We start from the raw sequence: 60948 nt of genomic DNA on the forward strand, positions 1-60948 counted from the left end.
GCGGGTGACCCCACTGTGTCCAAGAGGGAGCCTTCGAGGTGGCAAAAGGGGGACATCACAGCTCCCAGCAGACCTTAAGGAGCCCACGAGGAGCCTTCAGTGGCATCCCTGGGGGAGCATAAACTCCCCCTCCTGTGCCCATAACACAGAGGTTGATTAATCAAAACCCTCTTCTGCCAGCACCAGGCCGCCTTCTTCTTACACTGGGCCTGCAAGTGAGGGGGCGGCTGGCACAGCGCCAAGAGTCTAACCTGTGAGGCAGGAGGCGGCTGATGCCCGCAGCCTGCTGGGGAGCTCCCAGAAGTTATTAATGGACAGAGACTCCTCAGTGCCCTTAGTAACAAGGGTTTGGGGGTCACCGAGGCCAGTAAGGGGGTCACTATGTCAGCCCTATAACCCTGGGTGTCAGGTCACTGTGCAGCTTTGATCTAGAGCTCGGATCCCAACAACCAACCAGCAGCCCACAGCCTCCCCCTGGGTCTGCCCCACCTGGTTACTCCTTACAGGCCGACCTTACCCCCCTTCCAGCCCCAGATTCGCCCCCTAATCATCCTACTGCCGCTCAGAGCCACAGCCGTGGAGGTGCTGAAGGAGGGAGGGGTGACTCCAGGGTGGGTTCTTCTCTAACGATGGCTGGCAGAAAGGTGGTGCTCAGCTCTGTCAGCCACCTGCCCAGCTGCCTCGCTGCCAGGGGATGCAGACGTTTCTGTAAGGCCATTAAATGGGTATTTGGCTTCTGAGTGAATGTGAGGAATGTGCAATCCTGAGAGGGAATTTCCATCCTTCTTTTTACTGTTTTTCAGGGCCCCAGTGGCCTAATGGATAAGGCATTGGCTTCCTAAGCCAGAAATTGTGGGTTCAAGTCCCATCTGGGGTGGAATAACTTCTTCTTTCTTGTATATTGCAACAAAGCCTTGGTGTTATTTTCCCCAAGGACGCTGGGAGATGTTTGAACCCAAAGTGCTGGATCTTGGGAGCAATCCCCCAGAAACAGCATCTTCCACTTGACAAATGCTTTCTAGACCCATCAGTAGCAAACACTTAATACTAGTGTTTGTCTGAGAATAGAAGGAAGGGGAGTGTTTACTCCGACACCTCAGTGAGTGAAACAGACAGAAAGAACAAGGCTGTCCTGAAAGAGAATGGATCTGTCTGGAGACAAAGCAGACCCTGAGAATGAGCAACAGTGTGAAAAGAAGAACTTCAAATGTGTGTTAGATGTTAGTTAGGTTGGTCTGACAAATTTCAAGAAAATACCAATGCTCGTAGACTGATGCGGACACTGGCTGCTTCTGATCTTTTACTGAGAGTTCATTGAGAAATATTTTCCTTAACTATGTTATGGAATATTGGGTGGGCTATGAAGGCACCATTCCTCCTGCTTTCGCCCTTCGAGACAACACGGCTACATGGCGTGCGGCCAATGCTCACCTTCCAGTCAACTGCTAGAGAAGACAACAGACAGGGATGGCAGCAGGGCAGACTGGAGCTCCATGGAGATGGTGGGGCCAGGTCTCATCAGCGGGGAGGTGGCCACCCCAGCATGCACAAGGCTGAGCCAGCAAGTGTGGTGTGTGCTTCACTGTGCCCCTACTCACTGCACATGGTGGTGGAGGGCAGTCACTGAGTTCAGTTGGTCTGGCAAATTTAGGGCTTGGCTACACTTGCAGATGCAGAGCACTGGGAGTTAAACCACAGCAGGGAAACCGCTGCCGTGTGTTCACACTGACAGCTGCAAGCGCACTGGAGTGGCCACATTAGCAGCTCTGGCAATGCCACAGAGAGCAGTGCACTGTGGTAGCTATCTCAGTGTGCAAGTGGCTGCAATGTGCTTTTCAAATGGGGGGCGGGGTGGAGTGTGACAGGGAGTGTGTTGTGTGTACGTGGGGGGAGTGACAGTGTGTTTGGGGGGCTGAGAGTGTGTCAGCATGCTGTCTTGTGTGTTCAGACAGCAGCAGACCCCACCACCCCCATACACACTCAAAACAGCAGCAGCATTCCACACTAATGGTTGCTTTGTCCCGGAGCAGATAAGCAGCCGGCTGTCAGAAACGGAGCTTTGAAAGGGGATATCCGCATGCCTGCAGCCGATTTCAAAACAATGGCCAGAGTGGGGACTTGACTTCAGGGGATTATGGGACATTTCCTGAGGCCAAACACAGTGCAGTGATGCAACACGTCATCCACACTGATGCCCGGGTATTTCAGCAGGGCTCAGCGAGCTTTATGCTTCTCATGGAGGTGGATTACCAGGAGCGCTCCATCTACAGAGCCCAGGTGCTCCATGTGCCTTGCGAGTGTGGACACCTCAGGAGTTAGGGCGCCCGGGGCTGCTTTAATGGGCTCTAACTTGCAAGTGTAGCCAAGCCCTTAGACTATGTCACTTGTGTGACTTACTTGTGCTATTGTAATAAATACAATAGACGTGCAATGGTCAGAAATTGCACCAGCAGAGAAGTATATTAAAGGGAAACCCTAAGGAAATTAAGAGTTTAAATTATCCTCCACATGTCCCACGTCCCACTAAAATGAATCCAACCCACAGGGCACGTGGGCAGAAGTATCGGTGTCAGGATGCTACATTGTTAGCACAGTAAATGAAGCTGCAAAATAAATGATGTTTAAATGACCTCACTCTATTTTTTACAATTCGGTATTAAGAGGTAATAGATACAGATGTACACCAGGCAGGGTCGTTTGGAGCCTTTATGCTTCCATCCCCCACCACTGTCAAGTTTTAGCCAATTAGGACAAGTCAGCAAATAAGAACAACCTCAGGTCTCAGTAACTGCTGCAGGTAGCAAAGTCCTACAGGGAGCAGTTTCTGGCACTACACCTGCGCAGCTCTGCTCCCCAGCTCTTCTCGGGCTACTGCTCTCTCCTTAGCTCTGCCCCACTCTGGCCCAGGCACTTCCAGCTCCCACGGAGGATGGGACCCCCTGGCCTGGTGACTCCCTCATTACACTGCCTGGCCTGTCAGTGCGGCTAACTTGGAGCTTTGGCCTCTCCCCATTGCCCAGGGGACTGTCAGTCTCAGGGGCCTGATTTCCCATTGGCCCTTCACCCTTCTACTGGGACTGGGAACTAGCCAACCAAACCCCCCCACTAAGCTTTAGTAAGGGTCAAGAGTCACTTACATGAGCCGGCCCCATGAGGGTCACTGATGGCCAGAGAAGGCAGCATGAGCTGGTCCCATGGTGTAATGGGCAGCACTCAGGACTCTGAATCCTGCAATCTGAGTGCAAATCTCAGTGGGACCTTGTGGTAAAGCCCTGGAGCTCACAGTGCTCCACTTCCCTGTCTCCAGCTCTGCAAGAGCCATTTTTTCCCCTCCTGCTGGATGGGTCAGGGCTCTAGAACTGACACCTGAGGGTTGGGATTCTCACGGCTTCACCTGGTGCCCACAAGTCTGGCACTTGCCACTGTGCTTGAAGGAAGCAGGGCTGGGCAGGTGGGAGCCCAGCACCTCTCCTCCTCTGGGCACCTAGAGCAGAGGCGGCTGGTGCTGACAGCTCCGAGGGAAGGCTTAAAAGCAGCGGAGGTCAGGGCAAGAGGAGGGGAGGACCATGTCTATGTGTGGCCAGCAGACAGCCACAGGGCCAGCCTGCTCCCTGTTGGAAAATCATAGTGCTAATGAAGCCTTTCCGTATTAGGCCTGAGTAAACCAAAGTTATGTTATGCTTGTCCAAACTGTGTTGGAAAGCTTACAGAACTCATTAGACTGAAGGCCGTGTATCTACCTAAGTCAGCTATTTCGCTTATCAGTTTTGTTTGGCTCCCCAAGTATATGTTGGCTCCCCAAGTGTATGCAGCTGCGTTCACATGTATGCATCCAAAGTATCTAGTACAAAGGGTCAACGGATGTATCTTGTGTCCCCTTCAGAATGACAAATGTATCCTCAACAGCTGTATGTCTCTTGTAGCCCCCACAAAATGATATATGTATCCTGCGTACCCAATTATCCCCTAATAGATACATGTACAGGGTCTATAGGTCAACCAAATGACGTAGACAAACGTAGGCTAAGTTGTTTGTTACCGGCTATAAAGGTAGGCCGCTTGGCCATGAAAGGTGTGTCTCTTTCTCTGGCACTAGCCGAGAGGAACACCCGCTCAGCTGACCGATCAATAAAGGGTGTGGTACTTGTCTTCCTGTCTCCGTGCCTCCTTGGTGTAATTAGGTAAGCTCCGGGGGGAAAACGAGCCCTTTTGGCTAACAAATGGTGACTCCACGCCGGGACTTCTCTCCCTGTTGGGGGCGCTGACCGGCGGCCGAGGACGGCTCAGGAGAGTGGCCACCTTGAGCTATTGGTTTGCTCAAGCTCCGGGTCGCTGCAATCGGCCGGGACGGCTACGCCCCCTCCACAGAGAACTCCAGCCGACACGGAAGCAAGACAGTACCAGAAGAGGGGAGTCCACCTGCCGGACGCGGCCACTCCGGGCGTGGTAAGTGCGTTACCTCCTGGGTTTGAGGATTAACGCCCCCGAAGAGTGAGGGTTGGGACCTTGGGCCCCTAACGGTAAAGGAACCCACAAATAGGAAGGTGTGTGGGTAAAAGCTTTCTGGTTAAGGTACCTAGGTTCAGACACGGCTAATGAATAATTCCATTAACTCCACGAGTCCGTGGGCCGTGCTGAACAATTACTGGGACTTAGAGCAGCCCCAGGGCTGGCTTTTCTTTTTGGTAGGGGTACTTTTGTTTCTTGTTCTATTGGTATGCTGGAAGCCAAAACTGTAACCGGGTCTAGGAGCGTGTGAACCCATCTTCTCTCCCCCCCCCTTCTTTTCCGTGTGGGTAAGGGACAGTCTAAACATTCCACCTCACCCCCTAAGGGTACCCCAGCATATTATATGTACGTACATTATGGTTCTAAAACCTGCAGGTATTTAGAGAATTGGAATCTTTATACGCGTGAAGATCCATCTAAACAATGCCCATTAAAAGGTACCTTTAATCTAGATAAGATCATATATCTCAGAGGAGCTTTTAATCACCAAAGAAAAGCCTCTGACACAGTGTGAGCAATTTGTCTAGAAACGGGTTAATTTAAAACTCAGCTTCGCCCAGAGATAAAAAGAGAAAGTTGTTTTATGCTCAAGGTCAAGCAAACCAAAGGCAGTACAAGTTACAGAACTGAGATTACATTTGCAAAGCTTAACTGTTTGGTGAGATCCAACAGTCTGACTTTGTGACGGATGCCGGTGCTGGTGTGGCTTGGTGACACTGGAGAAGCCAGAGGTAGCTGACCTGGACTAGAATCTCTGAAAGAGACACCGCAGGAGGTTCCAGGGTGTAAAAGAACAGCCTTCCCAAGAGCGGAAGCATGTTGGAAATTCTGAACAAGCTGTATACAGGATAATCTCCCGTCCACCTATTCCCCTTTTCTGAATGTTATATACAGACGTGGCCAGTCTGGATATGTCTAAGTATGGGGCATTCGTATTTTTTATGAGTGATGTGGAAGCGTTCCCAACGCTCTCCATTGTTGTTTTATCATTTTAATGAAGCTTTAAAATTTGGTTATATGGTGTGTTTTCTCTATCCTCCCCCACCGTCCTGAAGTGTCAGTTTGATCACCTGACATGAGGGATAATTGGTAACAGAAATTTGTCACAGTTTGGTGAGCAATAGAGAATGGGGGAACCCTGTAGAATTTACACCATCTATTTGTTTTACCCTTGTTGTTTTATGTTTGTTTTATTTGGTTCTGTTGGTGTTATATGTTGAGGATTGCATAATTAAAGGTGTGCCCATTCTCAGCTGCAGTAAGTCTGAGAACTGGAGAAGGGTTTAGCATTCCTCTCTCCACCCTGGTTGACTAGGAAGGGTGGCAGGTGAATCTACCCCCAGTCGTAGCAGGACTGGGCAATAGAGTAGTTGGAGAAAAGGAAAAAAAATGTGTATTTGATAACTAGAATTAAGCAATTAAGAGCATAGATCATGAACCAGGCAGCAACTCAAACCTGCGCCAGGCCAAGTTGCAGGCCTTGAGACAGGACTTCCAGTTATAAAAGGAAGCCCTGGCTAAGCAAGTACCAGTCCTTCAGGGACTTGTTAAAATTTAACCATTTGTGCTCAGCATACGCCGTAACAGCAGTGTGTTTGCTACAAGAGGCAATTAAATAGTTAACGCCAGTGGGCCATGCGTTTTGCCCAGGTGGCAAGCCTCACGAGGGAGGACTCGGGTCGTCTTGTGAATAAAATGTTTTAGGCAAAATACCATCATGGTGGGGGAATAAGCCCATTAAATAAACGGTTCAGCGCAAAAAAAAAAAAAAAAAAAAAAAGGATCGGGCCCAGGCGGGCAGGCAACAGACAGAGAGCTTGGAGAACAGGTTGGAAACTTTTGAGGGTCTAGTGGAAGGAAGAAGTAAGTGAGTATAAGCATGGGGATTTCAAATACTCAGGAGGATATTTGGAATGGTGATTTGAATTGGTAAGTGGCTGTTGGGAGCCAAGCAAGTGATATAAGGAAAGAGCAAGTGATTTGAAGGAGAGTGAAGAGTTAACTCTGTAGTTGCTGGAGGGAATAGTAGTTGAACTTTGTAAAAATGCTAAAGAGAAAAGTTCTTGGTGTTTTTTTTTTTAATGTTTGTAAATAAATTCAGGCAAAGAAATTATTAGATTGCAATCATTTGGCTATGAACAATTTTGTTGAATTAGCTAAAGAATGTATACAGTGCTGTGTAAATGAAAATTTATTAGGCTCTAAGGCACTATAAGTGGTGATGTTTTCTTTCAGTGTTTAAAAGCAGGAGTTAAAAGTAAAAAGCAAACCAGAAAGCATCTGTATTAATGCAAATTATCTAACTGATAAGGTAGAGGCCACTGAAATCTGGGCTGTCTATGAAACACATATAAGACAATATGGGGTAATTCCCTTGTTTTGCCTGAAATCAACAAGGGTATTTGTATATTTTAAGCAATAATTGACTGCCCAGAAGGGGTAGACCTCTGTTTTGGTCTTTCAGATAATCAAAGAAAACTAATGCCAGCTGAACAGCATTCAACGTATCGTGATTTACTGGCAGAGTAAAAATTAAGTTTTGTGTTCTATGTTCTGTCTTGTGTTGTTTGTCTTGTAGCCAAATTGTTGTGATTAATATTTTCATGGGATGGTCTGGTTTGAAATAAAGCAGAAGGCTTGAATTGAAATGCAGATATTTGTTTTGTTCAACTTAAAATACAAAGTGTTTGGATACATCAGAAAAATGTGATCTATTAAAGTCTAATATATTTTCTTAAGTAAGAGAAAGAAACTACATTGGCCAAATCTTTTAATTGAAAATTGTTGTTAAAATTTGCATACTAACAGTCTTTGGAAGCGAGGACATGAAAAGTTAACCGACTCCCCATATTGTGCATGGCATCCTTCTGGCTACCTCAGATTTCTAGCCAGAGGGCTGGGGATGGTGGGAAGCTATTGAACTAGAGGTTGTATTAAATAAACTCATCAAAGTGGGTGTGCTTGTCCTGGCTTGTTGTTCCAAAGCTCTGTAATAAGGTTATTTTAGTAGAAGGGTATATGTGGCATACATTAAATAATAAGACTAATGTACTGTATAACAGCAATGTGTATGTGTTCATTGTTAACAAAAGGTGTATAAGTAAAAAAGTAAAAGTTTCCTTTGTAGGTTAAAAAAAAAAAAGAAGCCAAAAAGGGGAAAAGGAAAAAGAACGAGTTAACTGAGAAAAACTTTAATTAGCAAGCTCAGTCCAAAAAAAAAAAAAAAATACACTGACTTCGTTCAAGGACACTTGGCTAACAACCAGAAAAGGGGGGCTTGAATATACCCAAGCAGATGTAAAATCTTCACAGACACTAATGCAATGTGTTAGGTTTCTTTTCTCACAGGTAAAGAAACACTATCCGAAGACCCTAGCAGCCCCGCTACTCCATGGAACCTGGAGACCGGATCAATGTACAGGTCCACCAACAAAAGACTGCTTTGGCTCCATGCGGGAAAGGCCCTTAGTGAGTCCTGCTGATTACCAACACCGCTGTGAAGTGCCAAAGACTGACTGCTTGGACCCATGATTCTCACTGCAAAAAGACCCCTCTACATCAGGAGAATTCTCCTACTGATAATTAGCCTATTCTTTCTTCTAGTTCAACTGTGCTTCTGGACAGGAGGGAAAAAGGACAAAGTGACGTGCTAGCTAACCTCTCCCTTGTCCACTGACAGACCTACTGTGCCTTTGAACTTTTCTAGAAGAAACACTCACTCCACTGACACTGCCAAAGTCCAGGAATTCCTGACTAAAAAGGACATTGAGAACTGACCCTGGTAAAGAATCAAAGACTTATACACTGGCAGGAACAAACTTGTGGGACCCCTGCTTGGGAATGTGGTATTAATTGAATGTTGGGGTTTATTCTACAGGCTGCGCCCTGTGTTTTGGATAAATCCTTTAGTATGTCTTGCCCTCCCTAATTGGATTTTAAATGATATTGTCTTTATCCAGTTTTCAGATCACTTTTACATACCCAGATTGCTCACAAGGGGCTGCCATTAGATTAGCACAACAAAAAGCCTGGGTTATTTCCTCTGGAAAAAGAAGAAATTGGGCAGATCCCTGTGGGCTGGGGCTAACAGTGTAACAGCCATTTGGAATATTCTTAAAGGCCAAGAACATAATAAGAAATTGGGCCGACTAAAAAGGGCCACTAGCCTTATTTCTGAAGTTCAGCTAACCCAAGTATAGGCTGAAGTTGGTGAGTTACATGTCATTTCCACCCTTAGTTCTATAACCCAGAAGTTACTGACAGAGATGGTATTGAATATCACTGAGGCTGGGAAGGCATTGCAGTGGGATCTAGTATGTTTAAAATTTCAGGATTTCCTCGATGACCAGCTGATGGCCATTTGGAGTGATCTTGAGCACCAGACTTGACCCACTGCCCTTACAGACATATCAGGAGTACCATCTGATCTGTGGTCATGAAGACATACTTGGACACTTTCTGGGTGGAAGTGTGTACATTTACAGTGCTCCTTCCAAGCATATGGACCGGTTGGGGTGGGTGTGGCTCCCACATACCGAATCCTGCCGGGTCCATGGGGAGGATGCATATGGGATTAAATTATTCACCGAGACATCTGGGAAATTAAACCACTGGGTATACCTACCTGAGTTATAGTCAGTGCCCCGATCCCTTCGTTGTTAAATGAACAAGGTTCCACTCTTTTGTCCATGCATTCATTCCTGGGTTGGGGGTGACTAAGCTTAAAAGAGCAGTTGTAAATATTTCTGCAGAGCTTCATTGCTTTTTGGCCTCAAAGTGTGAGAAAACTCAGCCAAAAGGTTTGGTGAGTATTCTCAAAGGGGGGAGTTGTTGGAAAATCATAGTGCTAATGAAGCCTTTCCGTATTAGGCCTGAGTAAACCAAAGTTATGTTATGCTTGTCCAAACTGTGTTGGAAAGCTTACAGAACTCATTAGACTGAAGGCCGTGTATCTACCTAAGTCAGCTATTTCGCTTATCAGTTTTGTTTGGCTCCCCAAGTATATGTTGGCTCCCCAAGTGTATGCAGCTGCGTTCACATGTATGCATCCAAAGTATCTAGTACAAAGGGTCAACGGATGTATCTTGTGTCCCCTTCAGAATGACAAATGTATCCTCAACAGATGTATCTTGTAGCCCCCACAAAATGATATATGTATCCTGCATATCCAATTATCCCCTAATAGATACATGTACAGGGTCTATAGGTCAACCAAATGACGTAGACAAACGTAGGCTAAGTTGTTTGTTACCGGCTATAAAGGTAGGCCGCTTGGCCATGAAAGGTGTGTCTCTTTCTCTGGCACTAGCCGAGAGGAACACCCACTCAGCTGACCGATCAATAAAGGGTGTGGTACTTGTCTTCCTGTCTCCGTGCCTCCTTGGTGTAATTAGGTAAGCTCCGGGGGGAAAACGAGCCCTTTTGGCTAACAGGGTGGGTGGATAGAAGAGGCAGCGAGACTAAAATCTAAAAGGGGAGTGTGGGGTCTAGTGGTCAGAGCGGGGGAGGGGGGTTGGTGGTCAGAATTCCTGGGTTCTATCTCCAGCCCTGGGAGGGGAGTGGGAGCCAGTGGTTAGGGTGTGTGTCAGGGGGAGAGCCAGGACTCCTGGGTTTTCTCTCTGGCTCTGACGCTCTCTTGTGCAATCCCTCGGCAGTTACCCAACTCGCCAGCTTGTGGGAGCGAGGGGCCGGGTTGCAACACAGCCTAGAGTCCTGTGCCGCCCCTTTGTTACCCAACCCCGGAGCAGGGTGGGGGATGGCCTGGGAGACCCGCTAAGAAAGGCGCTTCTGGTGGGTCTGTGTGTGGGTCACGCTGCCCCCTGCTGGATAGACCCCTCTAGGTCAGAACCAGTCTCAGCCTGGGTCAGACCCTGGGAGCCCAGCCCCCTCTGTCGCCACGGCCATGTCTATTGGTCTCCTGGAAAGGTCCATTCTCATGGGTAGCTGTCCAGTGGCAGTGAGTTCCACAGGCCTCGGCACACGCTGTGTGGGGCAGGAGGTCCTTGTGCTGGGAGCAGTGGGAGTGAACTGTGTGCGGTCGTGTCTCTGAGCACAATTGCGAATATTCTGGTGTGTGTGTGTGTGATTGTGAGTGTGGCTGGGGGTGTGATTGTTTCTCTCTTTGGGGGTTGGGCTAGCCTGCCCCTCTGGGTGTGTTGTGTGTGAGTGTTCTTGGGACTAAGAGTCCCTTTCTGCGTCAATGTGTGTGTGTGTGTGTCAGTTGCTGCAGGATACAAAATCCTGCAAAGCCACCACACACACACACACACACACACCCCGGGGCTCAGCCCCACCAGCAGGGGGCAGCAGGGACACACACGTCTCTCCTGGGCCAGCTTGGACAATTTCCCATCACGACCCGGCACAGTGCTGGTGCCCCCACACGGGGGTGGGCAGTGACCGGGCGGGGGTAGGGGCTGATGTGCTGGATTCAGAAGGAAGCACTTTGGGAAAATCAGTCACGGCCCTTAGCAGAGCTGGGACACAGACCCAGTGACCCCTGCACCACCCTGGGAGGGGAGTGGGGTCAAGTGGTCAGAGCAGGAGGGGGCTGGGTACCAGGACCCCTGGCCCAGGGAGTGGAGGGGGTCTAGAGAAGGGGGACTGGGAGCCAGGACTCCTGGGTTCCATAGGGGAGACTGTTTTTTTCTTGTGCTTCCCTCCCTAGAGATCCCAGCCCAGCCCCCTAGTGGAGAGTGAGTGGGAGCCGCGGGAAGTTGCTCTCCCACTTCAGAAACATGATTCAACCCCCCCTGACCATGGGCTGTGACATCATGGACCTCCCCCTCCCCCAGGCAGACAGTAGAAGCCCCGCCCCCCCCAGAGAAGGGGGTGGGTCCAGTTGCACCCACAACAATCCCACTCATGGGTGCAAAGAAACCCCCACATCCCCACAAACCACTGCTAGGACAGGATCTGCTGCTTTCTTTTCACCAGGAGCTGCTCCCCGCCAGGCCCCACACCCCATTCACACGGCTTTGGTCACTATGTAGCTCAGTGCCAATCACTGCCCCGAAGTGACTCCGGCGCAGGCACCCACAGCACGAACTCCCCACACCGGATTCTGTCCACACGCAGAGAATTCTCTCCGCCGGGCTCCTTCGGTTCCTCTCGCTGCTCTGCGTCCTGCCGCCAGACACTGCTCATCTGCATAGCCCCGCCCATGGACACGCGACTTCTGTCGTTTTGGTCTCGAGTGAATGAGTTGCCTGCGGGGAGTGAGCCCGTCAGCGCACGTCACAGCCCCAGGCACGTCACAGCCGCCGGGCGGGGATTGTCTGTGAGCCCCGCGCTGGGGGCGGGGCTTCAGGGAGAGACCCAGCCCCATAGACAGCCTGGGGCAGGGAGATATTGGGGGAAGGGATGAGGGGATGCGGGGAGAGGCCCAGCCCCATAGACCCGTAGGGACAGGGAGATATTGGGGTCAGGAGGGGAGAAGGGGGGTTGGCAGAGACCCAGCCTGGGGTGCAGGGGAAATGGGGTGGGGTGGAGGGAGCTGGGGGAGAGAAGAGACATGTGGGGTGTGTGTGGGGGGGGAAATCTGAATCACTCCCAGGACATGCTGTGCAGGGGGGAGCACAGAGGCAGGGAGAGAGCCCCAGCCCCACAGAGCCCCAGAGGGATATTGGGGGCAGGGGAGGGGATGGAGGGAGGAGAGACCCAGCCCCATAGACCCCCAGAGGCAGGAAATAAGGGGAGAGGGAGGAATCCAGCCCTATAGACCTGTAGGGGCAGGGAGACATTGGGGGCAGGAGGGGAGAAGGGGGCTGGGCACAGACCCAGCCCGGGGTGCAGGGAAATGGGGCGGTTTGGAGGGAACTGGGGAGGAGAAGAGACACAGGGCAGGACACACCTTGGGACAGGGAAACTGACTCACTCCGAATACAGGCGGAGCAGGGCAGGGCGGAGGCAGATCATGCTGGTCCCAGAGTAATTTTGGGGGGTTCTGATTCCCCACTCAGCCGGGGGGGGGCTCCCCTCTGGGCTGGGGAGCCCTGGGGTGGGCGGGTGCAGGGGCTGGGTGTGTGTGTCAGGCTGGGGGAGCTGCCTGGGCAGAGGGGCTGGAACAGGGGCGGCTCCAGGCACCAGCTCACCCAGCGCCTGGTTGGGGTGACAAGCTGCAGGGGGGGGGGGGGCTCTGCTGGTCACTGCGAGGGCAGCAGGCACCCCAACCCCACTCCCCTCCCAGAGACGGGGGAGAACCCAGGAGTCCTGGCCCCCAGCGTATTTCCACATGGCTCCATCCAACAGCCCCCCCCGCGAGTGGGGAGAGACCCCCGAGGCCAAGGGAGAAGCAGGCGGGGCTGGGGCGCTGCGTTGCGGGGGGGGGAGGGGCAGGGCCGGGCCGAGACACGCGAGTTCGCGTCAGGAGCCGGAGGGGGGCGGGGCAGGGATGAGGCGGGGGAGGTGTCAGGTTGACACAGGGACCGGCACTCACCTGGGCGTGATAGGACGGCGGCGCCCCAGGGCAGGCTGGGAGTTGTAGTTCTTGGCTCGTCCCCGAGCGGAAGTGATGGACCAGTTGCTCCGGTGCACTCTGGGAAGCGTAGTTCTCCCTCTCACACGCGGCTTCTATTGGAGGCGGGGCCGTAGCTCTTCACTTCGCCACGCCCCTCCCCGTTCCCTGATTGGCGGAGAGAGCGCGGGACAGAGACTCGGCGCGTGGGGGGAGGCCCCGGTTCCCTCGCCCCGCGGCTGCGCTGCCCCCCCCCCCCGGGGAGGAGCAAAGGCAACGCGGAGGGGCTGAGTGGCAAGTGGCAACCTGGCGCTGCGGGGCCCCTCAGCCCCGCCCCCTCCTCCCCCTCTCTAGGGCCCCGACAGCCCCTACAACCCCCCCAACCTACCCCGCTGTGACCTTCCCGCCAGCCCCGCCCCGGCGTCCTCCCCACCCTGTCCGCTCTGCCCGGCCTTTCCCTTCCCCACCCCCATCCTCAGCGCCCCGACCCCGCCCTGCTCCTCCCCATCCCTGTCCTCAGTGCCCCCACTTCCTCCTCTCCCCCAGCGCCCTGCCCCTAATTCCCTCCAGCCCATTTCTCCATGGCTGGGCCCCACGTTCCCATCCCCCCACTGCCCCAGTCCATCCCCAGGGTGGGGGGTTCCTCATCTCCAATCTCTGCTGCCCCCCAACCTGCCGGGTTCCCCTTTTCAGCCACTGTGGGGCCCTCCAACCCGCCCCCACCCATCCACTCTGGGCTCTAAATCCCACCTTCCCACAATGCACCTTGGTAACCCCACCCTCCTCTATCCCTAATCCCCCTAGTCCCTTCCCGTGGGTCCCCCTGGACACCCCAACCCACAGTCCGGCCCCCACATACACCCCAGTCACTCATCACACGCTGAGCTAGTCCTTCAGGGACCCCCACAGCCCCCCAAACTCCTCCATCCATGAGCCCCATGGGCCTGTGGCCGGGAAGTGGGGGAAGCTCCCACTCTGGCTGGGCTGGGTGTGGGTGTGAATCTTTTCCTGGCTTGTGTGTGCTGAGCTCACCAAGGGTTTTTGCTCCCTCGGGGTGGGGGGGTGGTTTTGGCCGAAGGTGACGTGGTTTGGTAGCCCTGTGGATGCTGCGTGGTGTCTGGAATGGGGCGTGTTCCCATCATGCCCCTTCCCCTCTGCCTGCAGAGCTGAGCACAGACAGGCCTGAGGAGCAGAGCAGGAGCTCTGGGAAGGAGAAGAGTAATACGAAGTTCGAGTCTAGGACGAGGCCAGGTGACTTCTGTGGAGGGAGACATGCTGGACAACGCCAAGGATTGGGGAGACAACCAGGTGTGAGCCCAGGGCTCAGATTTCTAATTGTAGCTGTGATGGCAGAATGGGAGGAGGGTTGAAGCCGGAGCCCTGGGGTGCGGGAGTAGCGAGAAGCGGAGCCTCGCCACCATTGCTTTTTCTTTTCCTCTTGGGTTGTTTTTCATACCAAGGGAAAAGAAGTCGCAGGGATGGAGTCCAGCCCCGAGGTGAGATGGAAAGTGATCGAGAGCAGTGACAGGGTGAATCCTGTTGAGGCCAGGCAAGACCTGCCCAGCTGCGATGAGAGTATCTGTCTCTGTCGGTGAGATGTGTCTGGTTTGGGAAGGGCTCTGGTCACAGCCCTCCTGGCTCCAGGCAGGGACGTCCCGTTACCTGTGTGTGGGTTTCCGGACTAGTTGTGGCTTCAAGGGAGATGATGTTGCCATTTGCGGGGGCTGATCATCTCTCTGGCCAGGAGTGGTGTGTGCTCCCTAGCAGAAAGTTGGATCCATGAGGGTGACTCCCTGTTCTGAGTTTCTTTCTTTCTTCCTCCGAGGTTTCTCTCTCTGTGTTGGCCAACTTACACTCAAACTCTCTCTCTCCTTTCATGGACACCTGTCATGTTCAGTTGCCTGCATCCTCTTCCTCTGCTCCCCCTCCCCCAGTCTCCTATGGGCTCAGCTGGGTCTATCTGCCCACGGGCAAGGTCTCTGCCATACTGGGAAGGATGTGTCCTGCCTGCCAGGATAAGGGGGTTGCTCCTCCCACCCCCTATCTTCGGGGAGACCTCATTGCTGTAACTGAGTCACAGCGTGAGTGGCCAGTCATGTCTTTGGGGCTGTGGGGGCTGAGACTGAGAGGGGTGGGCTCGCGGTCACGGCTTTGGGCACAGGAGACGTGGGGCTGGGATTACAGATGCCCAGAACCCCCCTTATCACCCACTAGCTCCATTACTGCATCACCCAAAAGCCTCGCTCAGGGTCCACTATGCCTCCTTGTGCTGGGCACTGCAGGGACAATCAGAGGGACAGCAGGATGCATGAGGAAATAGATGAGTGTGTGAGGCAGATGGGTGAAGGGGGGTGTGTGGCATACATTGGGGACGGATGGGGGTTGAGAGTTGGACGGACAGCGGGACAGATGGAGTGCTGCAGGGACGGATCGTGTCATCACAGGCTGGACTTGTGATGGGTTCAGCTCATGGCCGCTGGCCCTGTCATCTCCTGCCCCCATCTGCCCGTCTGACTCTGCCCCTGTCTCCCACAGGCAGCACTCAGCAGAGTCTGGCCCTGTCGTTACACTGGTGCCTACATCCAGTGCACACCTGTGTGTTATGTGCTCCTGGAGAGCTCAGGCGGGGACAAGCTGCTGAACCAGCTACTCCAAAACTGCCACAGATCTCCCCCTCCTTGGGCAGCAAGACCCTGGCCCGGGGGTTCCCTGTCCGTCCTCGCTGCCAACACATCCTGCTCAGCACAGAGACCGAGGTCACCTGCCTCCGCCCAGCCTCCAGCTGGAGCTGCTCCAGCCCCGAATTGCTGGTATCCAGCCTGGCTGGAGTTGGTGCGATGTCCTAGCGGAGTCCGTTCTTTCTCCCCGGTAGATGACGATTTTCCCCACTGCAGTTAGTTGCTCTTTCTCTGCTTCCCCATAGCCCCTCCCCAGTGATAGTGACCCCTGCTGGCCAGGCACGGGACTGTCCTGTAGGTGCCTTCTTGTAGGAGCAGTGACTCCTGGTGGCGAGGGGCAGCAATGCCTGGCATGTATCCCCCCCCAGCATTGCTGCAGCGACCCCTGGTGGCCACTGAGGGCAGTTGCCTATGTGACCCCACCATTGCCATTGCGCCTGTGAGCGCTGGTGGGTAGGTGAGGCAGGGCCCTGTATGTATATCAGCCATTGGGGCAGTGCCCTCTGCGTATCCCACTCTCATCTCGGTGACTCGTGTTGCCCAGGTGGGGCAGTCCCCTGTGTGTATTTACTCCCCCCAACCCCTGCATTGGGCCAGTGAGCACTGGTAGCCAGAGGAGTCAGTGCCTGAGGTGGGTTCTTCACCTCCCCCAAGGTGGCAGGGTGCCTGGGTGGCCGTGTCAGGCAGTGCCCTGGGTATCTTCCAACCCCTCTGTGGCAGTGAGCCCTGCTCCTGGTGTGTGTCACTCCCCCACTAGGGATGTGCACTGGTGGCCAAGTATGGCAGTGCCCTGTGTGTAGCCGCCTCCCTCTCCCGCCCCCCAGGGTGACCAGATAGAAAGTGTGAAGAATCGGGACGGGGTGGAGGGTAATAGGCACCTACATAAGAAAACCCCCCGAATATTGGGACTGTCCCTATAAAATCGGGACATCTGGTCACCCTATCCCCTCTACCCCTGAGCCAGGTATGGCAGACACTGATCCCTGGCATCCCCATGGGGCAATACCCTCTGTATATCCCCCTATTGGGGCAGTGCCCTGTGTGTGTGTGTGTGTGTGTGTGTCTCCCCTATTTAGGTAGTGACCCCTGGTAGCTAAGTGAGGCAGTGGCCTTTGATTTCCTCTTCTCTCCCCAGCCCCCTCTCTCTCTGGGGTAGGGCCCCCAGTTGGGGCACTACCCGATGTGTATCTCTACTAATTGGAGCAATGACCTCCCCGCGGAAGTAGGGGACTGTCTGGTGTTTGGGGCAGAGCGTTCCACCTTCTATTGAACTGTGATGCTCTGAGCATCTTTCCCCTGCATGAAGAAGACCCTGTGTGGCTCCAAAGCTGGTCCAGTAACAGGTATCACCTCACCTGCCTTGTCTCCCTGGTATTCTGGCCAGTGTCCAACTTCCCCTTCGCTGTTGGTCCTCAAACCTCCTCCAAGCAACCCCCCCCGCCAGTCCCTTAAGCTGCCAAACCTCCCCTGGAGCCCAACCCTGGGGGGGGCACCCTACCTGAAAACCCTACGGCACCATGGGAGTGGTAGTGTCCACTGCCTCCATCTCCCACCAGCCAGGACAGGCCCCCCTGCACCATGGGAGTGGTCGTGTCTCCTGCTTCCATTTCCTGACAGCCGCTGCCAGGCCCGGCCCAGACTTCCCGTTTCTGGTGCGAGTCCGGAAGCAGATGCTGCCATGAGGCGGTGCTGGGAAGGGTGGTGCTGGTGTCAGGAGAAAGCAGGAGGAGCAGGTGGGGTCTGTGCTCCTGCGGGGAGGTGCTGCCCTTGCTGTGAAAAGGCCCCGCCCTTAGGGGAGATGTCATCTCCCTGCCCTGCCACGCTCTGCACCAGCCCCTGCTTGTCACGGGAGCAGGGCTGGCTCCAGGCACCAGTGTAGCAAGCAGGTGCTTGGAGCGGCCAATTCAAAGGGGCGGCCTGTCCGGTATCGGGGCAGCACGTCTGGGTCTTTGCCGGAAATTCGGCGGCGGGTCCCTCATTCCCTGTCTTAGGCTTTGAGCTGCCGCCGAATTGCTGCCAAAGAGGAAGGGGGGGAGGACTCGCCACCGAACTGTCGCAGAAGCACCAGTGTGGTTGAGCCGCCGCCGAAGAGCCACATCTTGTCCTTTTACCCCCTCCTGCTTGGGGCGGCAGAAAAGCTGGAGCTGGCCCTGCACAGGAGGAGCAGGCTCCAGTCTGCGGAGCTGCAGCAGGGAACCCCGCAGTCCAACGCCTGTCAGGCGCCCCCGTTCTCCATGCCCCTAATCCCTGCTGCCCCCCCACCCATCAGTTAGAGAACAGGAGGCAACTTAACTTCTGCTCACTGTTCCCGGTGGGACTCTAACAGAGCGCGTCCCGGAGCCACTTAACTTCCATTCGCTGTTCCCTTTATAGACGCACAGTCAGAGCTCTCACAGGCTGGGCAGCAAGGAGCTGATGCCGTTTCTCACCCCAGTGGATATTGCAGCCCTTAGTATAGAGGTTTGTTCTTTAAACATGGGGTCAATCTCCTGTGGGGTTGGGCCACAGGAGAGCCCCGTGCCCCTTCCTGTGCTTCTAACCCTGCACTGTTCACCCTGCGTCCTCCCCCACACCCCTAACCCTGTGCCCCACTCTGGCACCCATAACCTCTGCACCCCTAACCCTGTGCTCCCCCCTGCATTCCCTCCAGCACCCCTAACCCCTCCATCCCCAACCTCTGGGGCCCCTAACCCTGCACCCCCTCCAGCACCCTTACGTCCCTCACCCCTAACCCTGTGCCCCCCTCGAACCCTAAACCTCTGACCTCTGGCACCCCTACACCCCCAACCCTGCACTCCCCTCCTGCACCCCTCACCCTGCACCCCTCCTGTCCCTCTAATCCCTGCGCCCCCCGTGGCACCCAACCCCTGATCTCCCTCTGGTGGGCCCAAGCTCTGCACCCCTAACACTGTACCCCCTTCTAGTGGCCCCTACCCCTGCACCCCAACCCCTGCCTCCTCCCACACCCGTAATCCCTGCACTGTGCCCCCTTTTCCCCTAACCCCTGCACCCCCTCCTGTGCCCATTTGGGGAAACTGACCTGGATGCACGGAGTAGCTGGCATTGCTGCTCGCTCCCCCCGCCGCCCCGAACACTGCTCCTCCGCACATCGCTAGGGGGCTGTGAGGGGGGAGCAAGGAGCGACATCAGGGCTCCCTGCATCCAGTCACCTTCCCCACCTGGGCTGCATAAGGGGAGGACAGAGAGCAGCCGCCCAGGTGGAGAAGGTGACCTGGATGTAGGGAGCCCTGATGTTGCTCCTTGCTCCCCCCCCTCACAGCCCCCTAGGGGGGCACGGAGGAACATTGGTGGGAACAGTATCCGCTCATCACCGCTCTGGGCAGCACCCCAAGCAGCACTCCCCTGCCAGCCGGGAGCAGTTTCTGACTTTACACCAGCAGCACACACCTCTCTGCCACTGTACAGCACCGCCCTTGACCATGGTACCCCTGGGCAATTCCCTGGTGGCACCCACCCCTAAGGCTGGCCCTGGCTATGGGCTTCAGAGGGAGTGACCAGACCAGGCGGCCATGGAGAGGTCCAGCCCCTGTTCTCCCCTCCCAGCTTCTAGCAATCAGAGGCCAGGGACATGCTTCCATGCTGATGACAGGTACTGCTCGATAACGATCCCAAGTACAGGGGTGGCTCCAGACCCCAGCATGCCAAACACGTGCTTGGGGCGGCATGCTGCGGGGGGCGCTCTGCTGGTCCCGGGAGGGTGGCAGGCGGCTCCGGTGGACCTCTCGCAGGCATGCCTGCAGAGGGTCTGCTGGTCCCGCGGCTGGGGTGGAGCATCCGCAGGCACGTCTGCGGGAGGTTCACCGGAGCCGCGGGACAGGCGACCGGCAGAGCGACCCCCGTGGCGTGCCACCGTGCTTGGGGTGGTGAAATGGCTAGAGCCGCCCCTGCTAAAGTACATTCATATTCCTCATCTGAGTCAGATGCCACCCACCAAAGATTGATTTTCCTGTCTAGTGCTTCAGGTTCTGTAGTGTTTGCATCAGAGTGTTGCTCTTTGAGGACTTCGGACAACATGTTTCACACCTCGTCCCTCTTGGATTTTGGAAGGCTCTTCAGATTCTTAAACCTTGGGTTGAGCACTGTAGCTATCTCTAGAAATCTCACATTATACCTTCTTTGTGTTTTTTGTCAAATTTGCAGTGAAAGTGTTCTTAAAGTGAACATGTGCTGGGGCATCACCCAAGACTGCCATAAAACGAAATATATGGCAGAATGCGGATAAAACCATGGAGCAGGAGACATACAGTTCTTCATCAAGGTCTTCAGTCACAAATTAACACATTATTTTTTTAATGAGCGTTATCAGCATGGAAGCATGTCATCTGGAAGTATGCTGGCTGAAGTATGAAGGCATATGGATGTTAGCATATCTGGCACGTTAATACCTTGTAATGCTGGCTACAAACGTGCCACGAGAGAGCCTGTTCTCACTTTTAGGTGACGTATACAAGACACGGGCAGCATTATCTCTAGTAAATGTAAACAAACTTGTTTGTCTTAGCGATTGGCTGAACAAGAAGTAGAACTGAGTGGACTTGAAGTTTTACATTGTTTTCTTTTTGAGTGCACTTATGCAACAACAACAAAATCTACCTATGCAAGTTGCACTTTAATGATAAAGAGATTGCACTACAGCACTTTATATTTTACAGTGTAAATATTTGTAATAAAACTATATATAGTGAGCACTGTACACTTCGTATTCTATGTTGTAATTGAAATCAATATAATTGAAAATGTAGAAAATCAAAAAATATAATAAATTTAAATTGATATTCTATTGTTTAATGGTGTGATTAAAACTGAGATTAATCATGATATTTTTAAAGTTAATTGCGTAAGTTAACTGCAATTAATTTACAGCCCTACATTTGAATTTTTCTGTCCCGTGCAGGACAAGCTAGAATATCTGTGTGCAGGGAAAGAGCCTGGGGGGAATTGTACTGGGAAATGATTTCCTGTTCTGACATGTTCCCAGTTGCCCTTTTTGCCCTAACAGGCTGCAGCGCAACATCCATGTTTTGCTCCAACTCATTCCGTTCTCCCAGGGGCCGGGGAAGGGAAATGGCTGCAGTGGAGCCAGTCGAGGGAGGGATGATCAGGGAGTTGCTGGCGGGTTCCCTTGGCGGGGAGAAAGGGCAGTAAATACATAGGGGGTGGGAGCTTCCAGGAAGGTTGGTCTGGGTGGGAGAGGGCAGGAAATCCCCAGGGTGGGGGACAGCGAGTGACAAACCTGCTGGGATTTGTTTACTGTGAGGCTCCAGCATTTCTCAAATGTGGCCACCAGGGGCTTTTATTGTGGCCACAGCCTCCCGGGCTGTAACTGAGGGAGTGCGGTGGGGCTCAGGCTTCAGGCTTCTGCTCTGGGATGGTGGGTGGCAGGCTCAGTCAAGATACATGGAACGTAGGCTGGGTGGGGAGAAGTCTGTGTAACTCATCCAGTTATTGATACACATGTGACTCAAATATTACCAATCTGTGTTCCCCCCCACACACACACACAACCCCCCCCCCCCCAACCAACCATCTCACAAACAGACCCTCAGTCCGGAAAGCATTCATCCCTCATATTGTTAAAAAGATTCAAAGGAAACAGAAGAATCTCAGCTTTTAAAACAATCCTCTAGCAAGACAAAGAAACTCACATCTATAGACTCAGAAAACACTCCCAAGAAATTTTAACAATATGTTGTTATGAAGAAACCAAAGTGATAAAGAGACCTGATTTTTCAACTACTTTAAAAAAATCTTCTCAAATCAGCATCTTTAAAGTGAAACTTTTTTCTGCTTTTTAACCAGACAATTCTCCCCAGAAGGAGAGGCACTGGTCCTGGAGACACTGCAATACCAGGTCAATGCATGGGGTGGACAGAGCAAGCTCCTATTCCATCCCCTTGTTTCAAAAATCAATTTAACATACAGTCCTCAAATAAAGGACCTATCAGATATTAAACTGATAAGAACAGACACTACGCTTTTGATCTTAGCTCCAAGGAGCCGAGAAGCGATGCTGAGAGTTTCGGATGCTAGTGTCGGGGACTGTAACCCCAACAGCGAAGTTCGTTGTCTGACCGCAGAGAGACAGGCAACACCAGCAAGGTCCGATCAAAAGTTCTTTATTGACAAGTGCACGTATCAGTAAAGAACAGCTCGTATCCGAAAAGAACCAGCCCCCTCTTTACAGCTTAGTATTAGCTTATATAGACAGTTTTATTACATCATAGATCATTCACTAGAGCAATCCACCCCCTTTGTCTAACAACTAGAAATTAGACACCTTTTAATATATATGCATGCCTAGTCTCTACAGCATTATATTGTTAATATCTCAACAAGCACCAAAGGTTAGGAATGTGAGGGAGTTAAAACACACCGAACACTAAACCAAGGAGTAAGTCAGAACTGTGAGATGCTTGTGTTTCTTATCAGTACTTGAGACAGTTTGTTTCTCAACATAACACAGCTGGTCCCAGCCCCTTCACTTATCTTACTCTTTCCCAGGGCTTTGTGAGACAATGCTGCTTTTCAGTATTTCACTCTGGGTTTACCCAGAAACCTCTAGATGCTTGACTTCAGGCAGGTTAGCACAACTGGTTTTGTACTACATCTTTATTCAGGCCTAACACTAGGCAGCCGCTCTTCCCCCACTGCTTTCTACTTCAGCACGAGGAGCTCCCAGAGACGCACCAAACACCATTCACGACACTTGATAACTAGGTAACTCGAAGTGATGATCACTTCCCCAAAATGACTCCACTGGAAGAATTCAAAGCAAGAGCCCTTAACACACAATTCTGTTCAAAGACAGAGAAGTCTTTCAGCCTCCTTCCTCTTGCTGGTTTCCCTATATGCTCCTAATTTGCATAAACGCACCCACTGACCTGTGACTAACAATCTCTCACTGTTAACTCTTATGCAAAACAGGCCAAAGAAAGCCTATGCAAGCGCTATCCCGCAGCCCCAATGCTCTTTTCTGCTACTTCTCAAACGTACACACAAGTGTTTGCTCCATACCAGTCCAGTTTCTTGTCTAACCACTGCACACACATGGTATAACCCTACCCTGAGCTGATTCCCGACTTTTGCGCTCAATCCAGGAAAACGAGTATTGAGAGAGAAGCTGTGCAGGGAAGTCTTCCTCAACTTGCACTCCACTCCCCAAGGGCCTTTCGGGCTCTTCTGTGGACTTCAGGTTCCATTTGATTGCCAAGGTTTATGGTGTTATTAATTAGCCATCTCCTAATGCAAGGATGCTACATGTCAGACTAAAGATCGATTTTCCAAAAGAGCTGAGAAACAGAACTAAAGCTGAGCATAAGGTGTACATTTCCATGAGCATCCAGAATCTGACTGTGCCCTGGCAAGTTCAATGCTTCCGAAAGAAAGCAGAAAATAAGGAGCCCGTCAGGGCCCCCTGCTAGCACCCAGATCTAGTCAATCTGCAGGGAAATAAGGAAAAGGCGATGAATAAAGAAGTCAGGAAATAACAAGGAAATGAACAGGTTTCTCTCCAATTTACCATCTTCTCAGCTACCAATCAAAGTTAAATACCTAAAGTCGACCTATCGGCATAAGTACAGGTGGTTGAATGGAAGTTAAAAGGAGCTGCTGTGGCAAGTGTTAGGAGCCTGCAAGCAGCATGCAGATCATTTAAAAATGCTGCAATTAGAGGCTGCGACAAAGTTCCTCCTCTACCTTGGTGGGTCCTGCGCTTATTGGCAGATTTGCTCACCTCAGTGATCTTCCCCTCTGGTAGGGCCCACAGTCTGGGTCAACTCCTCCTGTGTCTGATCAGGAGTTGGGAGGTTTGGGGGGAACCCGGGCCTGCCCTCTACTCCGGGTTCCAGCCCAGGGCCCTGTGGATTGCAGCTGTCTATAGTGCCTCCTGTAACAGCTGCATGACAGCTACAGCTCCCTGGGCTACTTCCCCATGGCCTCCTCCCAACACCTTCTTTATCCTTACCACAGGACCTTCCTCCTGGTGTCTGATAACACTTGTACTCCTTAGTCCTCCAGCAGCTACACCCTCACCCTGTCACTGTCAGCTCCTTGCACCTCTTGCTCCCAGCTCCTCACACGCACACCACAAACTGGAATGAGCTCCTTTTTATCCTGATTAGCTCTGCCTTGATTGGCTGCAGCTGTTGTAATCAGCCTGTCAGGGGTGCTGAAAGCCTGTGAACTGTACCCAGGTGTGTTCACAAGCAGTGTGAAAACGTGCAATTCCCGCTCACACTGCACAGGGGCAGCACAGCTCAGGGGTTCTCTGAAATCACACAATAATGCCGGCTTTGTTCCCACAGCATCTGGAGCTTTGCACAGTGAGACATGGGGGTGCTGCAGCCCCCGCCGCAGCCCTCGGTCCCGCACCTCTGCTTCTCTGCAGGGAACTTGTTATGCCACGAGGGGGAGCAGGGAGACTGTGCAGGAGACCCAGGCCCACACGCTGAGCACTGCAGCTCCAGTGCTGTGTTCAGGATTCATTTCTGCTCTCTGATAAAACTGCTCCAGGCTTCTCTGTCCAACTAATATTCATCCAGGCTCCCTGGCACTGTTAGTATCTGTCCAGAGCTCTCGCCAGCCCTGCCCCAGGAGAGCTGGGCGCTCGCCCTGCTCTAGGAGAGCCAGGCAGGCCCTGAGCACTAGACGGTGACCCTAGGCCAGTGGTGCCAGAACAATCGGTATAGTGGGGGGGGGGGCTGAGCCACTGAACCAACTGTAACCCCTGGGTGTGATGGAAACCACGTCAAGCCAGGGGCTGCTGCAGCCCCCCCCAGTTCCAGCCCCTCTGCCCAGGCAGCTCCCCCAGCCTGACACACACACACAGCCCCTGCACCCGCCCCACCCCAGGGCTCCTCAGCCCAGAGGGGAGCCCCCCAGCTGAGTGGGGAATCAGAACCCTCTGAAATTACCCTGGGACCAGCATGATCTGCCTCCGCCCTGCCCTGCTCCGCATGTATTCGGAGTGAGTCAGTTTCCCTGTCCCAACATGTGTCCTGCCCTGTGTCTCTTCTCCTCCCCAGCTCCTTCCAAACCAGCCCATTTCCCCTGCACCCCGGGCTGGGTCTCTGCCAACCCCTCTTCTCCCCTCCTGCCCCCTATATCTCCCTGCTCCTACAGGTCTATAGGGCTGGATCCCTCCCTCCCCCCTTCTCCCCTCATTTCCTGCCTCTGGGGGGTCAATGGAGATGGGCCTTTCCTCTGCCATCCCCTCTCCTACCCCCCCATATCCCGCTGCCTCTAGGGGTCTATGGGGCTGGGTCTCTCCCCCCTCCATCCCCTCCCCTGCCCCCAATATCCCTCTGGGGCTCTGTGGGGCTGGGGCTCTCTCCCTGCCCCTGTGCTCTCCCCTGCACACGATGTCCTGGGAGTGACTCAGTTTCCCTGGACCAACATTTCACACACCCCACCCCCACCCGACATTTCTCCCTCCACCCCACCCCATTTCTCCTGCACCCCAGGCTGGGTCTCTGCCAATCCCCCTTCTCCCCTCCTGACCCCAAGATCCCCTGCCCCTGCAGGTCTATGGGGCTGGGTCTCTCCCTCCCCCCATCCCCTCATCCCTTCCCCCAATAGCTCCCTGCCCCAGGCTGTCTATGGGGCTGGGTCTCTCCCTGAAGCCCCGCCCCCAGCGCGGGGCTCACAGACAATCCCCGCCCGGCGGCTGTGACGTGCGCTGACGGGCTCACTCCCCGCAGGCAACTCCTTCACTCGAGACCAAAACGACAGAAGGTGTCACGTGTCCATGGGCGGGGCTATGCAGATGAGCAGTGTCTGGCGGCAGGACGGGGAGCAGCGAGAGGAACCGAAGGAGCCCGGCGGAGAGAATTCTCTGCGTGCGGACAGAATCCGGTGTGGGGAGTTCGTGCTGTGGGTGTCTGCACCGGAGTCACTTCGGGGCAGTGATTGCCACTGAGCTGCATAGTGACCAAAGCCGTGTGAATGGGGTGTGGTGCCTGGCGGGGAGCAGCTCCTGGTGAAAAGAAAGCAGCAGATCCTGTCCTAGCAGTGGTTTGTGGGGGTGTGGGGGTTTCTTTGCAACCATGAGTGGGATTGTTGTGGGTGCAACTAGACCCCCCCTTCTCTGGTGGGGCGGGGCTTCTACTGTCTGCCTGGGGGAGGGGGAGGTCCATGATGTCACAGCCCATGGTAGAGGGGAGGTTGAATCATGTTTCTGAAGTGGGAGAGCAACTTCCCCTGCTCCCACTCACTCTCCACTAGGGGGCTGGGCTGGGATCTTTAGGGAGGGAAGCACAGGTAAAAACAGTCTCCCCTATGGAACCCAGGAGTCCTGGCTCCCAGTCCCCCTGCTCTAGACCCCCTCCACTCCCTGGGCCAGGGATAGAACCCAGGGGTCCTGGTGCCCAGCCCCCTCCCTGCTCTGACCACTCAACCCCACTCCCCTCCCAGGGTGGTGCAGGGGTCACTGGGTCTGTGTCCCAGCTCTGCTAAGGGCCGTGACTGATTTTCCCAAAGTGCTTCCGTCTGAATCCAGCACATCAGCCCCTACCCCCGCCCAGTCACTGCCCACCCCCGTGTGTGGGCACCAGCACTGTGCCGGGTCGTAATGGGAAATTGTCCAAGCTGGCCCAGGAGAGACGTGTGTGTCCCTGCTGCCCCCTGCTGGTGGGGCTGAGCCCGGCTCTGTGTGTGCGTGTGTGTGTGTGTGTGTGTGGTGGCTTTGCAGGATATTGTATCCTGCAGCAAGTGACACACACACACACATTGACGCACAAAGGGACTCTCAGTCCCAAGAACACTCACACACAACACACCCAGAGGGGCATGCTAGCCCAACCCCCAAAGAGAGAAACAATCACACCCCCAGCCACACTCACAATCACACACACACACACCAGAATATTCACAATTGTGCTCAGAGACACGACCGCACACAGTTCACTCCCACTGCTCCCAACACAAGGACCTCCTGCCCTAGATAGCGTGTGCCGAGGCCTGTGGAACTCACTGCCACTGGACAGCTACCAATGAGAATGGACCTTTCCAGGAGACCAATAGACATGGCCGTGGCAACAGAGGGGGCTGGGCTCCCAGGGTCTGACCCGGGCTGAGACTGGTTCTGACCTAGTGGGGTCTATCCAGCAGGGGCAGCGTGACCCACACACAGACCCACCAGAAGCGCCTTTCTTAGCGGGTCTCCCAGGCCATCCCCCACCCTGCCCCGGGTTGGGTAACAAACGGGCAGCACAGGACTCTGGGCCGTGTCTCAGCCCGGCCCAAGCCCCTCACTCCCACACGCTGGTGAGTTGGGTAACTGCCAAGGGATTGCACAAGAGAGAGTCAGAGCCAGAGAGAGAACCCAGGAATCCTGGCTCCCCCCCGACACACACTCTAACCACTGGCTCCCACTCCCCTCCCAGGGCTGGAGATAGAACCCAGGAATTCTGACCACCAACCCCCCTCCCCCGTTCTGACCACTAGACCCCACACTCCCCTTTTAGATTTTAGTCTCGCTGCCTCTTCTATCCACCCACCCCACCTGTCCATCCCTTTGCTGCAGGTTTCTGGGGTGTCACCCCTGCTTTGCGCTCCCCCAGTGCAGCCCAAGGCTTTTCCTCCCCCAACCACACATCCTCTCCCCATTCGTGCTGGATCATCTGCTTGGCCCCCTGTCCCCTCTCGGGGTGCGCTGTGCGGCGTGGCTGGGGATTGTGCACTGGCCCAGCACCAGGCAACACAGAACGGACACCACATGCCCTGCCCCACCTGAGCTGCTCTCCAGGTGCATCGGAGCCCAGTGCCCCGCACCTGGGCCCTCCTGCCCCACAGGGGGTGAGCTGCAGCCCCCACCACACTCTGCAGAGGGGAGAAGGGTCAGGCCAGCCAGCCCTTGTAAGATGGGGAAATCACCACCGGGGTCAACGGTATGGGGGCTGTGACATACAGAGAAACGGTTGTTGCACCGGCAGAGGGCAGCTGAGCATTCGCACACACATACACACACACACAATTGCAAACATACACGAACACATGCATGAATCCAGCCACACACACACACAATTGCTAATATACACAAACACCCACATAAATCCAGCCAACATCAACACAACTACTAACAGATGCAAACACATGCACAAATCCAGCCACATGAACACACACACATTTGCACAGCCACAAACACAACCCCCAGAGCTGTAATAACACCCCCCCACACACAAAACCCTTGCAGAAAACCACACAAACACATGCAGAAATCAATTCATCCATCCACCCACCCACACATACACCATCCCCATTCTGTGCACACACCTTGGGTCACTGTGACACTGAAGACTTCAGTTGGATGGGGGGCCCAGCACCATGTGTCTTTCCAAGCAAGGTTGAGCAATTCCCCCTCTGTGGCCTCATGCAGGTGATGGCTGATTCCCCCCAACTTACAGCCAGTGGTGAGCTCCAGCCAGTTCACACCCATTCACAAGAACAGGTTGTTAAATTTAGAAGCTTTTTTAGAACCGATGGTTCCAGGACAACCGGTTCTAAAAAGCTTTTAAATTTAACAAAGGCTCAGGCAGCTGTCTGCCTGGCCCCAGCTCACCTCCCTCTCTCCCCTGAATGCTCCGCCTTCCTTCTTCTCTGCTTCCCCTGCTTCCCGCAAATCAAATGTTCACGGGAAGCCAGAAAAAAGCAGCAGGCAGGTAAGCTGGGTGCGGGAGCGGCATGGCTCCTTCTGGCCCTGGCCAAGTGCCCCAGCCCGGTCCCAGCCGAGCACCCCCAGCTTGGGCCTGGCCCGGGGAGTCGGACCCCTCCGCTCCGGCCCCGGTGCCGGCGGAACGGCTCTGGCCCCAGTGCCGGCCCGGCCCAGGGAGTTGGGCCCCCCAGGGCCGGTTGAGGTCCCGGCGGAGTGGACCCGGTCCCAGCCCCAGGCAGTGTAGTAAGGGGGCAGGGAGCAGGGAGGGGGTATTTGGTTGGTTGTGGAGGGGTGGATAGGGGTCAGGGCGGTCAGAGGGCAGGGAACAGGGGGATTGAATGGGGGCAAGGATCCCGGGGGCAATCAGGAAGGAGCAGGGGTTGGATGAGGTGGTGGGGGCACTCAGGGACAGAGAGAAGGGGTGGTTGGATGGGGCAGGGGTCCCGGGGGGCCATCAAGAATGAGAGGAGGGGTTGGATGGGGCTGCAAATGGCAGTCAGGGGCCAGGGAAAGGGGGGCATGGGTCAGGGGTACTGGGGGGGTGTCCAAAACATGGGGGGTTGGATGGGGCATGACCTCCCGGGGGGCACGACCCCCTCGTGAGGTGAGAAGGAGGGAACCGGTTGTTAATATTTTGGCAGCTCATCACTGCTTACAGCATAGTGACAACCATACTACACAATTCTCATAACTTCATATGCATGAATGGTATACATCTATGGGTAGAGAAATGACTTTCAGCAGATCATATCCCTTCCCCTGATACCTTACAAGTCATGCTCTATATGTAAGATCACGATTATATGAAAATGAGGAATATGGGGGTTACAGCCGCTCCCCCAAAGGTCTAGAATGTCACACTAAGATTCTATTTTCATTTACGTAACCAGCTTTGACCTCTCTGCCAAACACTTATAATCACTTACAATCTATCTTTCTGTAGTTAATAAACTTATTTTAATGTTTTATACTTACTTGTGAAATTGTCCAAAGTGCTTGGGAAAGCTGCTCAGATTAAAAAGGCTGGTGCATGTTCACTTTCTTTTTGAGGAAGTGGCGAATTAATTAATGAGCTTGCACTTTTCAAGAGGTTTTGAGCAGTGTAAGATGGTACATTTCTGAGGTGCAAGGCTCAGGGCTGGGGAGATATGCTGGTGTCTCTCTATGTATAATTGAGGAGCTGCTTATAGAGCATTCATGCAACTTAGTTGGGTGCATTGCTGCATGTTGGTGGCTGAGTGATCACAGCACATGGAGGGGGTTTTGTTGCTTGTCACTAGTGCAGCATTGTAAGACACAGCCCAGGCTGGAGAGATAAAAGGACAGAGCAGTTCCACAGTTTGGGATTGTACCCCACGGATCCCACCACACAGAGATCCTGCTGTGACCAGCCGTGGTAATACTGTGCTTAGTGCTCTGCCTTGTAGCTTCAACAGCTGCACATGCAAGATGAGTTACAGTGACCTTGACCTTGTTTCCATGTTTATCCAAAGCCTCCTTTTGACAGTTGTCAGCAAAAAGCCCCGTTTCTTTTGCAAGCATTTGTATGGCTAGCCAGAGTCGGGCTTCTCCGTTAACAAAAAAGATTGACCAAAAGGGGACAAGAGGAGGCACGTTCAGCAAGGCAGCACTGGATGCTGGATCCTGAATCTGCTCTTTATCCAGCAGCTCTCTTGGCAAGCTCTGCCATGGTGCCACGCTCTGGGACTTCCCCCCTAACTGCTCCATTTTTCATCAACAATAACATGAAAAGTGAAAGGACAGTCATTCTCCATTTCCTGCAAGCCCTGCAGAGAACCCTCTAGAAGGGGCTCTGTGCACAGATATCCCCAGCGAATTGCATGGCCGCACAACACAGGGTCTCCTGTCACAGCAAATTGCAGCAGAAGCAACCTCCTTGCCAATGCCAATAGCCTTTTCATCAACACCAGACTGAGGATTTGATTCTCTCCAATGCTCCGTTGGAAAGAAACCTTTTCCTTCACAAGCAATTACTTGGATTGTCAAGAGAGGTCTCTTCTGTTTCCTAGGAAGACACAGGAAAATGTGAGCAGAGGAGACAAAAGCAATAGAACAAGGCACCACTGGGAGTTAAACCTGGGATTTCCTGTTTACTAGACAGGTGATTTAGCCAGCTAAGCCATGGTGCCTTCCCCAAGGGAGTGTTTGCAACCACTACACTTGATGGTCCAAGACTACACCTTCAAATTCCAAAGTAAAAATGTTGCTCATTTCCATCAAGACTTGCAGACCTTGAGCAGGCTGGCTCATTGCACAGAAAGCCACAGCTGAGCTGACAGAGGGCTTCTAACATGTGCTTCTCCCACAAGCTGCTGTGATCAGATACTGATTAGTGCTCTGTGTTTCAGTCACAGCAGCTTCAGCTCAACTCTGAGTCATGGTAACCTTTCCATCAGCTCCATACTTACTATTTAACACTTTCTAAGACTTACCTGCAAGGAAGGGTCTCTGTGTCTTGAACAAGCACTTACAAGGATTGTGCAGTGAGGTCTTTTCTTTTCATGAGAAGAAATAAAAGAAAGGAGCCTGACAGAAAAGCCAGGTTCAGCAAGGAAGAACTGGCAGGCCAAGCCAGGATCTCCTGGTGAGTAGGAAGGTGCTTCAGCCAGCTCTGCCCAAAGGCCAATATCCAGAGGCCACTTCCCACAGAGTCCAGTTATGGTTACAGACCCATCCTGAAATTAGAGCAGGATATTTTAAAGCTTATTCTCACAGTAAAGTAACACAATTCAGCCATGTCGGCACAGAGGAGAAAGCACTCCATCATTTCATAGTTATTGCTACTGATCTCACTGATAATCTTCCTGTTCTCAGGGCTGCTCCCAGAACTTTAGGGAGTTTTTCCTCTTCTCCCTTCCAGCTGTGGTGACGGGACTGCAGCAGCTCCCCAGGGCCAGCTTTGCTCTTTCATTTACATCCTTCTCTTCTTTGGCTGAAGCTGTGTTTGCCACCAGTTTAATCTGTAACTGAGACCTCAGGTACCAGCAGCTAGTTACAAAGGCTCAATTCCCATTGCTATCAGTGGGAGGTTATCCAGGGCTGCAGGATTTGGCCCATGGACAGTCAAGGTGCTACAGCAGCTACATTCTTACGTGGTGAGTCCTGCAGCCTATTACCAAACTGCTCTGCCATAGTCTGCAGGGGGCCTGACTTTTTGAGAATCTGGCAGAAGAGAGACCCTGGAGCAGAGAAGGAAAATGTCCTCAGCAGTCACAGCTGGCAGGAGCAGCAAAGACTGAGTATCAGACACACTTTTTCACCAGGACAATAAATGTGCACAACCCCCTGATATATTGTCAATTCACGCCCACACCCAAGGAAGCCCTATTCTGCTCTATTACACTCTCATGGGATGAGAGGGAAGATCCTCTCATGGGTAAATAACTGGTTACAAGGTAGGAATAAATGGTCAGTTTTCAAAATGCAGAGAGGTCAATAGTGGTGCCCCCCAGGGGGTCTGGGACAAGTGATATTCAACATATTCATAAATGATCTGGAAAAAGGGGCAAACAGAGAGGTGGCTAAATTTGCAGATGATCCAAAACTACTCAGGAAAGTTAAGTCCAAAGCAGCCTGCGAAGAGTTACAGAAAGAGCTCACAAAACTGGGTGAAAGGGCAACAAAATGGCAGATTTGTTGATAAATGCAAAGTGATGCACATTGGAAAACATAATCCCAACTACACATATAAAATGTCAAGGCCAAAAATAGTTGTTGCCACTCAAGTGAGGGATTTTGGAGTCACTGGGGATAGTTCTCTGTAAACATCCACTCAGTGTGCAACGACGGGCAAAAAAGCAAAGAGAATCTTGGGAATCATTAAGAAAGGGATAGAGAATAAGACAGAAAATATCATATTGCTTATGGCCGACCACATGCATTGGCCTCCCCTCAGGCAGGGGACTTATAGGCCCTTCTGCCAGTTGGTGTTGGCAGCAGCAAGGGCTGGGTTCAATGTCTAGGGGAGGAAAGCAGCAGAGAGGGAGGAGGAGAGAGAGTCCCAAGAGCAGAGTGCAAACCAACCAGCTGAGGGTCTCACAGGAGTCCTGAAATAACAGTAGCTCCAGGTCCCATCAGGGCCGCCCAGATGGTGGAGTAAGTGGGGCAATTTGCCCTGGTCCCCGCAGGGGCCCCCACAAGAGTTTTTTGGGGCTCCTGGAGCGGGGTCCTTCACTAACTCCGGGAGCTCTGGAAAACTCTCGTGGGGTCCGGGCCTCCAGAGATTCTTCCACTCTGGGTCTTCGGCGGCAATTCGGCGGCAGGGGGTCCTTCATGAATGAAAAGTGACTTCATTGAAGTGTTGAAGTGCCTTAATGGAGAGAAAAGATTGTTATGAAAGGGCTCTTTAATCTCGCAGAGAAAGGCATAACAAGACCCAATGGCTGGAAGGTGAAAAGAGACAAATTCATATTACAACTAAGGCACAAATATTCAACAGCGAGGATGATTCACCACAGGAACAAGCTACCAAGGAAAGTGGTGGATTCTCCATCTCTTGATGTCATTTAATGAAGACTAGCTGCCTTTCTGGAATGTGTTTGCCCCAAAAGTAGCTATTGTGTCATACAGGAGGCCTGTGATATGCAGGGGGTCAGATTAGATGCTCTAATGGTCTCTTCTGGCCATAAAGTCAACTAATTTCTGAAAAACTGAGTGTGGCATTGGGAGCAGCATCTGATGTTTTCCTGTCTAGCCGGCTTGCTGCCTAGAACGAACGCTCCTTGAGTGGGGTGATCCACAGGGAGTAGCTCAAACCTCCAAAGTGCCTGGCCAGGGGCAGGACATTAGCACAGCAAGGGAGGGGTGTGGCAGTGACATCACAAAGGCCTTTTGCAGGACCTCAGACTATTGGTCAAAGGTGGTGGGGAGGTGGTGACCTCACAGAGAGATGCTGACATCAGCCAGGCAGGACGGGGCGAGAGGCCAGGGAAACCTCAGAGACCCCTGTGGCTTTGCTTCAGCAAGTCTCCTTCTCCAGGTCTCTCTTTGAGGACTGAGAGAGTATTCGGGTTCACGTACGTGAGTGCCAGGAGGAACCTCTTTCGAGTTTCCTTCTTCCCTTTTAGTGATTTTACTAGAAAACAGACGTCTCTGTTTAGAAGGTAAGAGCCTCCTCGAGGGAAGGGGTGTCATGGGGGCATCACAGTTCGGATGCCGGTGGCCCCCCCCCCCACAATGTATGGAAGTTCCCGGAGAGCAGCATCCACGGCAGTGATTTGCTCCTGGCTGCTGGAGCAGAGCAGCAGCCTCAGCTGTGAGAACTTCCCAGAGCGATGAAAGGGGAGGGGCCCATGGCTCTGCAGCAGAAATGCAGGGCAGGCGAGTTCACGGCGGGCATTGTGGGATACTGGAGGAGACCAGTTATGGTGATATAATGAACAGCAGCGTCTACTCTGTCACTTTAAGTTTGCTGCAAAAAGCTCTAGACCTCTCCTCGAAGTCGTTTTATTTTGTCACCAAAACAGGGCAGTTTTGTCGACAGACGTGGCATTGCAGTGTGTACACCAGCCACAAGCTGCCGACTGAGGGAGCGTTGTGTGTTTTTCACACACCTGAGCAATATAATTCTGCTGAAACAACTTTGTAGTGCAGACCTGCCCAAAGATTGACTCACACACACATTGCAAGGAAAACCTCACCTGCTCCTCTGCTTTGCAGAATCCAAACACAAGCAAAGCTTGTCAGGCCCCTGTAAAGATGGCAGGAGTCAGGTGTGGGGAGGGCCGGCTCTGGCTTTTTTGCCGCCCCAAGCAAAAAAAAATGGGGTGCGGCCACCGGAGCAACAAAACAGGGGGGAAAAACGGCACGGGTGGAGCGGCAAAGCGGGGGTGTGGGGGGGGATACAGCGCAGCTGAAGCGGCAAAGCGGGGGGACATGACGTGGCTGGAGTGGCAAAGTGGCGGAAGACAACACAAAAACGGTGGGGCTGGAGCAGCAAAGCTGGGGGAGGGACACGGCACAGCTGGAGCAGCAAAGTGGGGCGGGGACAACACAAAAACGGTGGGGCTGGAGCAGCAAAGCAGGGTGGTGGGGAAAAACAACGGTGCGGCCGGCAAAGCAGGGAAAAAAAAAACCCACAGGGTGGCTGGAGCCAGGGGACTCCCTGTGCTGCAGAGTGCGCGCCTGGTCTAGTGGGGGGGGGAAGGGGAGGAAGCGGGGGGGAGAGAGAAGGGGGGGCAGGCAGCGCTTCAGCGGGACACTCACCACGCGGCCCCGACCACCGCGCCGCCTGGCACCCTCACTCCTTCTCTAGACTAACCAGTCCTAATATACTGTAACATGGTTATATTCCACCTCCTTCACTGGTTACACCCAACAAAATGAATTATACAGCAGACAGAAACAATCACAGACCCAGACAGAGACCATGCAAATAAACATACAAAACAATACAGAAGGGAGGATTTCACAACTACATCTATACAGACATAAGGGTTTTCCAGCTGCGTCTATTGATAAGTGAGTTCTTGCCAGACAGGATGCTACCAAACTAAGTTTCCCTTTCTCTGGAGGTGATGGAATATCAGGACAGGATTGTATTCCTAACAGCCCCATCGCACCTTATTTCAATGTGACTAGTTGGGAATGTGAGGATGTGACCATACACTTCCCACCTTATGGCTGCCTTTGCTGCTTAGCTGAAGAACCAGGCCTCAGACTGTCACAGTAAGAGAAGGCCATTACACAGACAGACAGTGATTTTTTAATCTTTCTCTTATATCTTTATAACTAGCTAAGTGATAAAAATACACCTAAATTCTTAAAGTACAGGCCTTTGCAGACTGGCCTGAATCTCTGTATCCTAACAGTCCTTGAGGTCAGGCAGCCTCTGGGTAAGGGGGTGGGGACTCAGATCCTCCCGCTGGCCAATTCCACCAGGGTTGTGTATAAACCAGGGAAGTTTGCCACAATAGCCAGACCAGATGCCCCCTGTACACTTGTACTCTGTCCTCATTGCTTCTCTGTCTCTCTTCCCCCCATCTCTGCTGCTCCCCCTCTGGGCTTTCTCAGCACCTGGCCCCACAGCGCTTCCTGCCAGCCAGAGACTGCACTTTCTACACCTGCAGCTGTGGCCTTTCTCCTGCTTGCTAAGGAAAGGAACCTTTCCAGGAAATGGCCATGGCTTCTGGGAATCCCTGTGTGTCTGTGAACAGAGTTTGGCTCCTGGCACACCAGGCAACTTAAAAGCTGAGCACCCAGACAGGGGCTTGAACTTTGGATTCTCAGATTAAGAGCCTGATGCTCTAGCAACTGAGCTACCTGGACTTGTTGGGAAACATCTTCACCATTCACCACAAGAGTGAGCAGAGAGGCAAAAAAAGTCCCAGGAACCCCTCCTCTTTTTCTGCACAGCCACTGCCTGTCAGCAGGATTCCTCCTCCTCCTCAGGGAGACTAAATCTCTGTGCCTAGACAGCCGGTCCATCCGCTGCACCCCAATCCCCCATGCCCGAGCCTCCCTGCCAAAGCCCTGCACCTGGCCCCATACAATTAAGTCTCACGTGTCGCTGGGAACTTAACTTCTTGTGCCCAGAGAGTCTCGGCCACCTCAGCAGATGACCTGAGAAACACAGTGTCCGGCTTTTCCAAAGAAGTGTTTAGATCCCCTCATCATGTGGCCTAAAGGATAAGGCATCTCCCTGTGGATCAGATGATTCAGGATTTGAGTCCCCTCATGGTTGTGCTCACTTTGTGCTGAACGTCCTGCTCCCTTCAGGGCTGGAACCTCTTCTTGGCAGCTCAGGCCAATGCTCTGGCTTCAGTTAGAGCCCCAGGAAGGAGTTGGGGGTTGGGTGTCACAAAGGCTGGGGCATGAGCCCCAGGTGCTTCCAGCCTCGCCTTTGCCCTTCCTGACTTGCCAAAGAAACTGGGCAGCTCCACTGCCAAAGTGAGCACCTGGAGTGGGAACCATAAGAGGCCCCACCAGGGGCCGGGTCCTGCTTTCCTACCCTCTTCTGATGTTGGCCACAGAGCATCAGCAGCCGCCCTGCATGCTGGTCTGTGGGTGGCCTTCAGTGGGGTTCAGCACAGCAGGGAGCAGGCTGGCCCTGTGGCTGTCTGCTGGCCACACATAGGCATGGTCCTCTCCTCCTCTTGCCCTGGCCTCTGTGGCTTTTAAGCCTTCCCTTGGAGCTGTCAGCACCAGCCGCCTCTGCTCTAGGTGCCCAGAGGAGGAGAGGTGCCGGACTCCCACCTGCCCAGCCCTGCTTCCTTCAAGCACAGTGGCAAGTGCCAGACTTGTGGGCACCAGGTGAAGCCGTGAGAATCCCAACCCTCAGGTGTCAGTTCTAGAGCCCTGACCCATCCAGCAGGAGGGGAAAAAATGGCTCTTGCAGAGCTGTATACAGGGAAGTGGAGCAGTGTGAGCTCCACGGCTTTACCACAAGGTCCCAGTGAGATTTGAACTCAAATTGCAGGATTCAGAGTCCTGAGTGCTGCCCATTACACCATGGGACCAGCTCATGCTGCCTTCTCTGCCCATTGGTGACCCTCACGGGGCTGGCTCATGTAAGGGACTGTTGACCCCTTACTAAAGCTTACTGGGGGGTTGGTTGCCTAGTTCCCAGTCCCAGTAGAAGGGGGAAGGGCCAATGGGAAATCAGGCCCCTGAGACTGACAGTCCCCAGGGGCAATGGGGAGAGGCCAAAGCTCCAAGTTAGCCGCACCGACAGGCCAGGCAGTGTAATGAGGGAGTCACCAGGCCAGGGGGTCCCATCCTCCGTGGGAGCTGGAACTGCCTGGGCCAGAGTGGGCAGAGCTAAGGAGAGAGCAGGAGCCCGAGAAGAGCCGGGGAGCAGAGCTGCGCAGGTGTAGTGCCAGAAACTACTCCCTGTAGGACTTTGCTACCTGGAGCAGTTACTGAGACCTGAGGTTGTTCTTATTTGCTGACTTGTCCAAATTGGCTAAAACTTGACAGTGGTGGGGGATGGAAGCATAAAGGCTTCGTCCTCCAAACGACCCTGCCTGGTGTCCATCTGTATCTATTACCTCTTAACACAGGATTGTAAAAAATAGAGTGAGGTCATTTAAACATCATTTATTTTGCAGCTTCATTTACTGTGCTAACAATGTAGCATCCTGACACCGATACTTCTGCCCATGTGCCCTGTGGGTTGGATTCATTTTAGTGGGATGTGGGACATGTGCAGGATAATTTAAACTCTTAATTTCCTTATGGTTTCCCTGCAATATACTTCTCTGCTGGTGCGATTTCTGACCATTGCACGTCTATTGTATTTATTACAATAGCACAAGTAAGTCACACAGGTGACATAGTCTAGGGGCTTGGCTACACTTGCAAGTTAGAGCGCATTAAAGCAGCCCCGGGTGCCCTAACGCCTGAGGTGTCCACACTGGCAAGGCACATGGAGCACCTGGGCTCTGCAGGTGGAGCGCTCCTGGTAATCCACCTCCATGAGAAGCATAAAGCTCACTGAGCCCTGCTGAAATGCCCTGGCATCACTGTGAGTGCGGATCTCCCTCAGCCTCCCCCGCAATGCTGGTCAGTTGTATTGTCACTGTGATAGTCAGTGCTTCCCTTCAGGGCCGGCCCTAGAGGGGTGCAGGGCCCAGGACAAATCCTCCCTTTTCTGCCCTGTCCCCACTCCACCCCTTCCCCCAAGCTCCCACCCCTGTCCCCTCTATTCCCATCCTGCACCTTCCTGCCCCATTCCTCTCCCTCCCCAACCTCTTCCCGTCCCTGCTCCTCCCCCTCCCCGCCCAGCGCCCCCTGCACCCCACTGAACAGCTGATCACTGGCAGGCGGGAGGTGCTGAAGGGGAAGAGGAGGAGCTTGTCACCAAGGCCTGTAGTGGGGCGGGGGAGGGAGGAGCTGGTTGCCAGTGGGCGCTGAGCACCTATTTTTCCTCTGTTGGTTCTGCAGCCCCGTAGCTCCCATGGAGTCACTGACTTGGCTCCTTTCACACTCTAGAGAGAGGAGCAGAACCAGGGCTATGGCTGATCTATGGGGCACCAGGTGAGTGGCAGAGGCTTTAGGTGCTGAGAGTTTGCCCGACCCCTCAGGGACACAGTGTGAGGGGGTGTCCCAGGGATCTCGATGAAAGGAGCAGAACAGGATTTGCTTGGGGTGGGGAGAGAATTGAGAGTGTCTCAGGGGGTTGTACAGAGATATTGCCCGGGTGAGGGATTGGCTAAAACACAGGCCTCGCTGTGAGCAGGATTTGAACCTGCGCAGGGGAACCCTATTAGATTCCGACTCCAACACCTTAACCACTCGGCCATCACAGCTGTGAGCACAAAACTGCCCCAATGCCAGAGAAACTGGTAAAGAATCACAATGCCCAGGTGTGAAGTCATCTGAACTACAGAATTCCCACCACAAACCTGGCTCCCAAAGCACAGGGGGGATTGGGGGTTTGTTCTCTTTGCTTAGCCATGTGCAGTTGCACAGAGAGCGCGTTTAAAAGTCTCCCGTCCCACAGAGCAGGAATGGGAAATGATTCTCAACTTGAAGCCTGACGTAGGGTGACCAGACGTCTTGATTTTATCGGGACTGTCCCAATATTTGCTCTCCCCCCGACACACATTCTAACCACTGGCCCCCACACCCCTCCCAGGGCTGGAGATAGAACCCAGGAATTCTGACCACCAACCCCCCTCCCCTGCTCTGACCACCAGACCCCACACTCCCCTTTTAGATTTTAGGCTCACTGCCTCTTCTATCCATGCACCCCACCTGTCCATCCCTTTGCTGCAGCTTTTTAGGGTGTCACCCTTGCTCTGCACTCCCCCAGTGCAGCCCAAGGCTTTTCCTCCTTCCAACCACACATCCTCTCCCCACACAGAGTGGATTAAGCACATCTTCAGTGGGGGTTTGGCAAGGCAGGGACAGGGGCGGCTCTAGGCATTTTACTGCCCCAAGCACAGCAGGCAGGCTGCCTTCGGCAGCTTGCCAAGTCGCAGGACCAGCGGACCCTCTGCAGGCAAGCCGCAGAAGGCAACGCTGCCTGCGGCCCTTGCAGCGACCAGCAGAGTGCCCGCAGTGGCTTTCCGCCCCAAGCACGCGCTTGGCGTGCTGGGGCCTGGAGCCACCCCTGGGCAGGGAGCAGGCTGGCTGGGTGTCTTTGTGGCTGTCTGCTGGCCACACATAGGCATAGTTCTCCCCTCCTCTGGCCCTGCCCTTGGTTGCTCTGTGGCTTTTAAGCCTTCCCTTGGAGCCGTCAGCACCAGCCACCTCTGCTCCAGGTGCCCGGAGGAGGAGAGGTGCTGGGCTCCCGCCTGGGACTCTTCCTCCCTCCTGCCTAGCCCTGACTATGAAGCCTGGCCCTGGCCCTCCTTCCTTTAAATGCCATGTGGACAAGAGGTAACGTGTCGCTGCAAGTGAAATGGCCAAACTTGTGGGCCTCATGTGAAGCAGCAAGAATCCCAACCACCTGGTCAAACCACAGGCAACAGGGTAACACGTTCTAGAGCCCCAACCCATTGTGGCCATCACAACCCAAGACCTGGCTCCAGTGGGTGAGTCACCCAGCTGGAGGGGGGAAGACTGGGTCTTGCACAGCTGGAGACAGGAAAGTTGAGCACTGGGAGCTCCAGGGCTTCACCACAAGGTCCCACTGAGATTTGAACTCAGATTGCAGGATTCAGAGTCCTGAGTGCTGCCCCTTACACCATGGGACCAGCTCATGTTGCCTTCTCTGCACATCAGTGACCCTCACGGAGCTGGCTTGTGTAAGGGACTGTTGGCCCCTTACTAAAACTTAGTGTGTGTGTGGGGGGGGGGGGGTTGGTTGGCTAGTTCCCAGCACCAATAGAAGGGGGAAGGGCCAATGGGAAATCAGGACCCTGAGACTGACAGTCCCCAGGGGCAATGGGGAGAGGCCAAAGCTCCATGTTAGCCGGACTGACAGGCCAGGCAGTGTAATGAGGGAGTCACCAGGCCAGGGGGTCCCATCCTCCGTGGGAGCTGGAACTGCCTGGGCCAGAGTGGGGCGGAGCTAAGGAGAGAGCAGGAGCCCGAGAAGAGCCGGGGAGCAGAGCTGCACCAGCCAGGGAGAACCAGAGCAGATCTGTGCTGTGAGCTGAGCCACAGCAGCACGAGCTGTAGAAGCTGCCCAGGGCGCAGATCTGTGCTGGGAGAAGAGCTGCAGCAAGCGGAGCCAGAGGAGCAGCCCAGGGAGCTGGAGGCAGAGCCGCAGCAGCACTGGGGCTGGAGGTGGGTGCAGTGAGCAGCGTGGGAGAGCGAGGGGGACCCTGGGCAGAAGGCCCAGTGCAAGGAGATGCCACCCGTCAAGAGATCTTGCAGGCCAGACTTTTGGGGGTGGGGGGATCATATCCCCTACATGGGGGCTGACACTGGGAACAAGGGGCCTGTCACCTAGAGCATGTGGCCACTGCCAGAGCAAGTGTCCAGCCCGTGGTGTCCCTGCAGCACAGCCAGGGCCTGGGAAGGAGGCCTGGGACATGTGAGGGAGAGACTGTGACCTGCCCTGACCCTCCAGAGACGCTGGTTGTGATCTCCCTGCGCCACAGAACATGGTGACGTGTTTTCCTTTCCCATCTTTCCTTATGTTTTACATCGATTGCTGGGTAATAAATGGTGTTTGCTTGAAGCACATGCAATGAGGAGTGGGTCAGGGAAGTGCCCAGAGTGGGGACACTGTAGCCCTGTTCAAGTGAGCATGACAAGATTGGGGGTCATCAAACCCCCTAGGATTCCTGGGCCCAGCCTTGTTGGGGTTACAAGGTCTCTGCCACACACCAGAGTAGAAAGAGCCTCCTTGGGGTCAGGCAGCCTCTGGGTAAGGGGGTGGGGACTCAGATCCTTTCTCTGGCCAATTGCACCAGGGTCATGTATAAACCAGGGAAGTTCCCCACAATAGCCAGACCTGAACCCCCTGTACACTTGTGCTCTGTCCTCATTGCTTCTCTGTCTCTCTTCCCCCCATCTCTGCTGCTCCCCCTCTGGGCTTTCTCAGCACCTGGCCCCACAGCACTTCCTGCCAGCCAGAGACTGTGTGTTCTAGGCCTCCTCCTGTGGATGTGGCCTCTCTCCTGATTCCTGAGGGAAGGAATCTTTCCAGGAAATGGCCCTGGCTTCTGGGAATCCGCACGTGGCTGGTGGACAGCACCAGGAATCATTTGGCTCCTGGCACACAAGGCAACTTAAAAGCTGAGCGCCCAGACAGGGGCTTGAACCCTGGACCCTCAGATTAAGAGCCTGATGCTCTACCAACTGAGCTACCTGGGCTCGTTGAGATCATCTTCACTATTCAGCACAAGAGCGAGCAGGCAGGCAAAAAAGAGGCAAAAAAAGTCCCCAGAACCCCTCCTCTTTTTCTGCACAGCCACTGCCTGTCAGCAGGATTCCTCCTCCTCCTCCCTCCTATGCCTCAGTGTGACTAAATCTCCACACCTAGACAGCCGGTCCGTCCGCTGCACCCCAATCCCCCATGCCTGAGCCTCCCTGTCAAAACCCTTCACCTAGACCCATAGAATTAAGTCTCACGTGTCGCTGGGAACTTGACTTCTTGTGCCCAGAGAGTCTCGGCCCCCCTCAGCAGATGACCTGAGAAACACAATGTCCATCTTTTCCAAAGAAGTGCTTGGAGGGGTTTTTCTCATGTTACCATGTGGCCTAATGGATAAGGTGTCTGAGTGTGGATCAGAAGACTGAGGTTTCGACTCCCTTGGTGGTTGTGTTTCTGCAGTTTCACTGTTGTGCTGAACGTCCTGCTCCCTTCAGGGCTGGAACCTCTTCTTGGCGGCTCAGGCCAATGCTCTGGCTTTAGCTAGAGCCCTGGGAAGGAGTTGGGGGTTGGGCGTCACAAAGGCTGGGGCATAAGCCCCAGGTGCTTCCAGTCTCGCCTTTGCCCTTCCTGACTTGCCAAAGAAAATGGGTGGCGGCCCGGGCTAGCATGTGCGCCTGTCCCTGTGCTGGAGGGTACTTGCTACATAGCGTCTTCGGAGCCTGGGTGTTTCTCTGCTTCTCGCCAGCTCGGAAAAGCCTCTTGGGGTTAAATCTCCTGCCCCACTGCAAAAGTGAGCACCGTGAGTGGGACCAGTCAGAGGCCTCACCATGGGGGCTGGCCCTGCTTTCCTACCATCTTGTGATGTTGGCCACAGAGCATCAGCAGCCGCCCTGCATGCTGGTGACCTTCAGTGGGTGTTTCTCATAGGACCTAATCAGACACGCCATCAGGGGCTCGTACACCTGCACATCTACCAACGTGATATATGCCATCATGTGCCAGCAATGCCCCTCTGCCATGTACATTGGCCAAACCGGACAGTCTCTACGCAAAAGAATAAATGGACACAAATCTGACATCAGGAATCATAACATTCAAAAACCAGTGGGAGAACACGTCAACCTCTCTAACCACTCAGTGACAGACTTAAAGGTGGCGGTTTTGCAACAAAAAAACTTCAAAAACAGACTCCAAAGAGAAACTGCTGAACTTGAATTAATATGCAAATTAGATACAATTAACACTGGCCTAAACAGAGACTGGGAATGGTTGGGTCATTACACTAATTGAATCTATTTCCCTATGTTAAGTTCTCCTCACACCTTCTATGGGCCATCTTATTATCACTTCAAAAAGTTTTTTTTCCTCCTGCTGATGATAGCTCATCTCAATTGATTAGACTTTTCCTGTTGGTATGCATACTTCCACCTTTTCATGTTCTCTGTATGTATAAATATTTCCTGTCTGTATGTTCCATTCTATGCATCCAAAGAAGTGAGCTGTAACTCACGAAAGCTTATGCTAAAATAAATTTGTTAGTCTTTAAGGTGCCACAAGTACTCCTGTTCTTTTTGCTAAATTTTAGTGTTGAAACCCAAACCCTAGCCCACTTGACTTTGGAACCCCTGTCCCCTGCCTAGCAAGTGCTATTGAATTGAGGGTGAGTCCCTCAATTGGGGTCTGCCAAGCACAGTTGTGCTGCCCTCGAGTCACACAGCAAGGATAACAACCCTTTATTTCTCCTGCCCCTGTAACATGGAGACTGGGAATCCAACACCAGACAAAAGTGATCATTTTGGCAAGCAACCCAACCTATTTCCAACACACTGTAAAATCCACATGCAGACTCCTACACGAAACCTTGCAAGAAAATGTTCCTGAGGGGGTCTGAAGCACCTGCTGCTGGAGGGAAGGAGGGAGCTGTGGGTTGGGATTGAGGAGCAGCATGAGGAGGGAGGACCTGTGGGTTGGGATTGAGGGGCACTGGGAATAGGAGGGGGCTGTGGGTTGGGACAGAGGAGAAGGGTGAAGAGGAGCAGGCTCTGATTGGCAGTGAGGAGCAGTGAGCATAGGAGGGACTGAGGGTTGGGTCTGAGGGGCACTGGGAAAAGAGGGGACATGGGTTTGGGCTGAAGAGCATCTTCATTTGGGGATCCAGCAGGACAGGGGAAGGCAGCAGGTGATTCTAATTCCTTAGGGATATTCTGTGTGTTTGTATGTGTGTGAGTGTGTGTGTGCAGGGAAGGAACATGCTCTATGCCCAGAGGCCTTTATTCCTCCAGGTTGCAAGGACAGAGGGGCTGTCAGGAAGTTGCCCCTTCAAACCCCCCCCAAAAAGGGCCTTCTGAGGAAAGGGAAAATCCTGCAGAGAAAAAGTAACATCAATGAGGATCTGAGAAAGACAGTTTACAATCTTGGTGAGTAGTTTATCATCTGACCAGGGACTTGAACCCTGGACCCTCAGATTAAAAGTCTGATGCTCTGCCAACTGAGCTAGCCAGGCTCACAAAGAACAACACCAAGTTGGTGCAGAGGAGAAACTAGTCAAGAAAACAAGAGCGGTAAATAACAGTGGAAACCTGCTGCTCTCTCTGGCCCAGTAAACACTACGAGTTTATATCAAATTTAGCAGCGTTAAATCGTATTAACCCTGCACCAATCCACACAACGAAGCCCTTTATATCGATATAAAGGGCTCTTAATACCAGTATCTGTACTCCTCCCCGACGAGGGGAGTAGCACTGAAATCGGTATTGCCATGTCGGATTAGGGTTAGTGTGGCCACAATTCAATGGAATTGGCCTCCAGGCGCCATCCCACAGTGCACCATTGTGACCACTCTGGACAGCAATCTGAACTCAGATGCATTGGCCAGGTTTACTGGAATTTACTTTTGAATTTCATTTCCTGTTTGCCCAGCATGGAGCGCTGATCAGCACAGGTGAGCATGCAGTCCCAGAATCAAAAAAGAGCAGGAAACCATTTGAATTCTTGGCTGAGTTCCCAAAGCCTGAAGGGTCAAAAATATTGTCACGGGTGGTTCAGGGTATATGTCCCCCCCCCCCCCAAAAGCAAATGGAAAAAAAATATTTCTCGCCTTTTTTCAATGTCAACGTATGTCTACTGGATGCTGCTGGCAGATGTGGTGCAGCAGCATCCCCTTCCCTTCCGGACGGCAGATGGTACAGTAGGACTGGTATCTGTCATCGTCATCCCGTGAGTGCTCTGGGAATGACTCCCAGGTCATTCTCTTCTTTAAGCTTTGTCTCCTGGAGATTCAGTCCTGCCTGGAATATCATAGTAGCTGGAGACTGCCCTTCCTTCCCCCCTTTGAGCTCTACTTGCAGAGGCAATAAAGTCAGTGTTGTTTCAAATTCATGCATTCTTTATTACTTCATCACACAAATGGGGGATAACAGTAGACCAGGAGAGGTGGGAGAGAAGGGAAGCAATGGGTGGGGTTGTTGCAGGGGCACCCCCTAGAATGGCATGCAGCTCATCATTTCTGCTGGATGTCTGGGGCTCTGACCTGGAGCCACCATTTGCCTGTCTGGGTCTTTAATTGGCTTGCCTGATAGTCTAGACAGGACTGACTCTCCATTAGACAAAACTTAAAGAAAGGAATGACCTGGGGAGTCATTCCCATTTTTGTCCATGCACCCCCAGCTGATCTCACTGAGGCTGGCTGAGAGCACCCATGACAGCAGCTAATTTGTCAATTTGCAAAGCAGCAGACAGTACAATGTGGCTAGCAACTATCTTTGCTAATTTGCAAAAGGCAAGGGGATGCTGCTGTGTAGCACTGCAGTACCATGTCTGTCAGCACCATCCAGTAGACATACAGTGACGGTGAAAAAAGGCTGAACGGGCTCCATGATTGCCGTGCTATGGCATCTGCCTGGGCAATCCAGGGAAAAGGGCACAAAATGATTGTCTGCCGTTGCTTTCACGGAGGGAGGATTGACTGACGACATTTACTCAGAATCACCCACGACACTGTTTTTGCCCCATCATGCACTGGTATCTCAACCCAGAATTCCAATGGGCGGGTGAGACTGCAGGAATTATGGGATAGTGACCCACAGTGCAATGCTCCGGAAATTGATACTAGCCTCGGTACATGGACGCACACTGCCAAATTAATGTGTTTAGTGTGGCCACGTTCACTTGACTTTATATAATCTGTTTCCAAAAACTGGTTTCTGTAAAATCGGAATAATCCCATAGTGTAGACATACCCTGAGACAGCTTTAGAACCCTCTACCCACTATACGGCCAAGAGACAGCTACTCTCAGATCCTGTGTGGATTGTCTGATGGGCTTGGGGCCAAAAGCAAACTGCGTACCCCCTGCCAGAGCAGGAGAAGTAAAAATAGGGGCTTCCTGAAAAATGGGAAGGGAAGAAGAGAGAAGCGGAGAAGCAAGTGGAAAAGGAAGAGAACATGCAGACACAGGACTCTACCTAAATTCTGAAATAGATTACAAGAAAAAAAGAGAGAGCAGCATAAAGAAATTTAAAAAAAATCTTTCAGTAAGTATTGAATTAGAAACTTTTAAAATAACATTTTCACACTATCTTTACTTTTCTTCTAAATTCTACCAAAATAAACTAAGACTTGCCACTAAACAGAACTGCACAAAAGCTTTAAATAAATTCAGATAACAGAAAAAAAACCCAAACATTTATTTTTAAACTTGTTTTATAAGGACTAACCACTCAGTCTGTGTTCTCTTCCCCTCAGCTTCCCAAAAGAAAAGCAAGAACACTTATCAATAGCAGATAGCAGATACATTAAAGCACCACTATCCACTCACTTCATGCTCAGAAGAGAACACTTTAACTCCTCATTGTGGTTAGTAAGGTCAGACGCTTTCAACCACACTGCTCTAGTTACAAACTATCGAAATGATTCCTGAAAGTATAGTCTTAACAAAGCTGTGCTCAGCTACACACCCAGGCTAATGTGCGCAAGCTTTCTTCCCACGGTGAATGTTTTCATACAACAGGTTTCACCCCCAGAGAATTAAAGACCAAAAATCTAAAACCAGGTTCCCATTTCATTAAGCACAATTGAGACAGCTTTAGAACACTGTCCATTAGAAGATGTTTATGTCGCTATTTACAGACACACACCTCCTGATTAGCATGTGGAGCTCCTAGCAACTAATCAAACCCTCTTGCTTTGCCATACCTCTCACAGGCTCCTCCGTACCAAATGACAGCCTGTCAGGCACAGACAATCCAGACAGGTCAGCCCTTTCTAGCATGCTCCGCAGCGGTTTCTCTCTGGCTTGCTCTCAAATTCATCTGCACTAGAAGTTTTTGCAGGGTTCTATGTTACCGGTGGTACCTGCACTAAATCAGTGGCTCTCAACCTTTAGAGACACCTGTACCCCTTTCAGGAGTCTGATTTCTCTTGCATACCCCCAAGTTTTACCTCACTTAAAAACTACTGGCTTACATAATCAGATGCAATATTTATAAAAATAAATCACTTGAATATAAGTATTGTACTTACATTTCAGTGTATAGTATAGAGAACAGTATAAACAAATCAATGTATGAATTTTAATTTGTTACAAATTTGCTAGTGCTTTCTATGTAGCCTGTTGTAAAACTAGGCAAGTATCTAGATGAGTTGATGTACCCCCCGGAAGACCATTGGATACCCCTGTTTGAGAACCACAGCACTAAATCACCCTTGCTTTTAGAACCGGTGCCACTTGAACCAAGGCATTGTGAACCAGTTCAGTGCTAGTAGACAGTGGCAACACAGCTGCACTAGGTCTGTTGTTCCTCCCTGCACAATTCCCACTTGGAAAGAAGATATCTTCTGGTCTGACCCTATTTACTATTGTGAGCTGCATAGGCAACTTTCTCTGTGTTATGTGAGCAGAATCCACACAATATATACTACCTATATGCCGGGCCGGCTTTAGGCCAATTCAACCAATTCCCCTGAATCGGGCCCCACCCCTAAGAGGGCCCCGTGCCCAAGCCCTGGTACTTCGTACTGACAAGAGCTGGTGCGCTGTACCGGGTGGCCCGGCTTCCCCAGGGGGCAATTTATAGGGCCTGGGGCTCCCAGCAGGGGTTGGAGCCTCAGGCCTTTTAAATTGCCACCAGAGCCCCACTGCTGGAGCCCTGGGGTAGCAGCAGCGGGGCTCTGGGGGCTATTTAAAAAGTCCAGGGCTCCCATTGCTTCTACCGCCCTGGCCCTTTAAATAGCCCCCGGAGCCCCACCGCTTCCCCAGGGCTCCCACAGCTATTTACAGGGCCGGGGCAGTGGACGCAGGGGAGCCCCGGGCCCTTTCAATAGCCCCTGAGCCCTGGGCTGCTGCTGCTACCCCAGTGGGGGAGGAAGAAAGAGGAGGCACTCACTGTACAGGGTGGGCTGTACCCACACCCCCTGCCCACACCAGCCCCGCACCCACTGCCCTGTCTCCAGCCAGCCCATCTCCAGCCAGTCCTGCACCCCCTGTCCTGCCTCCAGCCCCGCACCCCTGCCCTGCCTGCACCAGCCCCTGCCTCCAGCCAGCCCTGCACCCCTGCCCTGCCCGCGCCAGCCCCGCACCCACTGCCCTGTCTCCAGCCAGCCCGTCTCCAGCCAGCCCTGCACCCCCATGCCCTGCCTGCACCAGCCCCTGCCTCCAGCCAGCCCCACACCCCCTGCCTGCAGCCAGCCCATCTCCAGCCAGCCCTGCACCCCCTGTCCTGCCTCCAGCCAGCCCGTCTCCAGCCAGCCCTGCACCCCCTGTCCTGCCTCCAGCCCTGCACCCCCTGCCCTGCCCGCACCAGACCCTGCCTCCAGCCAGCCCCACACCCCCTGCCCTGCCTGCACCAGCCCCTGTCTCCAGCCAACCCCTGTTGCACCCCCCTGCCTGAAGCCAGCCAGTCCCGCACTCCTGTGTCTCCAGCCCTGCCAACCCCTGCCGCACCACCCTGTGACCGTGCCTGAAGCCAGCCAGCCCACCCCACACACCCCTGTCTCCAGCTAGCCCCGCACCCATTGCCCTGCCTGGAGCCAGACTCTACCTCCAGTCAGCCCCTGCCCTGCCTCCAGCCAGCCCCATGTCCACTGGTGCCTGCAGTTTTCAGGGCAGTAACCCTGCACACCTGCTTCAATGAGGGGGGCAGGGAACAGCTGGGACCCACACAGGTGTACACCCTAGAGTGACCAGACAACAAGTGTGAAAAATCGGGACAGGGTGGGGGGTTATTAGGATCCTATATAAGAAAAGGACCCAAAAATTGGGACTGTCCCTATAAAATCAGGACATCTGGTCACCCTAGCACACCCCCAGGGAGTGGCGGGGACCCACACATGTGAAATGGAGCTCGTTTCTAGTTCAGGCCCATCTTTTTAAAAAATAACTGTAGGTAGGGTTAACATACACCCGTATTTTCCCAGACATGTCAGGCTTTTTGGTTCTTAAATCGCCATCTGGATGTACGGTAACCCTATTGGTACAAATAATACATACTGTGGCACATCCCTTAAATCAGAACTTTTTACAGGGAACCGGTTGCTAAGAAATGAAAGGCTTTTTTTTACATTTTTTTTTTTTTAGTCATCCCTGCGGGGGCCCCGCCGAAAATGTTTGAATTGGGCCCCGCACTTCCTAAAGCCGGCCCTGCCAGCAGCCATGGGGGCGGGGAGCCCCCACTGCGTATGGACCCTGCAGCTCCCAGCTCCTACGAGTGGACCCCAGAGCTCCCAGCTGCTGCGGATGGACCCAGGATTTCCCAACAGGCCTTGATGGCGGGAGGACCCTGCAGCCCCACGTCATTGCTCACAGACCCTGCAGCGCCGAAGCCCCTGGAGCTCCCGGCCGCCCCAGGCAGGAGAGGAGCCCCCAGCGCTCAGACACCGCAGGCAGAGCCCGGAGCTCCCAGTCACCGGGGGGGGGGGGGTGAGGAGAAGCCGCAGCCCCGGGAGCTCCCGGCCGCCCCAGGCAGGAGAGGAGCCCCCGGCGCTCAGACACCGCAGGCAGAGCCGGGAGCTCCCAGTCACCAGGGGGGGGGGGGGGTGAGGAGAAGCCGCAGCCCCCGGCCATTGCAGGTGGCCCCGTAGCTCCCAGCCACCGCGGGCGGACGCCAGAGCCCCCCGCTGCCATCGGGACCCCGCGGCCGCCACGGGCAGAGACATCACCCAGCGCGGGCGGCGCTGAGCTCTGAGCCCACAAGGCCCTGGCGGCTCCGCCCCGCATCGCTGTTAGACAACGTCACCAATGGGAGATGAGCCTGTCAGAAACGTCAGTTGGGAAGGGCCCAATAAGAGACCAGCTTTCAGAGACCCACCCCGCGCTAGGGCCAATGGGAGATCAGCTGTCAGAAAATACTAGGCAGGCCGGCACCAGCCAACCAGGAACCACCCCTCATCTCAAGCACCCAGACAGCCCCGCCCCGCCCCCACCATCCTACACCCCACAGCAGCCGCTAGCGCCTGGGGCTCGTGTCACTCCCACCAGCAACCCCCACAGCAGTCTCAATTCCCCTCCCCCACCGCTGCTCTCTATTAGGTATTTCTAGTCCATCACCTTAACCACTCAGCCACAACTACGTGATGTACAGCTGCTGCACCACACAATGTTTCTGTTCTCACAGAATTGTCACTTCAAATTGCTCAGACCAGCTCCCCCAACACACTCACGGCTGCATTAGTGTAAGTGTGTCCATGGCTGAACAGTGAGAGTTCCTGCCCATTTCCCTTCCAGCTGGAACAGGATGAGAGTGTGTTTGTGTTAATGACATTGCTGTAGATTGTTGTTCATTCCCCACTCTGACAATTCAGACAGTCCCTTTCCTATTCAAATCACCACCATATCATTCCAATATCCGGGGTCAGGATTTCTCTGGGGCACTGAAATGTTTCAGGGGGTTGGTGCATGAGCTCAGCCTTGCATTCCACCCTTGATGTTTCATGGACTGTTGTTAGTACTTGAACCTGCGTGGAGACACCCGAGTGGGTATCAAGTCCATTGCCTTAACGAGGGATAGTCGATTATTTTATCAAGATCCAAATTTCTTGGTCAAGGTCTAGTCAATGTCTAGACAGCAGAGAAAATAATACACTGATGATAATAAGAAGTATATAGAAAGATTTTGCAGTCACTTTGGGCATAACTATGATGATTGTTTCGTGTTTCACACTTAATATCTGGCACCACCACTGCCTTTCCCTTTAGTCTTGTAGTTAACAAAGGGTAAAACTAAACATCTCTTCAGATACAAGGGAGTGTTTGTGTTCATTCCTGTTAGCTACACAGTGGTTTGATGTAGCTGCTTTCAATCCTCCGGCTCTGCTGGGATAAGTAACATTTCAGGGTGTCACTGAACTGAAGGAGGGAGATCACATTTTGACAGGTTACGTCTCCTTTTAAGGGTGTTTGTCTGGCTCGCAGCCCTGGTTCCCAGGTCTCTCCTGAGGGAAGAAAGTTTCTGTGCAAAATATCAAAACTTTTAACAGAGAGGAGGGAAAGGCCATGGCCACATGATGGGGCCAGTATGTACCACAACATGGTTCTTCTATGGGGGATGACTCTGAACACTGACTGATCTCCACTCCCTTGGATTTGAAGAGATGTTTAGTTGGGCACTTGGGAACCTGTAAGGCTGAAGAAGTTTTATGGATGGTGACACTATGATTGAAGGGTTATTTAATGTTGTAGAAATTGTTAAAAACACTTAGCTTAAACTGGAACTGCCTGTTATTAAAGGCTGGTTTCCCCACGTCAGTTCCATAAGCTCTGCTAGAAATGCCCTGGGTTCTCTCCTGCCTCGGTAGGAACTGCAGGGAATCGTCCCCTGCTGCCCTTGGCTCCAGGCTGGTTTTTCTGGGGAGGGACGTGGAATTGATTTGTTTGCTGTTGAGAAGGGAGCCGGGCCAGTTCTCAAGGAACGAGAACTCCCAGCATCTTCCCAGCCCAGCCCAGGCTGCTGCCCTGTCCCAGCCTCTGTTCCCCTGGGGGCCCTGCGTGTTTGACTCTAGAGCAGGCCAGGAGCAGTAGCTGAGGCAGAGGACAGCCTGGGCCGGGCAGATAAGAAGGAGTTTAGCCAGCAAAAAAGGTAAAATGGCTGGGGAGTATTACCTTGGACTCGACGGCATTTCTCCATTGGTCTGTCTGCTTTGGGGCAGGGACAATAACACGTCCTGCTGCATTCGTTATTTCAAAGGGAGGTTTAGGATTTTCATTCTCACACACGGTGCACAAAGCAGGACTCAACCTTTGCCGTAAACTAAATGAGCTGCTCACAGATTCTGGCAGCCACAATGAGCATTTGGGGGAGAGCTCAGACCTGCCCCTGTCCCAGAGGAGACAGGGGTCATCTGTGTGGGGACCGGACCACTGACCTACCCGCTCCTAACTCCCAAACCTTCAGTAACTCTATTATCAGTGCCAGTGAGTGTAATTTAAACCATAAGGAAAACCACACTGGGCTAGACCAAAGGCCCATCTAGCTCTGAAACTTCTCTTCTGACAGTAGCCAATAACAGGTACCCCAACATCCAGCCAACAAGGCACCACTGGGAGTTGAACCCAGGATCGTCTGTTTACGAAACAGACGCTTTAGCCAGCTAAGCCATGGTGCCTGTTGGGGGCTAAATTATAGTGTCTGCCCACACCTGACTCTCTGCCATCCCCACCAGGGCCTGACAAGCTTTGCTTGTGTTTGGATTCTGCAAAGCAGAGCAGCAGGTGACATTTCTCTTACAAGTTGTGTGTGAGTGAATCTTTGGCCAGGTCTGCACTACAAAGTTGTTTCAGCAGAATTATATTGCTCAGGTGTGTGAAAAACACACAACGCTCCCTCGGTCGGCAGCTTGTGGCTGGTGCACACACTGCAATGCCACGTCTGGCGACAAAACTGCCCTGTTTTGCTGACAAAATAAAACGACTTCAATGAGAGAGCTAGAGCTTTTTGCAGCAAACTTAAAGTAACAGAGTAAATGCTGCTGTTCATTATATCACCATAACTGGCCTTCCCCAGTATCCCACAATGCCCTCTGTGAACTCGCCTGCCCTGTATTCCTGCTACAGAGGCTGGGCCCCTCCCCTTTCATCGCTCTGGGAAGTTCTGACAGCTGAGCCTGCTGCTCTGCTCCGGCAGCCAGGAGCAAATCACTGCCGTGGATGCTGCTCTCTCCCGCACTGCGAACACAGAGCAGGGTGGCGGGAACTTCCTTACAGTGTAGGGGGGCCACTGGCATCCGAACTGTGACACGCCCATGACACCACTTCCCTCGAGGAGGCTCTTACCTTCTAAAGAGGGATGGCTGTTTTAAGTAAAATCACTAAAGGGAAGGAGAAAACTCGAAAGAGGTTCCTCCTGGCACTCACGTGCCTGAACCCGAATACTCTCTCAGTCCTCAAAGAGAGACCTGGAGAAGGAGACTTGCTGAAGCAAAGCCACAGGGGTCTCTGAGGTTTCCCTGGCCCCTCGCCCCTGTCCTGCCTGGCTGATGTCAGCATCTCTCTGTGAGGTCACCACCTCCCCACCACCTTTGACCAATAGTCTGAGGTCCTGCAAAAGGCCTTTGTGATGTCACTGCCACACCCCTCCCTTGCTGTGCTAATGCCCTGCCCCTGGCCAGGCACTTTGGAGGTTTGAGCTACTCCCTGTGGATCACCCCACTCAAGGAGCGTTCGTTCTAGGCAGCAAGCCAGCTAGACAGGAAAACATCAGACACTGCTCCCAATGCTACACTCAGTTTTTCAGAAATTAGTCAACTTTATGGCCAGAAGAGACCACTAGAGCATCTTATTTGACCCCCTGCATATTACAGGCCTCCTGTATGACACAATAGCTACTTTTGGGCAAACACATTCCAGAAAGGCATCTAGTCTTCATTAAATGATATCAAGAGATGGAGAATCCACCACTTTCCCTAGAAGACATTTTTCTCCAGCCCTCAGAACATTTGGTGGCTCTTTGCTATTGAACGAGCTCAACCTGTTTAGCTTATCGAAAGAAGATTGAAAGGTGATTTCACTGAAGTGTTGAAGGGCCTTAATGGAGAGAAAATATTGGGTATGAAAGGGCTCTTTAATCGAGCAGAGAAAGGCATAACAAGACCCAATGGCTGGAAGGTGAAAAGAGACAAATTCATATATTACATCTAAGGCACAAATATTCAACAGCGAGGATGATTCACGACAGGAACAAGCTCCCAAGGAAAGTGGTGGATTCTAATTCTAATTCCTTATGAATATTCTGTGTGTTTGTGTCTGCAGGGGAGGAACATGCTATATGCCCAGAGGACTTTATTCCTCCAGCCTGCAAGGACAGAGGGGATGTCAAAGAGTTGCTTCTTCAACACCCGCCCCCCCCGAAAGGCCCTTCTTAGGAAAGGCAAAATCCTGGAGAGAAAGAGTAACACTGAACAAGACTCCAGAAAGACAGGCTTTTATTATCACAGTGAGAAGTTTTTCACCTGACCAGGGACTTGAACCCTGGACCCTCAGATTAAAAGACTGATGCTCTACCAACTGAGCTAGCCAGGCTCACATATGAAAAGCACAACTTGGTGCAGAGGTGAAGCTAGTCAAGAAAAAGCGAGACGGCCACAATAGGGGAAACCTGCTGCTCTCTCTCTCTTCCCAGCCCTGGCCTGGCCTGGTATTAGAGCTGGTTAAAAAGACGGGAAAATATCGGCATCTACCAGCCATTCATAGCTGTACAAGACTCAGGCACAATACAGAGGTGCCCATCTGTAAGTGCCAAATGGTTGGATTGGCTAATGCAGCCTGTAGACATCCATGACACACTGGGATACAGAGCCAAGTGTCCATCACCATCATTATTTCAAAGGGATAATGATAATGGTAGCAAGGTTCACAACTGACTCAGCAGTTGCATACAAAGGTGCATGTTTGGCAGCAAAGCGGGGGTGTGTGGGGGGATACGGCGCGGCTGAAGTGGCAAAGCTGGGGGCGACACGATGTGGCTGGAGTGGCAAAGTGGCGGGGGACAACACAAAAACGGTGGGGCTGGAGCAGCAAAGCTGGGGGGGAGGGACACGGCACAGCTGGAGCAGCAAAGTGGGGGGTGGGGGACAACACAAAAATGGTGGGGCTGGAGCAGCAAAGCAGGGTGGTGGGGGGAAAAACAACGGTGCAGCTGGCAAAGCAGGGGAAAAACAAAAAAAAACCCTACAGGGCGGCCGGAGCCAGTGGACTCCCTGTGCTGCAGAGTGCGCGCCCGGTCTAGTGGGGCGGGGGGGAAGGGGAGGGAGCGGGGGGGAGAGAGAAGGGGGGCGGCCAGCGCTTCAGCGGGGCACTCACCACGCGGCCCCGACTGCCGTGCCGCCTGGCACCCTCACTCCTTCTCTAGACTAACCAGTCCTGATATACTGTAACATGGTTATATTCCACCACCTTCACTGGTTACACCCAACAAAATGAATTATACAGCAGACAGAAACAATCACAGAACCAGACAGAGACCATGCAAATAAACATACAAAACAATACAGAAGGGAGGATTTCACAACTACATCTCTACAGACATAAGGGTTTTCCAGCTGGGTCTATTGATAAGTGAGTTCTTGCCAGACAGGATGCTACCAAACTAAGTTTCCCTTTCTCTGGAGGTGATGGAATATCAGGACAGGATTGTATTCCTCACAGCCCAATAGCACCTTATTTCAATGTGACTAGTTGGGAATGTGAGGATGTGACCATACACTTCCCAGCTTATGGCTGCCTTTGCTGCTTAGCCGAAGAACCAGGCCTCAGACTGTCACAGTAAGAGAAGGCCATTACACAGACAGACAGTGATTTTTTATTCTCTCTTTTATATCTTTATAACTAGCTAAGTGATAAAAATACACCTAAATTCTTAAAGTACAGGCCTTTGCACACTGGCCTGAATATCTATATCCTAATAGTCCTCGAGGTCAGGCAGCCTCTGGGTAAGGGGGTGGGGACTCAGATCCTTTCTCTGGCCAATTGCACCAGGGTCATGTATAAAGCAGGGAAGTTCCCCCTAATAGCCAGAACAGATGCCCCCTGTACACTTGTGCTCTGTCCTCACTGCTTCTCTGTCTCTCTTCCCCCCATCCCCCTCTGGGCTTTCTCAGCACCTGGCCCCACAGCACTTCCTGGCAGACAGAGACTGTGTGTTCTAGGCCTGCTCCTGTGGATGTGGCCTCTCTCCTGCTTGCTAAGGAAAGGAACCTTTCCAGGAAATGGCCACAGCTTCTGGGAATCCCTGTGTGGCTGTGAACAGAGTTTGGCTCCTGGCACACAAGGCAACTTAAAAGCTGAGCACCTAGACAGGGGCTTGAACCCTGGACCCTCAGGTTAAGAGCCTGATGCTCGACCACCTGAGCTACCTGGGCTTGCTAGGAAACAGCTTCACCATTCACCACAAGAGTGATTATCAGAGTGAGCAGGCAGGCAAAAGAGAGGCAAAAAAAGTCCCAGGAACCCCTCCTCTTTTTCTGCACAGCCACTGCCTGTCAGCAGGATTCCCCCTCCTCCTCCTCAGGGAGACTAAAGCTCTGTGCCTAGACAGCCGGTCCATCCGCTGCACCTCAATCCCCCATGCCCGAGCCTCCCTGCCAAAGCCCTGCACCTGGCCCCATACAATTAAGTCTCACTTGTCGCTGGGAACTTAACTTCTTGTGCCCAGAGTGTCTCAGCCCCCTCAGTAGATGACCTGAGAAACATCAGCAGCTGCCCTGCATGCTGGCCTGTGGGTGGCCTTCAGTGGGGTTCAGCACAGCAGGGAGCAGGCTGGCCCTGTGGCTGTCTGCTGGCCACACACAATCATGGTCCTCTCCTCCTCTTGCCCTAGCCTCTGTGGCTTTTAAGCCTTCCCCTGGAGCTGTCAGCACCAGCCGCCTCTGCTCTAGGTGCGCAGAGGAGGAGAGGTGCTGGGCTCCCACCTGCCCAGCCCTGCTTCCTTCAAGCACAGTGGCAAGTGCCAGACTTGTGGGCACCAGGTGAAGCCGTGAGAATCCCAACCCTCAGGTGTCAGTTCTAGAGCCCTGACCCATCCAGCAGGAGGGGAAAAAATCGCTCTTGCAGAGCTGGAGATAGGGAAGTGGAGCAGTATGAGCTCCAGGGCTTTACCACAAGGTCCCACTGAGATTTGAACTCAGATTGCAGGATTCAGAAGCCTGAGTGCTGCCCATTACACCATGGAACCAGCTCATGCTGCCTTCTCTGGCCATCAGTGACCCTCATGGGGCCGGCTCATGTAAGGGACTGTTGGCCCCTTACCAAAGCTTAGTGGGGGTTTTGGTTGGCTAGTTCCCAGTCCCAGTAGAAGGGGAAAGGGCCAATGGGAAATCAGGACCCTGAGACTGACAGTCCCCTGGGCAATGGGGAGAGGCCAAAGCTCCAAGTTAGCCGCACTGACAGGCCAGGCAGTGTAATGAGGGAGTCACCAGGCCAGGGGGGTCCCATCCTCCGTGGGAACTGGCCCTGCCTGGGCCAGAGTGGGGCAGAGCTAAGGAGAGAGCAGGAGCCTGAGAAGAGCCGGGGAGCAGAGCTGTGCAGGTGTAGTGCCAGAAACTGCTCCTTGTAGGATTTTGCTACCTGCAGCAGTTACTGAGACCTGAGGTTGTTCTTATTTGCTGACTTGTCCTAATTGGCTAAAAGTTGACAGTGGTGGGAGATAGAAGCATAAAGGCTTCGTCCTCCAAACAACCCTGCCTGGTGTCCATCTGTATCTGTTACCTCTTAACACAGGATTGTAAAAAATAGAGTGAGGTCATTTAAGCATCATTTATTTTGCAGCTTCATTTACTGTGCTAACAATGTAGCATCCTGACACCAATACTTCTGCCCACGTGCCCTGTGGGTTGGATTCATTTTAGTGGGACACGGGACATGTGGAGGATAATTTAAACTCTTAATTTCCTTAGGGTTTCCCTTTAATATACTTCTCTGCTGGTGCAATTTCTGTCCATTGCACGTCTATTGTATTTATTACAATAGCACAAGTAAGTCACACAAGTGACACAGTCTAGGGGCTTGGCTACACTTGCAAGTTAGAGCCCATTAAAGCAGCCCCGGGTGCCCTAACTCCTGAGGTGTCCACACTCGCAAGGCACATGGAGCACCTGGGCTCTGCAGCTGGAGCTCTCCTGGTAATCCACCTCCATGAGAAGCATAAAGCTCGCTGAACCCTGCTGAAATACCCGGGCATCAGTGTGGATGACGTGTTGCATCACTGCACTGTGATTGGCCTCAGGAAATGTCCCAAAATCCCCTGAAGTCAAGTGCCCACTCTGGTCATTGTTTTGAAATCGGCTGCAGGCATGCAGATATCCCCTTTCAAAGCTCTGTTTCTGACAGCCGGCTGCTTATCTGCTCTAGGACAAAGCAACCATTAGTGTGGAATGCTGCTGTTGTGAGTGTGTATGAGGGGAGGTGGGGGTCTGCTGCTGTCTGAACACACAAGACAACATGCTAACACACTCTCAGCCCCCCCAAACACACTGTCACTCCCCCCACGTACACACAACACACTCCCTGTCACACTCCACCCCCGTCCCCCATTTGAAAAGCACGTTGCAGCCACTTGCACACTGGGATAGCTACCACACTGCACTGCTCTCTGTGGCATTGCCAGAGCTGCTAATGTGGCCACTCCAGTGCGCTTGCAGCTGTCAGTGTGAACACTCGGCAGCGGTTTCCCTGCTGTGGTTTAACTCCCAGTGCTCTACCTCTGAAAGTGTAGCCAAGCCCTACATTTCCCAAACCAACCGAACTCAGTAACTGCCCTCCACCACCACATGCATGGAGTAGGGGCACCGTGGAGCACACGCCACACTTACTGGCTCAGCCTTGTGCATGCTGGGGTGGCCACCTCCCCATTGATGAGACCTGGTCCCACCATCTCCATGGAGCTCCAGTCTGCCCTGCTGCCATCCCTGTCTGTGTTGTCTTCTCTAGCAGTTGACTGGAAGGTGAGCATTGGCTGCATGCCATGTAGCCGTGTTGTCTCGAAGGGCGAAAGCAGGAGGAATGGTGCCTTCATAGCCCACCTAATATTCCATAACATAGTTAAGGAAAATATTTCTCAATGAACTCTCAGTAAAAGATCAGTAGCAGCCAGTGTCTGCATCAGTCTACGAGCATTGGTATTTTCTTGAAATTTGTCAGACCAACCTATCTAACACCAAACACACATTTGAAGTTCTTCTTTTCACACTGTTGCTCATTCTCAGGTTCTGCTTTGTCTCCAGACAGATCCATTCTCTTTCAGGACAGCCTTGCTCCTTCTTTCTGTTTCACTCACTGAGGTGTCGGAGTAAACACTCCCCTTCCTTCTATTCTCAGGCAAACACTAGTATTAAGTGTTTGCTACTGATGGGTCTAGAAAGCATTGGTCAAGTGGAAGATGCTGTTTCTGGGGGATTGCTCCCAAGATCCAGTACTTTGGGTTCAAATGTCTCCCAGCTTCCTTGGGGAACATAACACCAAGGCTTTGTTGCAATATACAAGAAGGAAGGAGTTTTTCCACCCCAGATGGGACTTGAACCCACAATCTCTGGCTTAGGAAGCCAATGCCTTATCCATTAGGCCACTGGGGCCCTGAAAAGCAGTAAAAAGAAGGATGGAAATTCCCTCTCAGGATTGCACATTCCTCACATTCATTCAGAAGCCAAATACCCATTTAATGGCCTTACAGAAACGTCTGCATCCCCTGGCAGCGAGGCAACTGGGCAGGTCGCTGACAGAGCTGAGCACCACCTTTCTGCCAGCCATCTTTAGAGAAGAACCCCACCCTAGAGTCACCCCTCCCTCCTTCAGTGCCTCCACGGCTGTGGCTCTGAGTGGCAGTAGGATGATTAGGGGGCGAATCCGGGGCTGGAAGGGGGTAAGGTTGGCCTGTAAGGAGTAACCAGGTGGGGCAGACCCAGGGGGAGGCTGTGGGCTTCTGGTCAGTTGTTGGGATCCGAGCTCTAGATCAAAGCTGCACAGTGACCTGACACCCAGGGTTATAAGGCCGACACAGTGACCCCCTTACGGGCCTCGGTGACCCCCAAACCCTTGTTACTAAGGGCATTGAGGAGTCTCTGTCCATTAATAACTTCTGGGAGCTCCCCAGCAGGCTGCGGGCGTCAGCCGCCTCCTGCCTCACAGGTTAGACTCTTGGCGCTGTGCCAGCCGCCCCCTCGCTTGCAGGCCCAGTGTAAGAAGCAGGAGGCCTGGTGCTGGCAGAAGAGGGTTTTGATTAATCGAGCTCTGTGTGATGGGCACAGGACGCTTCCACTCAGTAGCACAGCTGGGAGGGAGCAGGGGAGCAGCTAAGGGCGCCGGGTTCCTCCGGTGGGGGTGTGGAGCAGCCGTTCGTTTTCCTGTTCGCACTCCTCTGTGGTGTGAAAATCGGGGAGGGGAGGCAGAAGCCCCACTTCCCTCCCGAAATGACGCCCAGTGGGGGAAGCCAGGACAACAGGGTGGGGCGGCAAGTGGTGGCCAGACTCTCACCACCAGGGTCTAGTCTAGCTCAGGGTCCAGCTCAACCTCCTCCCCGCGCCACTGGCCCCCAGTCCCCTTCCACCACCAGGTCAACCCGGGCACTAGGGCAGGAACGGGGTGAGGCAGCAAGTCAAGCTGAGCAAGGCAGGCAAAAGCGAGTCTTGTCTTCATGGGCCGCTCACAATGACGTCCTTTTTGTGTGCAACTGCTGCAAAAACCTCCCAGGCAGAGAAGCAACAGGCCAAAATGCTGCCACACAGCTGCCAAAGTAGCTCAGTTGGGAGAGCATGAGACTGAAGATCTAAAGGTCCCTGGTTCAATCTCAGGCTTTGGCAGGTCCTTTGAGCCTTCTTTGTGCAGGGGCAGCTTGTCCTCTGGGGCAGCAGCACCTTTACCTGAGGCAGGTACCTGATTTTGAGCTGGCCTTCTTCCCCTAGTTGGCCCCCTTGATCTATAAGGATGGGAGATGGGAGCTGTCTTTCCCATGTGACTTATTTGTTGACCCAAAATGGCAGGAACAGAGTGAGGCAGGATGGCCCTCATCCTCTTTTCCATATACAACCTGGGGTGGGGGGGGTAAACTCTGGGCAGTTGCATAGTCAACCTGTGGAACTCCTTGCCAGAGGCTGTTGTGAAGGCCAAGAGTATAACAGGGTTCAAAAAAAGAACTAGATAAATGAACAGAGGACAGGTCCATCAAGGGCTATTAGCCAGGGTGGGCAGGGATGGTGCCTGTAGCCTCTGTTTGCCAGAAGGTGGGAATGGGTGGCAGGGGATGGATCACTTGATGATTCCCTGCTCTGTTCATTCCCTCTGGGGCCCCTGGCACTGGCCGCTGTCAGAAGACAGGAGGATACTGGGCTAGATGGACTTTGCGTCTGAACCAACCTGGCCGTTCTTATGTCTCCCTTGGCGCAGCAGTGACACCCAGTGGCATAATGCACAGCGTGTATCTGCCTTCTAG

The 60948-nt window shown here is 53.0% G+C and overlaps 11 non-coding genes across 11 annotated transcripts; 1 reads left to right on the forward strand and 10 right to left on the reverse strand.

The window, feature by feature from the left end:
• The first annotated feature begins 804 nt into the window (after positions 1-804).
• TRNAR-CCU lies at positions 805-877 on the forward strand. Its single transcript has one exon. It is a non-coding gene; the product is annotated as a tRNA-Arg (tRNA).
• A 20600-nt stretch (positions 878-21477) lies between these two features.
• LOC120376347 lies at positions 21478-21672 on the reverse strand. Its single transcript, XR_005587232.1, has one exon. It is a non-coding gene; the product is annotated as a U2 spliceosomal RNA (small nuclear RNA).
• A 16826-nt stretch (positions 21673-38498) lies between these two features.
• Positions 38499-38580, reverse strand: TRNAP-CGG. The gene has a single exon. It is a non-coding gene; the product is annotated as a tRNA-Pro (tRNA).
• A 1320-nt stretch (positions 38581-39900) lies between these two features.
• Positions 39901-39972, reverse strand: TRNAQ-CUG. Its single transcript has one exon. It is a non-coding gene; the product is annotated as a tRNA-Gln (tRNA).
• Positions 39973-41469: 1497 nt separating this feature from the next.
• On the reverse strand, positions 41470-41542 carry TRNAK-CUU. Its single transcript has one exon. It is a non-coding gene; the product is annotated as a tRNA-Lys (tRNA).
• A 2431-nt stretch (positions 41543-43973) lies between these two features.
• On the reverse strand, positions 43974-44046 carry TRNAK-UUU. Its single transcript has one exon. It is a non-coding gene; the product is annotated as a tRNA-Lys (tRNA).
• Positions 44047-46255: 2209 nt separating this feature from the next.
• LOC120376580 lies at positions 46256-46472 on the reverse strand. The gene has a single exon (XR_005587438.1). It is a non-coding gene; the product is annotated as a small nucleolar RNA U3 (small nucleolar RNA).
• A 5592-nt stretch (positions 46473-52064) lies between these two features.
• Positions 52065-52138, reverse strand: TRNAT-CGU. The gene has a single exon. It is a non-coding gene; the product is annotated as a tRNA-Thr (tRNA).
• Positions 52139-53977: 1839 nt separating this feature from the next.
• TRNAK-UUU lies at positions 53978-54050 on the reverse strand. Its single transcript has one exon. It is a non-coding gene; the product is annotated as a tRNA-Lys (tRNA).
• A 1765-nt stretch (positions 54051-55815) lies between these two features.
• On the reverse strand, positions 55816-55888 carry TRNAK-CUU. Its single transcript has one exon. It is a non-coding gene; the product is annotated as a tRNA-Lys (tRNA).
• A 3134-nt stretch (positions 55889-59022) lies between these two features.
• Positions 59023-59095, reverse strand: TRNAR-CCU. The gene has a single exon. It is a non-coding gene; the product is annotated as a tRNA-Arg (tRNA).
• Between the last annotated feature and the right edge of the window lie 1853 nt (positions 59096-60948).

The sequence above is a fragment of the Mauremys reevesii genome, linkage group 12, assembly GCF_016161935.1.
Source record: "Mauremys reevesii isolate NIE-2019 linkage group 12, ASM1616193v1, whole genome shotgun sequence".
In the NCBI taxonomy this organism is placed as follows: Eukaryota; Metazoa; Chordata; order Testudines; family Geoemydidae; genus Mauremys; species Mauremys reevesii.